We start from the raw sequence: 68,748 nt of genomic DNA on the forward strand, positions 1-68,748 counted from the left end.
TGGCTAAGATACAAAGAGCTCCTCTCTTAAAGTACAAGAGTTCAGCTGGCTAAGAATTTAATGTCTGTAGGACAGACAATTCCCCATTGGTTTGGGATAACTGAGGGGTTGCTCCAGTTGGACATGTTAACAGGATCATATCTGTAGTGGTAGTGGTGGTAGTGTTCGTGGTAGTAAAAATAATAAAGAAAAATGGGCATCATTTTATGAGAATTTACCAGGCATTGTTGTCAGCACAGTTAAATATGTTAACTGTTTAATCCTTATAAGAAGCCCTTATATGAAGTTAACAGAACTTGTTAGCTGTGTGAAAAGGCCCTGGGAGGAAAAGGAAAGAATCATAACTTTTTAAATTGGATTTCTTTGGAATTTTTAACAAGAGCTCAAAAATCTGACTATCTCTTACTAATTCATGAATTCAGCCTTAAGGCTGAATGTTGTTCAGCCTTAAGGCTGAATGTTGATGATGACGACGTTGATAAATATGACGGTAAAGTAAAATAATATCATCCCAAAATACATTTTAATCAGTCATCTATTTGCAAGCTGCATTATCACACCCTGAAACATACGGATGAAACATTTCCATTTCCATCTAGTACATGGGTGTTTGCGAAGATCTCTATGTTTAGCAATATGCAGAAAAAAATGCCAAGTATTTGACTGTTCTTTACTTTCCACTCAGTTGTTTTGGGAACTGTATAGACACCCATCAGGAATCTCTCCCTCTCCCTCTCTCTCTCTCTCTCTCTCACATACACATGAGGTCAACCACAGTCCCCTGGCTGAACCCCAGTCCTGGTTGCCCTTCCTCAAGGATCCGGGTCTGAGGCTTGTGGATGGAGTTGGGGAGAGCGACACATGATCCACACATGATAACTGGTGATGAGCAGCATTGGCACCTAGATCTCCAACCCTCCCATTTTACTTGCGATAAAAGGGGAAATGCCACTGATCTGGCTGCTTTCTATGTGGGCCTGGCAGGTCAGAGTGCAGAAACCTAAGAGCACCAGTCAGCTGAGGATCAGGCCTCCCATGGAGGCAGCCAATGAGGGTGGAGGAAGCCGTCCTTCCGGGTGACTCTCTCACAGATGCACTGGTTCTGGGAACTCCAAGTGGGAACTCAACTCCTCAGAACAACTGGCAGCAAACCGAGGCCTCTGTTCATTTTAACTTCCACTCTCTCTGGAGCTGTATTTCCCACAGAGTAGGCGCCGGGCCACCTGCAGCAGAATTCTCAGGAAAGCTTGTTGAACCTGTGGATTCCTGGGTCCAACATCCGGCATCCTGGATCAGCTCCCTGAGGTAGGGTCCAGGAATCGCATGTTGAAAGGGCTCCCTGATCAGCCTTATGCACCATAAAGACTGAGAACACTTTTCTAGAGAAGGATTTCACTAGGTTGTAGTTCCTTCCCTTTCTACAGGTTTCACATTTTACCACGCTTCAGTTCAACAAAAATTCATGGGGACCCGGCTCCAGACAAGACTCTGTCTCAGACACAGGAGGAGCAGGGCTGACAGGGACCCCTGACTCTGCCTCTAGGGAGGCTACAGTGAGGTCAGGCTCACAGCAATGCCAACAGCTGGGGCATACATTAGGACTCCCTTTTTACAAATTAGAAAACACGGCTCAGATGGTGTAAGCAACTTGCTCAAGGTCATATAGCTGCTAGGCGATGTGGCTGGAGTGAGAATCCACTCCCCTCATTTTGGACCCATGCTCTTTGAACTGCCCTTCACAGCATCAAAGACTTGGGGTAGAGTCAGAGCTGGAAGGACTCTTAGCAGACAACTAACTGTTCCAGGAATATCCAAGAGGTTTCCATTGTCATTTCAACACTAACCAGTTGAGAGTGATTGCGTCCCTGTGCAGCCACAGGATCACTGTGATCCAGGACCCAGGATCACTGACAAAGACGCTGCAATTGAGTAGTCATGTCTACAGTGGGCACAGACCCAGGGAGCGGCTGCACGTGGCCCACATATGCACAGTGGTCCTGTACGTGGACAAATTCTCCATTTTATTGATGGGGAAACTGAGGCCCAGAGAGAAAGAAGTTGTCCAAGTGACAGACCTAGGACTAGATTAGAACCAAAACCTCCAAAATCCTAGCCAAGGGCTCTTTACACTACCAGTACTACCTTTCCCATGCGGCCAAGATGATTAAGCTGAGAAATGGATCAAACTGCCAAGAATCAAAGACGTTCTGGTGTTGGTGCAAAGGGCCCAGTGGAGCCCAGGGGAGGGAAAGGAGACTGAAACGGTAGGGGGACCCACTAGGGTAGGAAGGGGGCCCCCCCATTCCTTCCCGGGGGGCGGTTCAGGGGAGAAACCCACATCACTGAGCCCTCACCTGTGCCTGGCACTGTGCTAACTACATCGATTATCCCATTTAATACTCGCAATTACCCAGTGAGGAAGCTCCACTTTGCGAAAGAGGAAACAGGGTGGGAGATGTTAAGTGACTGAACCAAGCTCATGTAACCCAAGTGGCTAAGCCAGGACAGGCTCCCAGGGCTTTGTGGCTTTATAGTCCACCCACAACTACACAAGGGGGTTTAGAGCACATGTTTGGGGATCAGAAAGACCTTATTTTGAGCCCCAACTCGACCACACACTACTTTTGGCAAGTGCCTTAACCTCTCCATGCCTTGGTTTCTTCATTTGTGAAATGGGAGACAGCAGAGCTTAGCTCACAGGGTGGTGGTTGCATTAAATGAAATAATGTACGGGAAGTGCTAAGTCATATCCGGCACGTAGTAAACGCTCGATAAATGGCAGCTCCTTCTATTGCCCCGGCACCACACCGCCCCTGGATACCTGCCACCCAGTGCTGAACTGGATGTCCCAATTGGGGAAGATCCCAATCTGAGATCATCTCATTCGTCGCACTTTTCCTACAGCTGGAGTTAGGACCCCAGAGCGCCATAAACAAATGCACGAGGGTGCTATGTGCATCACAGGGGGGAGTGTCTTTGGAGAAGTTAGGAAGCCCGTCACCCACAGGCCGGCTCACCTCAGAGCAACTGCCACAAGATGGCAGCCTAAGAAGTAGCACAGCTCTTCAAAGCCAGGCCACCCCCTGGGCATCTGTGTCAGATGGTCTCTCACAGCTGTGTTCACACCAGTGACCGGAGGGCCTGGCTGTGCACAAGAACCTCTGTAGAGCACTTGCTGAAGCAGTGGCTGCCTTCCTGACCTCATTAGGGATTGTTAGCACATCAAAGCTGGGTGGTTGAGTTTTAACCTAAGAAAGTGTGGCACTGTGCTTTTATTTACTCTTTGGTGACCAAGAACAATTGATGAATTTCTTTTAAATGCCTCTTTGATGGACTAAGAGCCCCAAAGAATATACTTAAATGAAAAGGGTTAGTAAAAGGAACGAATAAAATTAACTACTTGTATCTATGATACATATGCAAATAAGGGAGCTGCTGGCTACAGACACTACAATCAATTCTTTTTCTCCTGATGACATTTAATCTGCAAAATATGCGAGTTCTAAATCTGGGCCTTGGCAGTAAAAGGCAGTGGTCTCTATTTTCTATTTTTGGAAATCAGATCCAGAGGAGTGGTGAACTTAGAAGGCCTGAGACTCCACCTCCAAGGGTTCCGGTGTGTGCTAGCACCTCCTCTGACCCCCGAGCCAAGAAGGAGGGGCACCGCACCCTCATTCATTCTACAAACTGGCATCTGTTGTGCTTTATATGCACCATCTCATTGACGCCTCCTCGCAAAACCCTTTGCAAGTAACATAACTACTGTTGTGGTCCCCATCTTACAAGTGAGAAAACTGAGGCTCCGTGATGTTAAGCACCTTGCCCAAAGTTCTTGGCCAGGAAGTGGCAGGTCCAGCAGGCAGACTCAGTCTCTCTGACTCCAGTACTTAATTTCTATCAACTTCACAGTCATACCTCTCTCGCTGCCCAAGGAGCTCCAAAGCACCCATAAAGGCCCAGACAGTGAGGGTGGGGAATGGAAGGACCATAGTCTCTGCCCTCAAGGGCCTTTCCATCTATTTGGGGCAGAAACAATAGTCAGAGGCGCCACCGTGAAGCTGGGATAGTTTTCTTGGAGAAAAATCTTAGGAGAGGAGGTTCTGAAAGAGGAGCTGGCACCAAGAGCCCAAAGCCTGGAACTGCTTCCCATGGCCCCTTCTGCCTGAATCCCAGAGACCCTCCATTGTGGCTGGTATTTCACTGGAACAGGCAATGGGGGAGGGCTGGGCCATGTTCTGATGGAGAGCCGGCATGATGTAACCTTGGCTTGACCTTGCTGTCTACCCACGGATGTCCTGGTCCTGAGGTAACACAATCTGTCACCTCAGGCAGGAGCCAATATCAAGAACGGGGTTGGAATCATCGTGTTTCCCCCTGTGAACTGCTGTGACCAAGAGAAGCACTTTCAAAGGGCAGCTGATAAAATTGCTGTTTTGACCCTCCTTTTAGCTGAAAACCAGACACCATCAAAATAGCTTTTCTTTTTATTAACTGCATTATTGGAAAAATAGTTAGGGATTGATTTCATAATTGATTCTCCAAATAAAGATAATGTCTGTGGAGTAAGCCGGCAAGAGCTGACCAAGGATGGATACAAGCGTGTGTGTGTTTTCGCGTGCCCCGTTGTGCGGCTGTGTCTCATCTCAGAGCATGTGGTCCCCTCACACCCTCTCTTCAGCCTCCACAGACAAGACCTCTTTGCCCCCCAACCTCATGGAATGCAGAGCCATCCGAGCACATGATCCCTGATTTCAGCCTGAAAAGCAGCAAGCTATAATGGAGCAGCCGTTATATCGACAGCCCCCAGAATGAATTAAAAGTTTAAAATAAAGTTGTTCACTCACTTAACTATTCAACAAATGTTTATTGAGGCCCAGGCAAGGTGCTAGGTTCCTGGGATACAAAAGTCATCAAAAAAGCTAGTCCCTTATATGGTGACTGACAAACAGTAACGTACAACTAAAAGTTCACAATGTTATAAACTATTATGACATCAATAAAAAAAATTATTTAATAAGAAAAAAAAAAAGCTAGTCCCTGCCATTATACAGTGTATAAGCTGGCGGGAGAAGCAGACAGAAATCAAATAATCACTTAAGCAAGAATAACTTACCCAAAAATAAAAAGAAGAAATAACCAAAGATGATGGTAGCTTGGCTAAAGGGGTGGCAATGGAGATGGAGAGGACGGGACAGGATGGACAGGGACTTGGAAGGTTAGACCGAGAGCGTTGGTGATGCATGTGGGCAGCGATCGAGGGAGGAGTCAAGCGTGATTCCTGGTGCCATTCACCAGGCTTGGGACCCTGCAGAAGGACCAGGCTGGGGGTGGAGGTGGTCATGAGTTTATTCTTGGGCATGCGAAACCCTGGGTGCCTTGGAGTCATCCAAGAGAGGTGTCAGATGAGTCGCTGCAGTATAGGTTTGAAGCTCCAAGGAACGGTCTGGTCTGAAAATAGACATTTGGGAGTCAGGTGATGATGGGATCCCTGGGCATGGATGAGGCTGACTGGCTAGAAAGGATGGATTGAGAAGAGAAATGGATGCAGAACTAGGTCTTGGGGAGCTCTACCACCAAGCTACCCGTGGGGTCTCCCCAGTAACAAGAGATTTCAGTCATTTTGCCACCACGCCAGTGGTGTGAGTTCCATCTCTGCCACTTACCCTGTGTGCCCTCTGATCCAGTTTCTTAACCTGTCTGAGCCTCAGTGTCCCTCATCCCACACATTCTTTGTCAGCCTTGATCTCTCCCTTTTTACTGCCTCCCTACCCATGCCCCATCCCTGCCTCAAAAACTCCACTCCCAGCCCCCAGCCCCGGCCCCTCAGTGGAAGGGAACAAGAGCTCCAAAGCCAGCTGTTTCCCTTCAGAGGGATTCCATCCTGGCCTGGATGCTCTTTGGAATCACCAGGGAGCTTAACTGGGTACTGATGCCCGGCCCCACCCAGAGACGCTATGTAATTGGTCTGGGTGGCCTGTGTGGTGTGGATTTTTCAAAGTTCCGCAGGTGATGTTAATGTGAAGCCAGGGTTGAGAATCACTAGTTTAGAATGGAGAAAGCTGGGATTGCCAAAACTGGCAAAATCATTCCCTGGCTTGTACACAACACCACGACAGGAAGGGTTTCTCAAGCATCACGATAGGCAGCTCCAGTTGACTGACTCCATCTTTGACTGAGGAGGAGGGCACTCCCTGCCTCAGAATTGGGGATTGTGACCTTTAGGGACCGAGAGCTCAGACTTTGGTATCAGACAGCATGAGTCCCAGCATCTTCTCTTACCAGCTGTCTTAGTCCGTTAGAGCTGCTATAACAAAAGACCATGAACTAGGTGACATATACACAGCAAACATTTATTTCTCACAGTTCTGGAGGCTGGGAAGTCCAAGATCAAGGCACTGGCAGGTTTGGCGTCTGGTGAGGGCCCACTTCCTGGTCCGTAGCCTGTGCTTTCTCGCTGTGTCCTCACATGGTGGAAAGGGCATGGGAGCTTTCTCTTGCCTCTTTTATAAGGGCACTAATCCCATTCATGAAGGCTCTGCCCTCATGACCTAATCACCTCCCAAAGGCCCCACCTCCTAATACCATCACATGGGGCATTACGTTTTCCACATATGAATTTTGAAGGGACACAAAGCACAATTGATAGCACCGGCCTTGGATTTGGGCAATCGCTGAAGCTGTCTGAGCTGCAGTTTCCTCCCCTGTAAGGAAAGCAACATAGTAACCTGCAGTGTGGTATTGTCACGGGAGGGACTGACTCGAGTCTCCATACACAGTACCCACTCACAGAAAGCTCTCAACAAATCATTACAGGTGTAATTTTTATCAGCAGCAAAATTCCTCCTACCTTCCATGGGCTCTCTCTCTTCCTCCTCCCCTCCTTTATTCTCCGGATAACCCCTTGTCTCCCCAAAGTGTTGAACAGTGCTAGGGCCATAGGCCATGCCTACCAAATAAAAATAATAATAGCTACCACTAATTAAGTGCCAACTGTATGTCAGACTCTTTGCTAATGGTTTAGGCTTTAGGACAGATGCTCACATCAATGGCATGATTGGCATGATCTACTATGATCCTCTCTTCATGAGGTTCTGGGAGTTCAGGCCGTGAAGTTGCCATAGTGACACAGGTGGGGGTGGCGATGCAGGCCCATCTGCCTTGAGAGATGGAGCGCTCTCCTTCCTTGCACCAGCATCGCAACACGCTGTGGTTCACAACCTGCTTATTGGTCCACTTGTATATTCCGACTATTTTAAAATCACAGAATCTTAGTTTGAATACCAGCAGGGGTGTTAAACTGTGCTCCACAGGGTACTGGGGTTCCACTGGGCACCCTGATGTGCTTTGGGAAACATGTAGACAGGCTCTGAGACGTCCAGCCCCTACTTTAAGGAGAGAACCCTACTCCCATCTATCGGGAAAATCACCAGTTTTACAGAGGAGGACACTTCCAGTTACTTGGAGGCAGAGTCCTCCTCTCCTTCCAGAATGCAAAAAGCACATGACTTTCCTAGTCTGGGCTCACTCCACTGTACCGAGCTGCCATTTCTGCAACCACAGGGGCCCTTCCTCTGCCTGGTGGGCTGCCATTAGGACATGGTGGGGCAGGGGCGCCCACCCCACGGGCCAAGAGGCCTCACTGCCCTGTTTGTACTCGATTCCCGGGTCATTCCTATCAACCCCACCGGCTGTGGTGTCAGAAAGTGCAGGCCTGCACTGAGAGCCGGGTCACTCCGAGCTGCAGGGCCGCTCACTGGAGCTCCCTGTTTATTTTCCTTCCTGGACACTTTGGTGACTCGGTGTTTGAAAACCTCCAATGCGGCTGGAATGAGAGTCCGCAGGAGAATGGTCGGTCACCTCACAGAGGCCTGCTGGTGATTTGGAATGTCCTTTAGGAGGCTTTTTAATAAACTTTGTTTGTATCTGCCTTGATGAGGAACACATTTGCCCGGGACCGTGCAGGGATGTTTGGTTTCGAGGCTTCCCTTTCTTGGTCTTAGAAGTTCTTGGTGGCAGTGGCTGCCTGCAGACCCCTGGGACTCCCCTGTGGAGGGCTGACCCGCCTCCAGCTTTGTCCCCGTAACTTTAGTCGTGCTACACTCCTGGCCCCCGGTGTCCCTGATAAACTCCAGAGCACAAAGTGCAGGGTCAGAAAGGTTTGAAAGTTCAACAGGAAAAAAGGTCCCGTTACCTTTTTTAAGAAGCTTCCAGGCCCAGCACTGGAATTTGTTTTTTTAATCCATCAAGTAATGTCCCTTTGACTCCTGCCTCTCCCAGTCCTCTGCTTTTCCAGCCCACATCAATTGTGAGAATTAGTTTCAGTATCTTACATGCACAGCAATTCCTGGCCAAGAACCCCCATTATAAAGAGGAAAACTTTTAGGAGCCTGTTCCCCTCGCCGGGTTTATCTCCGAGGTAGGAGTAGGCGACGACCTACAGCTTTCCCAACTCCCCGCCTATAGAAGTGCCCTGAAATTCTGTGATGAGCTGCTGCTGTTCACAACATGTTCTATTTGGCCAAAAAGGGATGAACACTCAGCCCCAAGTGCTCTGTGCTCTGGGGAACATGCTCGTTGATCAACCGTGCTCTGGAGAAGGGGTAATGAAGCCACCCTCGCTGGGCCTCCTTATTTCCATTCGGCTCTGGTATGCATATGCAGACAGGGTCCAGGCAAAACAGGTTGGCAGGAATTCCAGGTCAGGGGACAGGAAGGAGGCAGCAGGGCAGAGCTCATGGCCCCTTTCTTCAAGGTGACTTCCATGTGGCCCAGTGTGTCAAATGCCCACCTTGACTGACCCATCTAGCAAAAATAATAACAGCACGGAGAAGGGGCGGCAAGAAGCCCACTACAATTCACTAAGACCAAAGCCTGTGACCTGCTAGGGGTCAGGGCGGTGCCAGAGGACAAGGGTCTTCCTGTCAGTCTCTGGACTCACACAGGCCTGGACTGAATACCCAGCTCTGCTCCTTCCTGGCTGTGTGACCTGGAGCAAGTCGCTCAGCCTCTTTCCACTTCATTTTTCTCATCTGTGAAATGGGGGCAGCAGTACTTTCCTTGACAGGTTATTTTTACAGTTAGAAGTAATATATAAGGGGCCAGCCCGGTGGTGTAAGGGTTAAGCGCACACTCCACTGCGGCGGCCCGGGGTTCGGATCCCGGGCGCACACCGACACACCGCTTGTCAAGCCATGCTGTAGCAGCGTCCCATATAAAGTGGAGGAAGATGGGCACGGATGTTAGCCCAGGGCCAATCTTCCTCAGCAAAAAGAGGAGGATTGGCAGATGTTAGCTCAGGGCTGATCTTCCTCACAAAAAAAAAAAAAAACTATCACCAACACACACACACCCTGTAGCAAAATGGAGCCTTGGAAATTATGTGGTAACTGTAATCAAAATAGAAAGCAATCAATAAAATAAAATTTATTAAAAAAAAGAAGCAATATATAACGTATATGTATATAAATGCATAGAAAAGACTCGAGAAGGTTAAACATCAAAGTTGGGGGAGGGGGAAGAGAGAAGGGAGGGGACTGATTGACAGTGGGAGAGAGGGAGGGGGGCTTCCACTTTCACCAGGCAGATAAGGATAACAGTGTGAAGGAAGAGAGACAGAGAGAAGAAAAGATGGTTCTATGTGTGCGTGCGTGTGTGTGGTTTATTTTATAATGTGCTTAGCACATTGCACATAGTAAATCCTTAGTAAATAGTAACTATTTTTACTCTTTTTTTTTTCTCAAAAAGTCCTGGGTACTTAAGGATGTGGTAAAGGCCCTGTCACCATCAAAAGCCCCGTGTAGAAGGCCCTTTTGATTCTGACCGGGGACAGAGGAAGGAGTTTCGGTCAAAGGGCCCCTAATCCCGTCTTTATTTTGGTTCAAAAACACCAACGGGAGAGGAAGCTGGATATGTGGACACTCTGTGGGTCGCTTTCTTGTTATGAAATCTGAGAGTGAGCAGTTCCCGCCTGGCTAGCAAACCTGCAGCCTCCCTTCCGGCCTCGGCTGGAGGCACCCTCAGGCTGGGCTCTCCCCCGATGCCATCCTGGAGGGGCAGCCCAGATATGCAGTAGGAAAACACACCAGCAGCAGCCCGTTCCATAACATCACGTGTCCAAGTAAATGGAGCTGTTGACTCAAGCTAATTAGATGAGGGGCCTTTCCTAAAGAGCAATCTGTGTGAGGCTAAGAAAAACAGGATTCTCGGTGGAATCAGGCTTCTAATCCCCAGCTTCCCCGGCAGACCCGCGGCCTGGAGGAGCTGGGGGGCCTCCCAGAGATGCCCCGTCAGGAGCCAGCAGAAGGTTGCATTCCTGCTCTGCTGCCTGCCTCCAGGCTGGTTCGTCCCACCTGGGCAGGAGGACGGGGACCTCGGGGCCTCAGGGGGCCAGGGCCCAGGCCGAGGGCTTCCCTGGGGCTGCACACCTGAGCTAGGGTTGATGCAGGAGCCCCACAATCCCCTCATCATCACCCCAGATGAGCTTGTTTTGACCCCAAAATTGAGTACCATCTCAAACCATGGCCATCCAGGCTCAGTTTCCAAGTAGAAATTGATTAAAGGCAGAGATGAGTTTATGGGGAGCCACCCCCAAACACATGCACACACACCACACACACACACACACACACACGCCACCAACATGCAGAAAAACAAGAGGGGGTGTGCTATGAGGCACCTGCAAAGGGGCCAGCCACCTGGCCGGGCCCACAGTATCTCGCATTCACATCTCATACTGTGGGTGCCTGTGAGCAGGGACCTTGTTCAAGTCACCTCTACGCTCGGGGCTGGTCAGGATCCAGGGCTTGCTGTGAGGACTAAGCCAGGACAATTGTCTGAAGGGCTGGCCTTGTGCCCAGCCTGCAGCAAATGCTCTATCAGTGGTCCACCACCACCCAGGAGGCTCATGGGACATGCAGGGAGTGGGATGGAGTTGTGGCCCCGCCAGCACAAGGGGACCTTATAAACTGGGAGATGAGACAGACCTTAGAAAGGGGCCCAGGCACCCTCAGCTAGGAATCAGGACAACTGGAGATGAGAGGAGAGAAAGAGATCACAGTGAAAGTCAGAGAGGCCTTCCTGGAGGAGCTGAAACCTCCAGTGGACCATGAAAGGATAGGTGGGATTTGAAAAGGTGGGAGCTGGGGCCAGCGCCGTGGCGTAGCAGTTAAATGCGTGCTGCTGGCGGCCTGGGTTTGGATCCCGGGCACGCACCGATGCACTGCTTGTCAGGCCATGCTGTGGTGACATCCCATATAAAGTGGAGGAAGATGGGCACAGATGTTAGCCCAGGGCCAGTCTTCCTCAGAAAAAAAAAAAAAAAAGAGGAGGATTGGCATGGATGTTAGCTCAGGGCTGATCTCCTTCACACACATACACACACAAAAAAAGGTGGGGGAACATTGGGGTCGACATTCAGGTGGGGGAATGGCAAATGCAGAGGTGGGAAACCAGAAAAGAGCCCAGCAATAGCAGAAAGTCTGCAGAGGGGGCCAGAGGGAGAGGCGGTTAGCTTGTCGGAGGAGACAGGCAGATCAGGCAGCCAGGCCCCTGCTGGAGGTACTGGGGCCCGAACAGGAAGTTCTGCATCAATCAGACCTTCTACCTCACTGACTGCCATGACAGCCAACTCGGTCCTGCCTCCTTGCCTTCACTCCTGCAGTTCCTACAACTTCTAATGCCTCCTAAGGCTTATCTTCTCATCTGCCCCCATACGTACCCAAATCTCACCTTCCCCCAGAAGCCTTCTGCATGGGAAAAGCATGGGTTTGGGACTCAGAATGAGCTTGAACAAGTCATTCAAATTCAATAGACCTCATCTGTATACTCACACTTGCTTCTCTTTAAATGGGGAAAATGTCTACCTCCATGGCTGTCCTGGGGATGAAATCAGATAAGGTATGTAGAGTGCCTAGTGGGTGCCTGACACACAGCAGGTTCTTGAAAACGTTTATGGTACGAATGGATTCAAAGCCAGGTAACCTCCAAACTTCCCTCCACTCTACACAGAAAGTCCCTCTCTCCATCCTGTGAAACCCTAATCGCCTTCCTTCCTCCTCAGCCTTGCTGGTGTAGGCTCCCCACTGCAATGCCTTCCCTTCTCTGAGCCTAACCAATGCCCCAGGAGACCCAGCTCAAGGCCCAGGCCTGGCATCACACGGCCTCCTGATAGCACACACAACATTGTAAGTGCTCTCTCAGAGGACATGTCTGGCCATCCATTCCTTGGGGGAGGAGAACACTCTACCTTCCCTTGTATCCCTCACAGCACCCAGGACAAAGCTGGGCACACGCTGCATGCTGGGTACAGGCTGCTGCTCAAATGCCTTCAAGGGCCAGGCAGATAACATAAACTAGGGATGCAAGCCTGATGGCATACAATAGGGCATGGTGGGGCCTGTGACATGCTGGAAAGCCTTGCTGTATGTTGATTGGTTGATCAAGTGGCACAGGGAAGAGGCTCTACAGAGACAGAAGTCCTGGATCACTTGTTCGCCCGGTGACTATAGTCAACTGGCTTCCCCTCTCTCTGGACCACAGGGACACTGTCCATCCAAAGAGGCCGACAAACCCTGCCCAGGCAGCTCTCAGGCTGTGAAGAAGATCAAATGAGCTGGCACTTACGAGAACACTTTGAAATCCTGAGGCTCTGTGGAGACCTGAGGGCCCACGTTCATAAGCCCTAACATTTTCCCCAAACCAGGCCCCCAATCTCAGATGATCAGGAACAGGTGTATGGTTAGGGGAACTTAGAAGGCCCCTACTGCTTTGCTGGGAGCCACCTCCTATCTCCCCAGGATCTCTGGCAGCCCTGGCTCCACAAGGGGGTGGTAATTGGGTCCCTTTGGAAAACAGCAGAGGCGGCTTAGGGCAGCTGGAGGCAGCAGAAACCCTATCCCCTCCAGCGCCCTGACATTCTCATCAGCATCTTTCCCGCCTGCCAGCCGGGCCTGCAGCTTCCTGGGACCACCTGGCTTCCCTGGCCTCCCCTGTTCCCGTGGCCCCCTGCTGCTCCCCTCCACTGCCCTGGCAGAGGCCAGTGACTGGAGGTGCCCCAGGGCTGTCTTCCCTCCAAGGTCTTGGTGGCAGCTGCCAAATGGCACAGTGACCTCCTCAACCCTGCAGCTCCAGCATCACTCTCGCCTCCTGGGGCAGGGGGGCACTGAGCCCCCACCTGTGGCCCAGCCTGACCCCAGATATTGAGGCCAGCTGTCGCCGGTCACCAGGAGCGCAGGCTGCCCATGAACAAGTGCGCTCACAGGCCTCACATCAACGATGATGCTCTGAGAGTACCATGGCTCAAGCACCTGCTGCTCGCCCAGCACTTTCCAAGTCCTCCCAACAGCTCCGAGGGGCAGTGGCATGGTACCCACCTCTCAGATGGGGAAACTGCAGCTCCAGGAGGTTAGGTAATGTGCCAAGATGCAGGAAAAGAGTTCGCCCCCAGATCTGACTAAACACCACCTGCTTGTGCTGTCAGAACGCCCCACGTGTTCACTTCACAACATCTCCTGAGCACTATGTGTATTTCTGTTAGAGCGCAGAGGATAGAACAGTGCACAAGACAGACATGATCCCTGCCTGCATGACACTTAACAGAATAAGAGGAGAAATAGACACCACGGATCACATTGGAGAAATATAACAGCCCAAATAGTGATAAATGCCGTGGAGAACTGAACCAGGAGGCTCCGCCCTGTGTGGCAGTCAAGGAAGGCTTCCTGGGGCAGGTCCTAAAGGATGAATCAGTGTTAACTAGGAGAAGCCAGGGTGCCAAGGGGCAGGTGGGCATAAAGGAGTGCTTCCAGACGCAGAGAACGGTGAGAGTTAGGAAGGAGAATGACAGGAACTGAAGTGCCACCAGGGGGGCTGGAGTGCAGGTAGCCCGGGGAGAGCTCCTCGGAGGAGGCTGGGGGGCTGCAGGGCCAGACCACTCCGGGCTTTATAGGCCAAGGTCAGGATTTGCTGTTGCCCCTGGGAAGCCTGAAGAAGCCACTGGAGGAGGAAGAGCACCAGGTTGGTATATTTCAAGACCCACCCTGGCTGCAGCGTGGAGGTGGATTGTTTATATACACACACACACACACACACACACACAGGCCTCCTGCCCATGCCAGTCCAATCACTCTCTTTCTAGAGTCAGGGCTCCTGTGAGCCGCGCTCCCCCTCAGACCCATTCCAGGCCAGGGTCCTTGTTGCGTCCATCACAGGTCAGGCACCCAGCGAGCTACTCCGAACAGAAACATCCTGACTCCAACCCCTCCTGGGCAGTGAGAAGCCTGTCACCTCGCGGCGAGCAACAGCAGGCCCCAAAGACCGTGTGCCTGAAAGCTGGTTGCCTGGAGGTTCACAAAGTGTGAAGCTGAAAACCCACCGCGTGGGCAAAACAATCTTGCTGGTTCACTTTTTTCCGTAGACCTCAACGTCTCTGTCTTCTTCAGACCAACTGACTTTCATCACCATCAAAAGTCTGTGCTACCCGAGTGTTCATTATCCTATTTTTTTCATTTTTCTCTATGTATAAATTTTTTTTAAAAAGAAGGTGAGAGGGACCTGTATTACCTCAATGGAGGGCAATTTGGCAATATCTGTCAAAGTTACATGTGCATGAACCTCTTAATTCAGCAATTCCGCCTCTAGGACTATACTCACACATGCAAAATTAGACATAATTTTTGAAGGTCTGCAGGAAGATCCCTCATTCATATCTGTTTCTAAAGCCATAAAGTTGCTCAAAAGGATACACAAGAAGCTGGTAATATTGGATGCTTGTGAAGAGGAACCGACTGGTTAGGCAACGGGGTGAGAAAGACTTTTTAAATTAGAACTACACGTCTGTATTACCTATTCAGTAAACTTGGGATACCCATGCACAATGGAATACTACTCAGAAATAAACAGGAATGGGGCCGGCCCGGTGGCGCAAACAGTTAAGTGTGCACGCTCCGCTGCGGCGGCCTGGGGTTCGCCGGTTCAGATCCCGGGCACGCACCGAGGCACCGCTTGTCAAGCCAGGCTGTGGCAGCGTCCCATATAAAGTGGAGGAAGATGGGCACGGATGTTAGCCCAAGGCCAGTCTTCCTCAGCAAAAAGAGGAGGATTGGCAGATGTTAACTCAGGGCCGATCTTCCTCACAAAAAAAGAAAAGAAATAAACAGGAATGAATGGATGCACTCAACAACACAGATGAATCTATAAAATATTACGCTGTGCAACAGAAGCCAGATACAAAAGACAACATACTGTATAATTCCACTTATATGAATCTCCAGAAAGACCAATCTAATCTATGGTGATAGAAAGCAAATCAGTGGTTTCCGGGCTGGAGGGCGGGGATTGACTAAGAAGGGGCACAAAGGAAGTTTTTGGGGTGATAGAAATGTTCTATATCTTGATTGAGGTGTTCATTACATGGGTGTTTAAATGTGTCAAAACTCATCAAAATATACACTTAAGGGCCAGCCTGGTGGCATAGTGGTTAAGTTCGTGTGCTCTGCTTCAGTGGCCTGGGGTTCACGGGTTTGGATCCCAGGCACGGACCTATGCACAGCTTATCAAGCCATGCTGTGGTGGCATCCCATATACAAAGTAGAGGAAGACTGGCACAGACGTTAGCTCAGGGCTAATCTTACTCAAGCAAAAAGAGGAAGATTGGCAACAGATGTTAGCTCAGGGCCAATCTTCCTCACCAAAAAAAAATATGTATATGTATATATATACACACACTTAAAATGGGTGCATTTTATTGTATGAAAATTATACCTCAGTAGAGTTTATTTTTTTAAAGAGGAAAATATATGTGTGTGATACAAATCAATAAACAGAAAATTTTTAAAGCAACAAAAACCCAGTATTGGGGCCCAGTGGGAAAGGCTCTTCCCCAACAAGCCTGACCTCCCCCAGAAAGGGGTGGTTAGAAGAACCCCCTGGGCAGATCTGCCAATAAAGCCCCAGTTATTTTAGGGGGCCGGCCCCATGGCGTAGTGGTTAAGTGTGCGCGCGCCGATGCTGGCGGCCCAGGTTCGGATCCGGGGCGCGCACCAAGGCACCGTTTGTCAGGCCATGCTGTGGCGGCGCCCCATATAAAGTGGAGGACGATAGGTACAGATGTTAGCCCAGGGCCAGTCTTCCTCAGCAAAAAGAGGAGGATTGGCATGGATGTTAGCTCAGGGCTGATCTTCCTCACACACACACAAAAAAAAGACCCAGTTATTTTAAAAAGCAGACTTTCTTTTCTCAATCCAACAAATAATCTTGGGAATCAAACGTGGACAGAAGTGAATCCACGGCTTGGCGCCTGCTCCTGACTGCTGTACGTCTGTCAGCATGTGATCTCTGGACCAGCCACTCGAACCAGCAACTGCTCACAAGAGAGGGGTCAGCCCTTCCCCCGAGTCACAGTTTCTTAGACAGACCTGGAAGGAATCTTAGCAGTTCTCCCATGGCAAGGTCCACGCAATCATCACAAGAGATGGCCCGATTATTCTGAGCAGGTTCTTTCTTCCCCACTGCCCAGCCGAAGCCACTATCCCATCTCTCACCAACACTTGTACTCCCCAGAGCACCAAGAGTCTGAGCACGCGGCCAAGACAGAGTTCTGCTGTCCCTTCAGTTGTCAGAACAGCTGGTGCCAATCCAGACAGCAGACAGGCAGAGGAAAAGATTCAGCACCTGAGACTCCACCACTAGAAGCCAGGGAGCAGCCACAGGGACCACGGGCTCTGCCCAGGATCTGAGACCAGGACCAAGGGGAGGGTAGCCACGGGCTATCCCCAGAAGCCAGGATTCCCACCCCTCCCTGCCTTCCCCTCCCGCTCCCCCTGCCAAAACATGTTTATATTATTCCTATTAAATAGAAATATATATTTTTATATATACATATATTTTATAATAATGTATTATTTCTATTATAATATATTCTATATACCATTATTAAATATGTATTTAGATTATATATTATTTATATTATATATGGTATATATCTATGTAGCATCCCTGACCCCTGAACATCCCTCTAGCTCCGACTCTCCTCACTTTTCATCTACTCATCTTAAGAAAATTGCCTGTGCTCATTCTCTGCTCTTCCTCATCTCCCTCAACTAACCGCAGTCTGGCTGCTACACTCCTCTCCTCACGCCTAGGACATAGAAACTGTTAAAATAATATTTATACAAGTGTTCATGGCAGCTTGATCACAATATCCAAAAGCTGAAACAGCTCAGGTGTCTAACAACAGGACACGAGATAAACTAACCATGCTATAGGCAAACAATGAAATACTCCTCAGCAATAAAAATGAGGAAACAACTGACACAACACACAATATGAATGAATCTCAAGATCATTAAGCTGAACGAAAGAATACGGACCCAAAAGAGCACACCTGGTAAGAACCCATTTACATGAATTCCTAGAACTGGCAAAACTAGTCCTTGGGGGAAAATATCAAGAGTGGTTGCCTCCAGGAGGGTGCAGGGATTGACTGGGAAGGAGCAGGAGGAGGGAACTTCCTGCAGAAATGATGATGTTCTATATCTTGATGTGGCTTTGCATTATACAGGTGTACGCATTAGTCATAGAGTTAATATTGGCTCATTTGTACCTAGGGAAGAAAAAGAACCATAAACAAATATTTACCTCTAGTTAATGACATGCCTGCTGACTATTTAGGGATAAAGTACACTAATATCTGCAACTTGTTTAGAAATGCATCAGAATATAAGACAGATGGATTAATAGGATGGGTAAATGGACAGATATATAACAAAGCAAATACAGCAAAATGATCATTGTAGAATCTGAGTGGATAGTCTATGTATTATGTTTGGAGATTTTCATAATGAAATGATGGGGGAGGGGATCATTATCAATAACTTCCCAAACGCTACATTAAATGGAATCAGAGAAATCTGGGTTCAAATCTTGACAAGGCCATTTCCTACCTGTCTGATCTTGGACAAGACTTAAACTTTCTAAGTCTCAATATCTTAATGCATGAAAGGAAGTTGATAAATAACATCTGTGTCATGAGTTCCTGCAAGGATGATACAAGAGAACAGATGCCAAGAGCTTGGAAAGGTTCACTGTGACCTAAAGCTGTTAAACAAAAAAAAAAAAGAGTCCTCTGTTACAAACTCACAGAAATTCTAGATTTAAAAATAACTAATGAAAAATATCCATTTTCTTAAACTTCTGGGTCTCAAGAAATCCCTAGATACCAGAAATAGAGGGAACGGAAAGCCAGAAGAGCGGCACATGAGCCAACATTGAAGAAACCCTAGATGGGGGCAGACGGCTTCCAGACTGGAAAATATCCCTAAAGGCGAGAAGCTTCAGCTCTAACCTTCTTACAGAGAAAAGAGACAGGGCTTTGAGATCACTCAAGTTAGGAATGAGAATCCTGCATAAAGTCAGGACTTCTGAAGAGCTGCACCCTTAGTAGAAAGAGCTTTGGAAAAACTCCACGCCAGCCCAGAGACATAGCAATGCGGCTTGTTTCTTCCTGTTCTCCCACGAAAAATCAAAACATCACACTTGCACCAGGGAACGCTTTAGAGTCGGACTTATACAGCCCACGTTGTGCAGCAATCCCAAGTCAAAAAATTAGCAAATAAACAAAAAATAGGTCCCAGGTCAGTGATACCTCCAGGGCACCTGGCAAAACCTAAATAAAACCTCTCTGTAGGGTCATTCCTACAACTAAAAAGATTCACACAGGGAAAGAAATCACCAATGAAAATGACAAACCATACAAAGAAAGTTTGCCATGAGCAAGAGTTTTCAGACACAACAAATAGGAGAAATGGCATCCTAAGAGCTTCTGATAATTGAACATTCTGAAAGACTATAAAATAAGTATATTTAAACTAATAAAAGAGAAGAAAAAAATCCATAATGAAATACTAGGCAGATTTTTTAAAGAACTAAATAAAACTTGTAGAAATGAAAAAATATAGTCATCAAAATTAAAAGTTTAATGGATGGGTAAAATTATAGATTAGGTAGAACTGAAAAGAGAATTACTGAATTAGAAAACAGCTATGAGGAAATCATCCATAAGATTGTACAGAGAGATAAAGCAATGGAAAGTACAAAAGATGATTAAGAGAAAAAGAAGAGAGAATGAGAAGGTCCAACAAATTTGTAATAGCAAAGAACAGAAAGAATGGGAAAGAGGTAATATTAAAAGATATAACAGCCAAGAATTTTCAGTTAGTCCACTCATCAGCCATGCTGTGGAGGCATACCACATACAAAATAGAGGAAGATTGGCACAGATGTTAGCTCAGGGCTGATCTTCCTCAAGCGAAAAAAGAGGAAGATTGGCAATGGATGTTAGCTCATGGAGAATCTTCCTCACAAAAAGAAAATAAATAAAAAATAATGCCATGCCTAGATATATCATACTACAATTGCAGAACACCAAAATAAAATCTTAAAAGCAACTAGAGAGAAGAGACACGTCACCTACAAAAGAACAATTAGACTCACCACAGACTTCTCAACAGCAACCACGGATGCCAGAACATGATAGAATATTCTAAGCATCTGCCATGTACTGAGGAAAAATAACTGTCAACTTCAGTTTTCTGCATCCAGCTATATTACCATTTAAGAGAGAGAATGAAATAAAAATATTTCAGCAAAGGACTTACTACTCACAGGCCTTTGGTGAAAGCACTATGAAACCATGTACTGCAGGAAGAAGGAAATTGAGCTCAGAAGCAAAGAAAATGCAAACATGTGGGTAACTCTAAACAAGCACTGACTGTAAAAATATACAGGTAATAGTGACAATGGCTTAGCACATAATAAGTGCTTGACAAATGTCTATTGGTTCGTGAGTGTTGATTGTGTGCACCTCTTCTGAGACAATTCTGCGTATGTTTGGGCATGAACCCAGAAGCACTTCAGCTTATGGCTGTCACATTCCATTTCCTTCTTTATTTCAGGAATGTTCCACCATTTCTGGTTTATCAAGAGTATCCCTTCAGGGCCGGCCCCGTGGCTTAGCGGTTGAGTGCGCGCGCTCCGCTGCTGGCAGCCCGGGTTCGGATCCCGGGCGCACACCGACGCACCGCTTCTCCGACCATGCTGAGGCCGTGTCCCACATGCAGCAGCTAGAGGGATGTGCAGCTGTGACATGCAGCTGTCTACTGGGGCTTTGGGGGGAAAAATAAATAAATAAAATCATTAAAAAAAAAAGAGTATCCCTTCATAACTGAAGTGCACCACTGTATTTATTATTTTATCTTTTTAATTTTCTGCCATCTATTGTTAGTGAGGGAGGGAATTCCAGTTTGAGTTCAGTCTACCATTTTGAAACTCCACTCAATAAATTTTTATTGAACTAGAAGAAACTATTCCCACCCTTCTGGTAGTGCACCCAAGAAGAACAATCCTCATTGCCTGCCAAACTCCAGAGTAGTTAGATTCTTACACAGTGACTCAGGGCTCCTAGTATAAGTGTTCTAGCAACCAGAACAAAGCCTGAGTAGTCCACAGTGTCACTTCCACTGTACCACACTGGTCAAGGTAGTCACAAGCCCACTCAGATTCAAGGGGAGGGGACAATGGGAGGAATGTCACAGAATTGGAGGCCATATTTTAAAACTATCACCTGCAATTAGAACACAGCTAAAATCTGGTATAACTAAAAGGCAAGAGGTAAATAATAAGTAACAACAACAACGAGATCTGTAATTTATTGAGCATATACTACGTTCTAGACACTTTACTTCCATATTTCATTTATCCTTACATCAAACCTGTGAGATAGTTAGGAATAATACCCCCTCCCTACAGAGGAGGAATCTGCACTCATAGAGTTGGCGTGAATTCCCAAGGTCATACAGCTAATGGGGGGTTATGCTCAAATCCAGGGCAGCGACACACCAAGGCCACACTTTTACCCACTCTGCTATATTGATTCCTAAAGTTACCAAGCAGTGACAACTTACTCTAGTCCTCACTCACTGAGGCTGCCTGTGAGGAATTCAAGCTTGGAGCCAGCCATCGGGAGAGGGAGGTGGCATCCCAGAGCAGGGACTTCCTGTATAAACAGGAGGCACATGGGAAGCAGCACTGTAGTGCTGGGACAATGGGCAGTAAGCAGGCAGGGCCTCCTGTCTCCGGTGGGTGCTCAGGGCTGCGGGCAGCGGGCAGGAACAGCTGGGGCCCTGACTCCCTGACGCCTGGCCCAGGAGAGGAACTGCCCCTCTCATGGCTTTCCCAGGAGGAAGTTCCCCACTGATTCTCGGGAAGCCCTTCCCATCACAGGCCTCGGCTGTGCCTAGACCTCCTCTTTCTTCTTCAGGAGCATGTTGTCTTTAGGACTAATCTGGGATACAGGTCTCCTCTGAAGTCCCCGTGGCCTGGAGGCTTGGAGGGTGTGAGCAAGCCAGGCCAGGCTCAGATGCCAATCCAGGAGGCAGCCACCACTGAACATGTGCTAAGAAAAAAAGCATACGGCAGTAAAAAACAAAATAACTAGGACACGTAAAGCAAAAAGATCTGATGCCACATCCCAGCTCCAGTTCTAACCAGCTGTGTGACCTTGGGCAAGACACTTACTCTCTGAGCCACAGTTTCCACATTTGTAAAGTGGGGGAAATAATATTTATCTGAAAGAGTTGAAGATTAAATAAAATAATGTATGTAAAGTAGCCAATACCCAGTAAGAGTTGCATAAATAGTAACTATGAGTATTTAAAGCACAGAAGTCCCCCACCCACCTTTGTCCCACAGCTAGCCTCCTGCAACATTTGAATTTTCACCATCAGAGGCACTTTGTCACCACAAAAATACCAACCACTCCTTGGAGGAGCAAAACACCCCAGGCCTGGGAAGCCAGAGAAGGTGGGTGTGAAAGACGGTCCTGAGAAGACCCTGACCACCGCCTCCCAAGGCTTCCGCAACACCACACACTCGGTTACCTCTCACTTCTTTGGCTACTTCTGCTGAGTCATTTTACAGGTTCCTCCAACTCTACTCATTTCTTTTCTAACGTTCTCTTCTCTCTCTCCACTCCCTCCCTGGGTGACTTCATCCCATCCCATCTATAAATTAATGACTCTCAATCCTCTTTCTGGAGTCCAATGTTCCATGTCCAACTGCCTCCCAGACATCTCCACCTGGGTGTTCCTCGGGCACGTCCCTCAAATGCAATGTGTTGCACACACATAATCATCTTGCCCATGAAACCTGCGCCTCCGGCCACACTCTGTGCCGAGCTGACCAAGTCAGAAACCTAAGGATTGTTCTGACTCCTCCCTCACTCCCACTCCAATCAGTCACCAAGTCTCACAGATCCCACTTCCTGAATGTCTCTCAAGGTGTGCCCTTCTCTCCATCCTCCTGCTCCTTCCTTAGTGCAGGCCCGTTGTCTCTCACCTGGACTCCGTTGCAGCCAGAATCATCTTCCTAACACGAAACCCTCCCCTTCACTCCCATTTGACACCCCCAATGGCCTCAGCATAAAGTTCAAGTCTCTCTGGGAGGCACCCTAGGCCCTCAGTGCTGTAGACCTTGTCAACTTGCCCTGCCTCATTGCCCACTGCCTATCACCCCTCCCCCATGCTGGGCGCTGCCAAACCCAGCCACTGGTGCTCCCCCGAAAGCACCATTTCCTCCCTCAGCTCTGGACCTCTACACACATGCTGCTTCTTACTGGAATGCCTTCCCCACACCTTCCCTGGCTCTGATTCATCCCTCAAGACTTAGCCCCAGCATCACCTCCTCCAGGAAGACTTCCCCCATGCTTCCAGAGCCTCAACCTTCCCCCATCACAGTACTTATCACACTAAATTGCATTATTCTGTCTACCTATCCAACTCCCACTAAATTGTATTTCCCCAAGGGCAAGAACAAGCCTTCTTCTCCAGACCTCCACGCCTAGCACAGAGCTAGTGCAGAGGTGGTGCCTGGACACATTCATTGGAACGAATGACAAATTCTTCCAACCCTGGAGTGGTACCTGAAGGCAGTCCTGAGGAGGAGGGAGCAGCAGTGTCCAGCAAACTTACACATGTGGTAGAGGCTTCCTCTTCCCAGGTGGCTCATGGAGCTCAAAGTTTGCAAACAAGTTTGCCCCAAAGCCCCCGGGGGGCCAAAGAAAATCTGGTGGAATCTTAACAGAAATCCCCTCCCAGACCTGAGAAATGGAGACTATCAGGAAGCACTGGGTCAGCACAGACTGCCATACACAACAGGCATTCTATGCGGACAGCTTTCCTAAGACTCAACCTTGAGAGACTAAGGAAAGACCATCCCTTGACACGTAAATAACCTCCCAGAAACTTGGTCCAGTCCCGGAACCCGTGGGCACCCATTTCTCACAGAAAATTACAACCAAGGCGTCCTGCCTGCCCTTACCAAGCGCCAGTCTCCCCACACGGTATTCCCTGCATCCGGACTTGACCTTGGCTCCAGGTCGGCCCCACCTAGAGAACGCCTTAGTACTCCTCCTTTTGGCCTCAAAAGCCCTGTTCACACGTCTCCAGCAGCTGCGGTCGGCCCCACCATCTCAGGACGGATCCTCTCTGTCCTCCGGGACAGGCATCCGAGGCGTCGCTGCAGGCGCGGCGGAGCTGGCGGGTCTCGCTGCGCGGGGAGCCGCGGCCTGGGCGCGCTCAGGGCCCCGGGGAGGCAGGAGGGCTGCGGGCGGCCAGTGGCTCGTGCGCCCGGGCTGGAAGGGCCTGCGTGCCGGGCAAGGGCTCCTCGCGGGCTTCCTGCACCTCCGGGAAAGACGACCTCCGGCCGCCGCTTCTGGCGGGCCCCGGTGGGGAAGCAGGCGCCGCCCTGTCAGCGCCCTACCCCGGAGGCGCGCGTCAGCCTGGCACACCGGGAAGCTGTGCCTTCCCTCCTCCACCTGAGACCTGGCCAGACTGCCAGCAGCCTTTGCCTTAGAGCCCTCCAGGACCCTCTCCACTACTGAAGTCCCCTCCTCTTCATGCTGACGCCTCACTATCCATGAACACACACATGTTGACATCTAACACTTGTCCTAGAGTCCCTCCCACCCCAAATTTCTACCTCTCACAGAACTATCATTAAATCTGGACTGGTTCATACTAAAGTGTCAATGACTAATAACATTTGAATGTCTAATCTTTTCCCAGAGTAAATGTTCACCAGAAAGAAGCACTAAATGTGGCATCATAGACATTCATTCAACAAACATTTTCGGGCCGGTCCCATGGCTTAGCGGTTAAGTGCCCGCACTCCGCTGCTGGCGGCCTGGGTTCGGATCCGGGCGCGCACCGTCGCACGGCTTCTCCAGCCATGCTGAGGCCGCGTCCCACATACAGCAACTAGAAGGATGTGCAACTATGACATACAGCTATCTACTGGGGCTTTGGGGAAAAAATAAATAAATAAAAATTTTAAAAAAACATTTTCTGCAAGACATACAGATACCTCAGGCACTAAAAATACAAAGCCAATAAGAATACAGCCACTGCCCTCAGAGAGGTCACAGTCTAGTAGGAGATAGATAAATTAACAAATAAATTACAACAGAGGATAATAATTGCTGAGATAGAAGGAAACACAGACAAGGTGCCATGGGAGCCCAAATACCCAGCCCAGCCTGCCAATGTAGATTATTGGGCCAGGGAAGACCCCCAAGAGGAGATGACCCTTGAGCAGACTTGAAGGATGAACAGTCAGCAGCTGAGAAGACACTGACAGGCAAGTCATCTTTACCACGTCCAGGTAGGGCAGCCTGAAGCCCCACAAGACCAAGAATGCACCCCTAGTTTGGAGAGGAGAGGTGCACATGAACACAGAGCAGCCAGAACACGGGCATGCTGAGGTGGCCAAATGCCATGTTGAAGGTAGAGGCATGTCCAAGTTGCCTTCAGAGCCCTGCTTCTGGCTTACAGTAAACACTTGAGAAAAGTTTGTTGAATTATACCCACTGCTTGCTGATCCATTGTGGATCAAGTGTGTGTTGCTTCTCTTCCCAAACAGACTGAAGAAAACTCTTCAAGGGCAGAAACTAGGTCTTTTCCTATGTCCGCCAGACCACTCGGCACATACCCGGGCACCCACAGGTGCATAGCTGAAAGTGCCCCTTGAGTAAAGCAAAAACATGCTGTCCTCTGGCCCCCAGCTTCTGCAGTGACATTGGCGGGCAGCTCAGCCCTCCTGTGGCCTCTCCTGGGGGACTTGACCTTTACCTGCCAGGTCTTCCCACATCACCCAGCCAGAGATCTCTCCTTTCTTCCCCTTCCCTCCTACAGCACCTGTGTCTTGGGCTGGGGAGCTGTGTGCAGGCTGTGTACTTGTCACCTGGAGCTCCCTGTGGGCAGAAATCACACGCCGCTCCTCTCTGCAACCCCACACCCAGGACAGCCACTGCATAAAAAAGGGATACAACAATCGTGTGCACAGAAATGAATGATACGATTGGGAGTTGGTGCATTTGTTCATTCATTCTTTCTTTTCTTCCATCCTTCTTTTGGGTGGAAGACACTCCCTAATATCTTTCAGGACCCACAAAATCAGCCACTTCCTAAATGATCACTTGGCCCGTTTGTCATTGCCACTAAATATAAGAAGAATCCTTCATTCACCCTGCCTGTCCACAGACTCTACCTCCTGGCAATCAAATGGTTGATAGAAGTTTCTCTTCATGGAAGAGTCCAGTTAATTAACGAAGAAAGAATGATAGAATTAAAATATCACCATTTTGCTAATGAACCCTAATGAATAATGGCTCTAGGCAGTGATCATCAATGGCTGTTAAAATTCAAAAGAGAAAAAACTAGACATTAGTGTCTCCTGCTGGAACTACACAACACCATTGGTAAAGTGTTCTTGCCAAAATGTCAAACCTGAAATAACCAGGGCTCTAGATCTGCCAATGCCCAGAAAATGCAGAGGACAGAGGAGCATGTTAAAGGATGCCACAGGGATGCGCTCAGCAAAATCCAGGCTGTGAGAAGCTCTGTAAGACAAGCGGCCCACTATCTTACAGATATATTGCAAGGAGATAAAAGGGAGAGGAGAGATATCTATAGATTAAAAGAGACTTAAGAGACAAAAGTAATGTATGGATCTTATTTGGATCCTGACTCAAACAAACCAACTGTAAAATCCTTTTGAGACTAGTGAGAAATTTTTTTGTGTGAGGAAGGTCAGCCCTATGCTAACATCTGCCAATCCTCCTCCTTTTTTTTTTTTTTTTTGCTGAGGAAGACTGGCCCTGGGCTAATATCTGTGCCCATCTTCCTCCACTTTATATGGGACTCCGCCACAGCATGGCTTGCCAAGAGGTACGTTGGTGCACGCCCAGGATCTGAACCGGCGAACCTCGGGCCACCACAGGGGAGCACATGCACTTAACCACTTGCACCACTGGCAGGCCCCTGAGACTACTGAGAAAATTTGAACATTAACTGTGTACAGCAGTCCCGCTTATCTGAGGGGATACATTCCAAGACCCCCAGTGGATGCCTGAAACCACAGATAGTTATCGAACCCTATATAAACTGCTTTTTTCATATACATACATCCCTACGGTAAAGTTTAATTTATAAATTAGGCACAGTAAGAATTAACAACAATAACTAATAATAAAATAGAACAATTTTAACAACATACTGCAATAAAAGTTATGTGAATGTAGTCCCTCTCTCTCCTTCACTCATTTAATATTTTCAGGCCAAGGTTGACTGTGGATAACTGAAACCATGGAAAGGGAAACCACGGATAAGGAGGGACTACTGCATTTGATATACTGAAAAATCACTCTCAACTTTCAGGTATGACGATGGTATGGTGGCTATGTTTTTTTAAGTGCCTATATTTTAGGGATATAAACTCACATATTTACAAGTGAAGTCGTAGATATGATGTCTGGGATTGGCTGCAAAAGAATCTAGTGGGGGAAGGGTGAGGAAACGGGTGGGGACATAGAAGAAACCAGATGGGGGTTCATTGTCCTATTTTATAGGTTTGAAATGTGCCACAATAACAGGTTAAAAACAAAGACACAGTAATAATAACATTAATAACAATAATTGCTGGGGTTTTTAGTGCTTCCTCTGTGCCAGACCCTGTGCTAAATACTTTTCAACATAGTATCTTATTTAATCTTCTCCTGAACACTGTGACCTAGATACTATCATCACTATTTTGTAGATGAGGGAACTGAGGCACAGAGTGGCCGGATAACAGGCCCAAAGTCACACAGCAAGTAGATCAAAGAGCCAAGATTTGAGTCTGGATCGCTGAGAGCCGAGCCCACATTCTCTCCCACTCCACCATCCCACTCACTAACACTGACTTCCCGGGGTACAGGCATCACTCTCTCTGTGTTACAGTGAAGAAGCTGGGGCTCTGTTCAGCAATAACCAGTAAAGTTGAAGATGTCTGCGCCCTTCAATCCAGCAGTCCCATCTCTCAGTAAACTGTAGCATAGGAGCACTAGCAGACATGTATGAGAATGTCCATCGCAGGACTATCGGTAACAGTGAAGAATAGGAAATAACCCAACGTCCCTCAACAAGGGCATGGATAAATAAACCGTGGTGTGCTCACACAATGCATGGGGCAACAGAGTGAAAATGAATGGAGCTTGTCTTTGTGTATCAACCAGGAACTTTTCACAAACATAAGGTTCAATGAAAAAGCAAGCACGTGTCTTTCTGCAACAGCAGGATACCATTTATATAAAGTTATGAAACACAAAACAATACTAAGTATTGCCTAGGAATGGCTATACATGTAGTAGAAGCATAAAAACAGCTACAGGAATTTTAAGCATCAAGTTTACTGTGGTGATCACTTCAAGAGAGAGAGGGACAGACAGAGATCTAGAAAGGGTACAGAGGGGTCTTCAACTATATCTGTAAGATTTATTTCTTAAAAAGGAAATGTGTGTTAGTGAGTCTGTGGAGAAACAGGAATCCCATACACTTTTGTTGGGCATACATACTGGTTCAATCTATAAGAAGGGTATAATAGTCCCCCCTTATCCTCAAGGGGATATGTTCCACGACCCCCAGTGGATGCCTGAAACCACGGACAGTACTGAACCCTATCTATATTGTTTTTTCCCATACACACATATTTGAGGTTCAACAGCAAAACTCACATGAATTTCTTTTTCCTTCTTCACAACTTCACAGATAAAAGATTTGCTCTTACCGTAGATCTTAGCAACCTCAGCATACAATTATTTTTCTTTCCTTATTAAGTTGAGAACTTTCACCATTTCACTTAAAGGAAGCACTTTATGGCTTCTCCTTGGCATATGCAAATTGCCAGCATCACTACTCTTGAACTTTGGGGTCATCATTAAGTTAAATAAGAGTTACTTGAACACAAGCACTGCCATACCTTGACAGTCGATCTGATAACTAAGATGGCTACTAAGTGACAAACGGGCAGGTAGTGTATACAGCGTGGATCCACTGGACAAAGGGATGATTTGCATCCCGTGAGACGGAGCAGGATGGCATGAGATTTCATCACACTACTCAGAACAGCATGCAATTTAAAATTTATGAATTGTTTATTTCTGGAATTTTCCATTTAATATTTTCAGACAGCAATTGACTGGGGGTAACAGAAACCACGGAAAGCAAAACTGCAGTTAAGAAAAGACTACTGTGGGGGCCGGCCCCGTGGCTTAGCGGTTAAGTGCGTGCGCTCTTCTACTGGCGGCCCGGGTTCTGATCCTGGGCACGCACCGACGCACCGGTTCTCCGGCCATGCTGAGGCGGCGTCCCACATACAGCAACTAGAAGGATGTGCAACTATGACATACAACTATCTGCTGGGGCTTTGGGGGGAAAAAAGGAGGAGGATTGGCAATAGATGTTAGCTCAGAGCCGGTCTTCCTCAGCAAAAAGAGGAGAATTGACATGGATGTTAGCTCAGGGCTGATCTTCCTCACAAAAAAAAAAAAAAGGACTAAACTATAATTTGGTAACATCTATCAAAGTTACAAATGCACATACCCTTTGACCCAGCTCTTCACCTCCAGAAATTTTTTTACAGATATATACACGCACTTACAAAATTAATATATACCAGGTTATATACAAGACAAAGTATATAATATATATATAGTATATACAAGATTACACATTACAGTATTGCTTATAAAAACCAAAAATTGAAAACAACCTAATACCATGCAGCTCTTAAAAGAGAATGCATTGATATGGAAAGATTTCTAAGGTACAGAACACAGTGTGTTACATGCTGCCATGTGCAAAAAGTGAGGAAGGGCAGGAGAATGTATGTATTAGGTTTGTGCATGCATAAAGTATGGCCAGAAGGATATATATGAAACCAGGGTCACTGGCTGCCTGTGAGAAGGGTGACTTGGGGACAGAAGTGGGAGGGAGACTTTTCACTGTAAGCCTTCATATTTTTAAATTTTGGTATATGTAATATATGTATATATGTACCATATATGTACATATGTGGTATATGTAAATATATTGCCTATTCAAAAAATGATAAAATTTTGAAACTCTGAGGCTCAGCAAGGTGCCATAATTTCCCAGGCTGCTATCTATACGAATTGAGACAGAGGTGTGTGTTAATCACCCCATCACGGTGCCTCCCGGCCTGTAGCAGGTGTGCATGGATGACAGTACAAGCACCAGGACCTCCGTTCCATCGCACTACCTCTGTGGCCTAGAGCAGACCTGGTGTATTTCTGGACCTGACTTCCCATCACCCATATAAGAGGGTCCCTTTCTGTTCAGATATGCTACCAGTCCCCATTCCTCAGAAGTGCTGCCTCCTAGCAAAAGGCTGGGGCTAAGACGTACCTGGAATGGAGCACACCAGAATCCTGGACTGGTCCCACCCAAAGCCCCCAAATCCTGACCACTGTTTCCCCAACAAAAGCCTGCTTGTACCACCACAGCAGCCTGTCAGCAATTACCCCCAATTACAAACCCAGAGCCCAGCAAGGCCTCAATTAGTCTAAAAAGGAGCCTGAGGAGGGGCCAGCTGCACCGAGTGTAGCACCCACACATGGCCTCCACCCACAGGGGCAGCACACTCCCCTCAGTCAAGCCCAGGGGCTTGGATACTTGGTAACAACATCCTTAGGACAAGGTCCTGAGGAGAAGTCTGTTGGCTCTCCTCAGAGTGACCACTCGCTGCAGGGCCCGGTCAAGCACTCTGACTTCATGCTCACTCCCTGCTCAGACCACACACATTCTCTCCACTTACCACTTTCCCAGGCAAAGTGCAACATCCCCAGGCTACCATCTCCTTCTAGGAGAAGATGAACATCCCTGGATGAACCCTGCAGATGGAGGGATGCCTCAGGCTGATGCCCCTAGAGCATCACGGTTATGGGCTTGGCTCAGTGTGTTGGGAGGGGGACCAAATGCCCATGTCTTCCTGGGGAAGGATGGCCTCTGAATTCTTCTCTGTAGCATCTAGAAACAGATTTGTCTCTGGTCCAGTCTTCTTCTGCAAATTCTCTGAGAGGAACACCATCAGGTTGCTGAGCCCAGGGCTTGGCAAGCTTTGAGGTTTTCGCTGAATTAGCTCCCGTGCCCTTCTTCACAGTGAGTGTGCATGGCTGTGAGAAGACTGGGTGCATACGTGTGTGTACACGGATCTCAAGCCTGGGTGTGACAACGTATGTGGGGAGGACCAGAGGTTATATAGCAAAGAGGTCTCATAAACAGCAGCTAGATTTGGTCAGATGGAAGGAAGGACTTCCTGACCTTGCAAGGACCAATAGAGACACATGTGCAGAGTGGAACTCAGAACTCCAAAGTCACACTGCAACTTATTGGCTAGGGGACTTCAGCAAGTTCTTTAACTCCTCTGAGCCTCAGTTTCTTCATCTGTAAAATGGGAATAGTACCAACCTCTTAAGTTTGTCATAAAAATGAAATGAGAGAATGAATGTGAAGTCCTTGGCTCAAAATACATGCTCAATAAAGGATAGCTATTTTATTCTATTATAATGATAATAATAATAGCTGGAGTGCTATATATACAGTGCTAATAAGCACATTCGAGAGAATGCTGTCTGTAAGGAAAAGGCCCTCTTAGAGCATGTGTGTCTGTCTGCATAGCACTGTAGTTTGTTCTTCCACTTTGGAAAACTGTTTGGCAATATCTAGCAAAACTAAACACACACCTGCTCTCCTAGGTATTCCCTCAAGGGTAACAAAATGCCCTTCACAAAAAGACATGTACGAAAACGTTGATAGTAGATTTATTTATGATATCACAAAACTGGAAACTACACAAATGTCCATCAACAGGTGATCGGATAAGCAAACTGTGGAATACTACACAGCAAAAAAGACAAATGTCTGACATGTGCAACAAGATGAAAGAATATCAAACACATGTTATGCAGGAGAAGCCAGACACAAAAGAATCTATGTCCCATTTATATGAAGCTCAAAGCAGGTAAAGTTATCTATGGTGATAGAAATCAGAATACAGGTTACCTTTAGGAGTAGGTATTGATGAGGAAAAGATATGAGGAGACCTTCTGAGGTGAAAGGAATGTTAACGTTCCATACCATGATCAGGGTGGTGGTTACATGGTGCATTATATGTAAAAATACATCAAGCCATACACTTGAGATGCATATTTTTTACCATATGTAAGTTACACAGCATACACACCCCATTTTGGCATGAGGAAAATCTCCTTCAGAAGACCAGTAATACAAAACACAAAACTCAGCCCTCCTCCCAACCTTCCTCCAGACTTCATCGAAGCTAGGCATCTAAACTGCTCTCCTGCACGGAGTCTCTTTAGACAGTGCCCAAATACGTAGAGAAACTTGAGCTGGGAATGAGGACCAAGATGAATGTCCCCTCACGGCACTGCTTGGGGCTCCAGACAGCAGGCCTTACCTTGCAACCCAGCTGGCGCAGATGCAGAGGCCTCTCTATTCCCAGTAAAGTGTAGTTTGAATGTTTCAGGCAGGTCCTCACCACGATCAGGGAACCAGCGAGGTGTCCTATGTCCTTGGCTAAGGCTCAGCAGCATGCCTATGCAGCCGTAATGCACAGATAGCCCCAAATGCCAGAGGACTCTGGAATTCTGAGCTGGCCCTCAGAGGTCCAGCCACTCTCCCCCACCTGCAGTCACTTTCTTGGAAAATCAGCTTCATTACAAGGAAAGTGGCCTTTCTCAATTCCCTCTGTGGAGCAGAGCCATTTTCCAATTCCACTAGAATGTATCCAGCCCACCCTGGGGGGAAGCACTGAGTGAGAAGTGGAGGACAGAGTCTCTGCCCATCAAGGCCTGCATACTGGGTGTGGGGAAAGGCAACCAGGCAACTTTAAACAACAACACATCACGCTGCCAAGCAAGTGCTGGGGCCTGGTGGCAGGTACTCAGCGTTCAGGGCTGAACAAAATGGCTTTGGGCCATGGGGGGCACGGCCATGGGATATCAGAGGAAGCTGGTCAGCAGCTCCGGCCACCCTAGAATTCTGTCTCTGGCAGCATCCCAGAGGTCTGCAGAAGGGGCAGGTCCTCACATGGCCCAGGAACCAGCCCCCTCTGTCTCTTCTCCCTGAATTAGGCTCAACCAGGAGAAAGGCCTACAACTGAGGTATGGTAGTCTGCCCGGTAGATGGTAGGGTACACTAGGGTACACACTCCTTGGGGCAAAGAGGTTCTGGTAGACTTGAGGCCCAACATCAGTGAGGTAAGGAGAGCCCAGAACTCTGGCCTACTGCCTCCCAGCCAGGTCCCCCACAGAGGGGGCATGGGGGGTGGGGGGTGGGGCTACTACATTCAACAGGATATTTACCAACTGGAAACAGCTCTCATCTGGGAGTCTTCCCCAGAATGGGTAGTGGCTTCTCCTCTCTCTTTCTTTTCTCTCTCCCCTTCCCTACTCTCTCTCACTCTCTTCCCTAAGACACATTTGGGTAAGTGACTCTGCTAATCTCAACCAGGCAGAATAATACCGGCTGGCCCCGGGGCCTGGTGTTGTGTGGGTGTGTGCACAAGCACCGTGCAACCCTCTCGGGTGCTGCCTGTCAGTGCAGGCAGTGAGCTCAGCAGAGCTACGAAACAGAGACAAAGAATGTGTGAGTGGCCCGCGTGTGTTAAAGCGCACAGGGGTATCTTCTGTACCTGAGCTCGTCCAAGAACTCTGAGCAGTAACCTCTCCTCACGGGAACATCCGGGTAGCAGCCCAGAAACCCTCACCACAGGCCAAGGACATCAGAGAATCCACGGGCTTCTGGGAGTCAGACTCGCAGACATCGAGCCAAGAGGTCCTTCTGTGTCATGAGACAAGCGAGTGTGCGAGTGTGCGAAGAGTGTGAGTGGGCATCAGACTGACAGCATCTGAACTAGCACATGTAACAGGTGAGCGCGAGAGAGCAGTGGGGGAGGGGGAAGCGGTGCGGATACGGTTGACTGAGAGGCAGAGAGAAGTGGATGCAGGAATGTGACCTGAGGAGAGGGACCCGGGTCCCTGCGGGGGAGGCGGGGGTCGTGCTGACAGGCGTTGAGTGTGGAGCCATATGAGGATGGACGGATAAGCGCACTCAGGCTGCCCTTTTCCCGCCGCTCGCGCCGCGTAGCCAGACCGACCCGAGGCTGCGGGGCTCGGGGCCTGTCTCCCCGCCAGGAGCGGGCACGGGGGTGTCTCAGGGCCCCGCCAGGAGCGGGCCGCGGGACGAGCCGAGCGGCGCCGGGGAAGCGCTGCTGCCTCGGGCCGCCGCTCACCCGGCGGGGCCCGGCCGCCGGGGCGCGAGGCGCGGGCCATTCGCGCGGCTGTTGCAGGACTGTGGGCCGCGGGGAGAGCGCGTCTCCCTCCCTCGAGCCGGGGGAGCTGCTCCCGCCGGCCGTCGGGGCCCCGGAGGCGCGGGGCGGGCGCGGGAGCCGAGGCCGCGCTCCGTCGGCGGGTCCCGGGCACGGCGTCCGCAGGCGGCGGGAGGACCGGCGGCGGCGGCCCCGGCGGCCCCTGGGAAACCGGGCACCGCCCCGAGGTCGCTGAGCCGGCGCCCTGTCGCCGCAGTGCCGCGGGGGAAGGCGACGGCCTTGGGGCCCCACACGAGCCTCGGCCAGGTCGGCCCTGCGGGCGGGAGCGCGACCGCGCCAGGAAGCGGGCCCTCCCAGCCGGCCCCGGGGGCCGAGAAGTAAACCGAGGCGCGCCCACCGCTTCCTGGAGAGCCGCCTCACCGCCCGCGGCCGGGCGCAGCCACGGGGGGCTCGGCCTCGCGCCCGGCTCCTCCGCCGCCCGCCCGACGCCGCCCGCGGCTCCCCAGACGGAGGCCTGGAGGCCCTGCAGCACCGTCCGCACCTCCCGGCCTGCATTTCCTTGCCTGTTTCCCGAGCCTTCGAATGCGGGGCAGCCGTGTGAACGCGCATCTTGGGGAAAAACTGATTCCAGCCCCTCCTAGTGAGCACACGCCGGGCACTCCCTTTTCCATGTGGTCTGGGGTTTCCGTTCCTCGGAAAGACAGTCAGAAATCAATACCTGGGAGAACAGGACTCCGCTTCTTTCCATTCAGAAAATCCTTTGGAGAAACTCCTTCCTTTACCCCCACCCCCTACACACACACAAACTCCTTAAAGGCTGAAAAGGGAGCCGAGTGTGGAATTCGGGGAAGTGATGACACACACAACAATGCTGTTACACCTGGCTGCTGCAGGCCCGCAGCGGAAATGCCTGTAAGGGGGAGGGGGAGAGAAAGAGACAGCCAGAGCGCCAGCCTGGGTGGTCAGAAAAAAAGAGAGGAGAGAGCACCGCCCCCCCCCCCGTTAGGGTGGGGCCAACCCCAGCTGTTTTTCCCCCTGCCCAGGCCCTGGGGGAGGATGGGCACTGGGGTCCACCTGCAGCAGCCCCAAACCTGACTCCCCCACTCCCACCCACAGTCTGGGCACGGACCGGGGTGAGGAAGAAGAAGAACACCTGCCCTCCTGCTAGGAAGCGGCCACAGACGTTTTAAACAAGTGCTGCTTGCTCCCGTGTCTGTTGGGGGCAGTGGGAGAAAGCAACCAAGCCACTTTAAGGTATGGTCATGCGCCGCTTAACGACGGGGACACGTTCTGAGAACTTCGACGTTAGCCAATTTCGTCGTCCTGCGAACAACAGAGCCTGTACCTATCCAAACCTAGATGGCATAGCGTACTACACACCTAGGCTCTATGGCACTAATTTTAAGGGATCGCTGTGGTATATGCGGTCTGTCGTTGACCGAAACGTCATTATGCGGGGCACGACTGTATTTTCAATGGTGGTGGAGGAGGGTATTTACTGAGGTGAGTTTAGCAGAGCCATGCTTCCTCTTACCGTGGTGGTCAGAAGAGGCTGCCCTCTTGACCTCTCTGGAGTCATCTTCAAGATGCTGAATTCCAAAGAGCCCCATCACTCTGTCCTCCTCTCCTTTCATCTCAGAATGCGGATCAGAGGCCTGAGTGGGAAGCAGGCAGCACATGCAGGTGGCCTGTGGAGCCATAGGCCACTAAAGGCTCTTCAGGCTTCCTCAGACTCTGAGCCTGGCAGGAAGAGGTAGTGACAGGCCTTGGGCCAGCCGCTCCAGACATGCCAATCACTAACACACACCTGCATGCCATCTAGTCAGTCCACCTTCCTCCACAAAGCATCCCAGCCCCCTCAGCGCCAAGGAGTTTGGGAGATGAGGACTCAAAACCCCAGCCATCTCTTTCATGCTATGATTGCAGACTTTTTGTTGAGACTAAGTTAACTATGAAAAGGCACACCTGACTTTCTGCCAGCGCTGATTTCCCCTGAGACCATCTCCGTGCATGCAGAGGTAACTGGGTCCTGATCAGACTTTTGCTGAAGGTAGGTGAGAACTTACCCCTGGAGAAAGATGAGAACAAATGTCTCCTCAGGAAAGAGATTTGAACAAGAGCCTCCCTCACAGTCTGTTGTTTTTCTTGCTAGCCTGTGATAGAGTATATATACACTCTGGCAGCGAGGGAGGCAGGAAGAATTGAAAATGAAAGAAAAGGAAGGGGGAAAAGAGGGAAGGGAAGAAAAGCAGGAAAAAAGGAGAGAGGAAGAGAGAGAAAAGAGAGAGGGGGGAAAAGAAAGATACAATATCCATGAACCGCATTTACTCTGATACGTGATACACATATATCATTACATATCTGTAAGTACAAATGTTTTACCCCATAAATACCACACCTAACACAAGTGCAGACCTGTGTTTTGCACCAGCTCACGTGCACCCGGGCAGCTGGTATGTCACGTGTCTCAAGGACTGACCCTCCCCACGACTTCTGTGTGTCTCACATAGAAGTGGTTCACATACATATACGGTCGCGCAAAGCCGCACGGCAACATTCGCGCCTGCGTCGAAGCAGGAGCAGACCCGGGTCTACTTGATGGTGTTAAAGCACACATCCAGCCCGTGGGATTACCACGCGGATTCTGAGGAGGGGTCTGGTCCCTAGGTCCAGGGGCAGCGCACGGAAGGGCGGAGGGGCTACACGCGGCGCCCCGGGGCGCCTCTTCCGAGCGATCCTCTCCCCAGCTCCATCCCGGCCCAGTCACTCTGAGAGCGCGAGGGACGGCCAGGCCAAGGTTTCTTCATTCAGTGACACGCGTTTCTGGGCTGATTTTCCCGAAGCCACCGCGCAGCTCTTTCCACCCCACCCCCGTCCGGCCCACTCACCGTGCTGCCCCTCCCCCAGCCCCGAGCTAGAAGTTTTGCCCCAAGACAGCAGCAAAGGGCAGAGCGAAGGCGCCGTTTTCTTTCACCTGAAGCTGCGAGGAGGCTTGGCGCGCCTCTCCTAGCTAGGGGCCGAGCTCCCTGGACACGGGTCGAGTGTGGACGGGCCCGCCGGGCCCTCGGCATCTCCTGGCCCAGTCCGCAGAGCGAGCACCCGCAGATTGCAAGGGTTTATGAGAGCGCGAGGCGAGCCGTCCGCCGTGCCCCCTAAGCTCGCTGGGAGGGGCAGGCCGGTCCTGGCTGTGCGGGGCGTTTACAAAAAGTGACTTGGAGATGAACTCGCCCGTGCGCGACTGGCCGCCCCGCTATAGGGGCGAAGACGCCTGACGCAAGCGGAACTTGGCGGAGCCCATACGAATCAGAACAGAGCGAGACTCTTGGCGCACTAGGGACTCCAGGAGGCAGCTCGGCCAGAGACGCGGGTCGTGCCTCGGGAAACCGGGGGTGGGGGGAGGGGAAGAGCGCAGAAAAGAAAACCCACCGAGGCGGGGACTGGCCTGCGCGGGGAGGGGCGGCGGGGCCGGAGCCCCTCTGTGTTGGGCGGACTCCCCATGGCCAGAGGCTGAGCTCCACTCCCGCCGGCCGCTCCCTAGGGGAAGGGAAAGAAGAGGGGAGAAGAGAGAGAGGCCACCAGCGAGCGAGCGAGCGCGGGCCGCATCCGCAGTCTGCAGAAGTTTGAGACTCGGCCGTGAGCGGACTTGTGCGCCCGGACTCTGCCGCGCCAGCGCCGGGGGAAAAGAGCAGGGCTGCCTGGCCGCAGCGCGCCGGCTTTGTCATGATGGCCAGCTACCCCGAGCCCGAGGACGCGTCGGGGGCCCTGCTGGCCCCGGAGCCCGGCCGCGCGGCCAAGGAGCCCGAGGCGCCGCCGCCGCCGAGCCCGGGCAAGGGCGGCGGCGGCGCCGGGACAGCCCCGGAGAAGCCGGACACGGCGCAGAAGCCCCCGTACTCGTACGTGGCGCTCATCGCCATGGCGATCCGCGAGAGCGCCGAGAAGAGGCTCACGCTGTCCGGCATCTACCAGTACATTATCGCCAAGTTCCCGTTCTACGAGAAGAACAAGAAGGGCTGGCAGAATAGCATCCGCCACAACCTCAGCCTCAACGAGTGCTTCATCAAGGTGCCGCGGGAGGGCGGCGGCGAGCGCAAGGGCAACTACTGGACGCTGGACCCGGCCTGCGAGGACATGTTCGAGAAGGGCAACTACCGGCGCCGCCGCCGCATGAAGCGGCCCTTCCGGCCGCCGCCCGCGCACTTCCAGCCCGGCAAGGGGCTCTTTGGGGCCGGAGGCGCCGCGGGCGGCTGCGGTGTGGCGGGCGCGGGGGCCGACGGCTACGGCTACCTGGCGCCCCCCAAGTACCTGCAGTCCGGCTTCCTCAACAACTCGTGGCCGCTACCGCAGCCGCCCTCGCCCATGCCCTATGCCTCCTGCCAGATGGCGGCGGCCGCGGCGGCGGCGGCAGCGGCCGCGGCGGCAGCGGGCCCGGGCAGCCCGGGAGCGGCCGCGGTGGTCAAGGGGCTGGCGGGCCCAGCCGCCTCGTATGGGCCGTATTCACGCGTGCAGAGCATGGCGCTGCCTCCGGGCGTGGTGAACTCGTACAACGGCCTGGGAGGCCCGCCGGCCGCGCCCCCGCCGCCGCCGCATCCCCACTCACACCCGCACGCACACCATCTACACGCGGCCGCCGCACCCCCGCCAGCCCCGCCGCACCACGGGGCCGCCGCACCGCCCCCGGGCCAGCTCAGCCCTGCCAGCCCGGCTACCGCCGCGCCCCCGGCGCCCGCGCCCACCAACGCGCCCGGCCTGCAGTTTGCCTGCGCCCGGCAGCCTGAGCTCGCCATGATGCATTGCTCTTACTGGGACCACGACAGCAAGACCGGCGCGCTGCACTCGCGCCTCGATCTCTGAGAGCCCAGCGCACGCCAGATGCGAGGAGGCAGGGACGCGCGACGCCGGTCTTGGTCGCAGCCACCGCCGCCAGTCGGACCGCGCACCCGCTGGGGCCGCATCCTGAGCCAGCGCCTACGGCTCCTCTGCGCCTCCTCGCTCCTCTCAGCTTCTCTCGCTCCTCTTTGTCTCCTCCGCGTCTCCTCCTGTGCTCGCTTCCCTGCCCTCCACGCCCTTTTGCTCCTCCGGCCTGCAGGCCGCCTCTCCGCGCGCTTTTGGAAGGCCTCGTCTCTTCCCGGTGCCCCAGCGCCAAAGTTGGCACCGCACGGTTCACGGCGGAGAGGAAGCACCGGGGCCGAGGCGCAGCTGGGCGCCGGCAGCGCAGACCTCTCGGCCTTCTCGCACAGGTCGGTGCGCCCGCTCTCGGCTTTCCCCACCCGGCTGCCGAGCAATCCTCGGCTCGAAGCGCTGGCCTGGGTCGGCAACAGGACTCGCGCCGCCCGAGAAAGGGACGAACGTGTGTCAGCTCCGCGTACCTTCTTGGAGCTGTTCAGAAGCCGCTAGCCCGGGCCCACTGGGCGGGGCGGGGGTTGGGCCCGAGCAGGGAGCCAGGGCCGCCTCGCTCGGCGGCCTGCGCCCGGGTTTACACCACATCCCGGCTCAGAGAGAGGCTGCCTTTTCTCCGCTCTCCGTCCTGGCGCTTCGGGCACCTCCAGGCCCAGGCGGCTGGGTAATGTTTTGCTAAAAAGATCAGTAGGGCTATTTTAGATAATATCAAAAAATATTTTTTAGGGAAAAACACTCACCGGGAAAACCGGCGAAGTATTGTGGCCTTGGAGTTTGCTAAAGCAAAACATGAAAATCTTCTCTTCCAGAAGATTGGAAGTAGAATTCCTGTCGGGCCTTCAAAAAGCTGTGGTCGGAGAGAGAGGTAGACGAATATGCTCAGTAAAAGATGGTTTCTTCTACGAATTGGGGGATTTTTCCCTCTCTCCTTATCTAAAAATAAAATAATAAAAACAAATTTCCCCGGATCTTCCGATGCAAGCCCCGAGTGCCGGGCGATCACCGCCTGCCTGGCGGACGCTGCAGGGACGGCTCGTCCTCTCCCTGATTTTTATTTTTCAAACGTCTTGCTTCTCCCACCCTGGGCAGGAGAAATGTGAAACCTGGCAGCAGTCGGACCAGGCGGGCTTGGGACACGGAGCCGGCCGGCCCAAAAACCCGAGACCTGGTTGTCCTGTAGTGTGTCGTTTGGAGGACCAAATTTTCTAGAGAGAACTAGAGCACTTTTGTTGTTTTGTTCCTTGTTTGTTGTTGTTGTTTTTGTCTTGTCAATTCCCGAATAAATTTTTTGTTCTTTCTTTTAACACAGACTTATATTATTTCCGTCGCGCCTAAGTTTGTTCAGCAGATAGTTAAAAGAGAGAGATTTTCAGCAAAATTGTATCCTTTTTCAGATAAACAAGGGATGAGGGCGGCCGGAGTGGGGGGCGTTTGTGGTTGTCGCGGCGGCTTTGTTTTCCCCGGGGACTGTTTGTTTTCTGTGTCATCGCTGGTGTTGCGGCTGTTTAACATCATCGGAAACTTTATCTGCCGTGGTTCCGTCACAAGGCGAGTCTGTCGGTAGGATTTGTTCTGTCTTTGTACTCATGCAAGTTTGCATTTTACCTCTTACATGGTTGTACTTGGGTGTCTGGGCTGTTTTCGTTATTTTGTTCTCAGACTTTTAAATTTTTCCAGTCAAGTATAACAACCATAAGAGTTTATTCCAAATAGATGAAATCCTGGTTGCGGAAATGCTCTGTAAGCTGCAAACCTCTGTACAAATGTAATGAGTGACTGATTGCCTTATTTTTAATCACAATTCATTTACCTTGAGATCTGTGTAACAGATTTGGGAGCGGTGAGCTCATCCCACAGAGGGGTGAGCATACTTCGAGGCTGTAGAAATCTAATCTTTTTCTTCCTTTTCCGTTACTGAGAGTCTTCAAATAACGAATTAAGACCTGTGCTTCTGTGCAGGCACACGAGCCTTTGACTGGGTTGCAGCCCGGAGCTCCGAGGCGGGTTAGGGGTGGTCTGCCTTCATTCCTCCGAGAGAGTGACAGGTATCAGCCGACTGGACTCTCTCAGCGACTGCGGCACAGGTTGGACTGGACCCCGCGCCCAGCCACGTGTCCCTTATCGCCCCCCACTCTGCCACTCTGGGCCTGGACAGCAGTGGCCGAAGGTCCAGGCCCACCGGTAAGCCCGGGCTGTAGCGCGCAGCAGGGAACTAGCCTGCAGGCCTCCCACTTGAGTCTACTGGTGGTTACAACAGGGGAACGTCATGGTGGGATCTCTGTTATGTGTAGCTGGGCCCACGGGGAAGTGGCTCTGGCACAGGACACCCCTTCCTCCCTCAGGCATCTCCCGGGAGGCTGGAAGGTGGAGGATGAAGTCTTGGGGATCCTGAGGAACAACACCCTGAGACCAGGACTGAAGTCTGCCAGGGCAGAGGGAGCCTGGAAGAGCAGGGTGGAGAGGGAGGCTCAGCTGGAGCCGGAAGCCCAAGAGGCTGGTCAGACCTGGTGGCTGGGCGCTTCTGGAGACCCGCTGTGCCTCTGTCTGGCTGACGAAGGGGAGTCGTAGAAAAGAAAGTAGACGGCTGCATACTTGTCTGTTTGTGCTTTCTGTGGTGTGAACACGTATCCCATGGGTAGTTGTGCAGTCTATGCCTGCTGCAAATGTGTGCATACAGTGTAAGTCGTGCCCTGGTGACAGGGTGGGAGGTGTGTATGTCATTCACCTTCGGAGAGGGCATATATTTGGGGCATTGTAATTATCATATGGCTAATACTGGGGGAATGCTTACTGGGACCACACTGTGTGTTGCATTCGTATGTCATTGGTGATGTGTGCAGCTGTGTTCTGGGTGTATAATCCTGGCTTGCTGAATGATAACAGAGAATACGTACAGAGCCTCTGCTTTGGCTGGGAGAGGCTCTCTGTTCCGAAGCTGACTCTCAGCACTCCCCAACTGCTATCCGGAGCAGAGAAAGCAGAGGAGGGAAGTCTCCAGGGCAGAGCCTCTCAGTGAGGTGAGGAAGTTGGCCTAGGCCGACACTGGAAGACAGAGCCTCTCTCTACCCCCAGGAACTGAAAGGCAAGAGGCACCCAATGCGGGAGAGAGCGGCAGCCTCACCAAGTACAGAGGATGAAATGAAGGAATTGATGAGGGATTCTGGTCTACACAGGGACTGGAGGAGGTGAGAGAAGGGAGCCAAATCATACTCCACTTCCCCATAGATGCCCACAGGAAGACATCTGTCTCTAATTCTAGCCCTAGGGGTTTCTCCAAAACTCCATAGTTTGGTCATTTTCCCCCAATGCTAAAAGTTCCATGCAGTGGCTGGCTTCCTCTCTCATTTCCTTTCTCCCCTCTCCTTCTTTACACTTTTGTGTTTCTGTGAGAGAAGATGATTTAAGGAATTCCCTAAGTGAGGGCAAAAGTATTTAAGAGAGTTCCTGATGTGTAACAATTGTGCCTTAGCATACAGTCTGGTCTAGATGTCTGGACCACGTGGGTGTATGTGTATATGTTTGCTAGGGTGTACTGTGAATACAATGTAAATAGAGTTTGATACAAATACCCTGCCGATTTCTGCATGTCCTGGATAATGAGTTGCTACACGTGGTATTGAATGAGGAGTCTGTGTGCGCTTGTATGCATGTAAACATCCTCACACCACTGACAAGATGAGCCCCCCTCCTCACACTTATACATGAATTCTTGGTCACCCCCACCCCATAAGATAGCCCCCCTAAGACGGCCCAGTCAGAGTACTTGGGTTGGGGGGGTGTCCTGTTCTCAGGGGGACCTGGGAGAAATCTTTGCCAGTGCAGTACATGCACAAAGGTATTATGGGATGAAGACCTAGGGGGTTCTCTGGGATGGCCCCCCTACCCTACTCCAGAAAGTGTCCTGGGCCAGTTTCCCCCTTGCATAAGTAAAGAGTTCACTGCCCTGCATCCCTGGTTTGGGTGGGCATGAAGCCCAGGACCTTTCGCCTGAGGTTAGATGCCCTCTGGCCCTTGCCTGGGTCTCCCATTAGCAGAGGCTGGAGCTCTGGGCTATGAGGAGCCCTGGGCTGCCAGGAGCCCCCTGGCGGTGGGTGGAAATGAGGGGCAGACCAGGGCTTCTTGCATAGCAGCAGGAGGGGCAGGAGAGGATGGGCCAGGAAACTGGGTCAGACTTGAGACAGTCTGCCCATGAATGAGCTCTTCCCTTAATGAAAGCTTGGAGCACTGTAACTGCTGGGCCAGGCTTCTAGCCTCAGGGAGGGGGACGGGGGCCAGGAAGCAGCTTGGTCAGGCTCCGGAGCCTTGCAGTGCCCCCACTCTGTGGAGCTAAGCTGCTAGTGACTGTGCCCTGTCTGTCTTGCTGCCTCCCCAGGGCAGCCTCTGTTTCTTGGAGTAGCCTGTGGGACCTGTAGGAAGGAATGGGACCAGGAGCCCACACCTCTGCTATGTGGTAGGGACCAGAAGCAGGGAGCGGTTGGAAGTGATCTTCATGCCCTCACTTCTGCCTTCAGGATGACCAGAAATTAAGGATTCTTGAAACCAAGCAGTGTTATGAGCTTTCTGCTTTCTGGAGAGAGAGCTCCATTCTGCCACAAGAATGTCTGGGCCCCAGGAACCCCAAATCTCCTGGTTTACATTTAAGGGACCTTAAGAGAAGGGGCCAGACAGAGGTCACCCAACTATCTGTAGGGCAAACAGCCTCAGAAATTTTGAAAGACCTGAGAGTGCTGAGCCCAGCTGCCCACTGGGGCTCTCCAAGTGGCACAAGCCCTGCCACTGATGTGGTGGGGGGGAGCTCAGTGGGTGAGAGGGGAGCCAGCCTGAGAAGAAGGAAGCACAGGGCTGGGTCTGAGCTGCAGGCAGATTGCACCCCGGAGAACTTCTGTGCTGGCTGTTTGCTGCACAGGCTTCAGATCGGTGGTGAGCTCCGACAAGCTTATTCTAGGACCATGTCACCCCAGGGAGGTGGCCTGTGCCAGATGGGGCAAGGACAGAGGCCTGTTCAGCTGGAAAGAACTAGTGTGGAGCCCAGTGACCTCCTTCAATAACTGTGTGACGTTGGCCAAAGCACTCTTTCTGAATTTCAGTTTTCTCAACTATAAAATAGAATTATATAAACCTCACAGGGATATTAAAATAATCAAATGTTCTAATGTCAAAGTGCCCAGTTTATATGTAGATCTTTCAATATGGTTTTCCTTCCCCTATGGAAAGACGGATGGAAGGAAGGAAGGAAGGAAGGAAGGAAGGAAGGAAGGAAGGAAGGAAGGAAGGAAGGAAGGAAGCAGGAAAAGGAAGAAATGAAGGAAAAGCCTTTGGTAGTAACCCTGTAGGGTCTGACATTCTAACGCAGCGGCCATTGCCACCCCTGCGCCCCCAAGAGCCCAGACCACCGAGCACCTCCCTGGTCGCCGCACAGGCAGTGCGTCTGCCCTGCCCCAGCCCCTTGACCCCGGGGGTGATGTGAGGTGCATCCTGTTGCCGCCGCAGTGAATACTCGAACCCTGGGGGCACAGACCGTGTGCCCAGCCTGGGGCCCCTCCAGCCCCCTCTCGCTACTCCTAAGGCAATTTTCTGCGATCTACCAGGTTTCCTCTGAGAAGGCCCGGCCGACCTGCGGCGCGGCACCACCCCAGGCGCTTGGGTCCAGGCACAGCCGTCACTCTCGGGCCCTTGGGCCGGCGCCTCCGGCCCTCAGGCGCCTCCCTCTGGAACTCAGGGCTGTTTGAATTTTTTTCCCCCTCCTTTTTTAGAAAAGCAGTCGGTAGCCACCGGGAGGGAGGTGGCGGAGGTCAGCTTGTGGGAGAGGCTCCTCTTGGTCTTCGTGGAGAGACGGGAAACCTGAGGGGCAAACGCAGGAAGCGGGTTGGACCGAGCGGCCTCGGGCTGAGGCGCCTCCCGCGCGTGGGGAGCGGGGCGACATGGGGCCCGCGGCGCGAAGACCGGGCCTCGGCCGCAGAGCCTCGCGTCCGCAGGCCTGCGGGCGGCGCTGCAAGCGCGGGTCGTCGGGCGCCCACTGGGTGCCTGCGGGCAGCTCTAAACAAAATCCGGGGAGAGTGACCGGGCCCGTCCGAGCCCAGGCTGCTCTCGACGGCGGGGCGGGCAGAGGAAACGCACGGGGCCCTCGTCGTCCCCAGAGGTGCTGAGCGCACAGGACAGTGGCCGCCGGAGTCCCCGCCTCGCCAGGAGGCAAACTCCGGTTCTCCAAGGAGGGAGCTCAGCCTGACCCGGTTGTTCTTAGTAATACTCATCAAACCGAATAAAACAAAGCCTTTCCCCGAATTTTCTACTATGTACCAAGGAAAATTACTTTTCTAGGCGGGCACAGAAGAGGAAAGGGCAGGATCCCAGAGAACTTTAATCTCTACGGACGAGGAGGGAAGGGGAATATGCTTTTTGCTTTTTTTGTTTGTTTCTAAGGGGGAAAAAAGGAAATTCGACACGTATTTTTAAAAATCTCCCCCAACAACTGTTAAAGGCTGTGAGCGTGAGCAGAGTCAGGAAACCGAGCCCCCGCCCGCAGTGACACCGGGCCTTTGTCTTCTTTCCTGAAGCCCCCAAGACTGCTGACCGCGCCGAGATAAAGGCCGGGTCAGAGCCCTCTGGAATCCCGAGGGAGGGGGCAGCGGAGCCGTCGCACTGGCCGCTTCCAACAGGCCCGCCGGAACCGGGCTACAAGGCCGGGGACGGCTCTTCCAGCCCCAGGCTCAAGTGAGGCACCGATCTGCGTTTCCCGACTTCCCCTGAAAGGTTTCTGCTACTGAATTCCTTGGACCCAATTCCCACTAGCATTACGATTTCCTACTTAAAGCCCCAGGAGGGTGAGGGGCCGTGTCTCCCCGCCCGACCTCGCCTGAATTGGTCCGAAGAAGTGGAATCGTGAGCAACTTTTGCTACGACTCTGACGTTCGCGGCCGCTGTGCTTGGTTGGCCAACAGAATCCGAACCCGTGCCATGTCTGTCTCAGTTGTGTCTCTGTGCCTTCTCTCGGCCCCGCACACTCCTCCAGCGCTTGGCCTCAAGTTTTCTGCGTAACACCCTCCTGCCGGCCGAAAGGGTCTGCGGAGATGGCGGGAGAGCATTTGTGACCCTATCCTGTAGCTTTCTGCGATTTAGAAACGCGGGTCGCCAAGGAACTTAAGTCCCCGCAGTGTTGCCTTTGCATGGCGGCGGCCTTGGGCTTCCCAGGGTACAAATGAGGTCCTTTTCTCCGCAGACACACACAGGTGTTGCGAGTGCTGCGCCGCTCGGAATCCTTCCCAAGACATAGCGAGCAGAAGAGCCCGGCGACCTGCGAGTGCGGAGACCGAGGGACCTCCAGCAGCCACGCCGCGCGCCTCCCACGCACCCACGTCGGGGCATGCGCTGCAGCCGCATACTTTCCCAGGCCGACGACGACCCCTCGGTTCGCCTCCCTTCGTGATGGCCTGTGAGGGTAGGAGAGCCGGGCCGCCTTCCCTGAGCGAATGGAAGATCAGGGCCCCTCTTTTATCTTCCACGGGGACGCGACCTGGGGAGGCAAAGAAAAAGCGACAGACCTGGGGAGTGAGGCCTTGCAGCCTCGCGTGCCCAGAGGGCCCTCCGCTTCTCCCTTCTCTCGCCCCTTGCCCCCGCCAGCCGACTCGGGAATCTTGGTCCTCACTGAAACGGGAGCTGCCCACCGGCGGCTGAGAGATAAAGGAGCGCCGCGGCACGGAGGCGCTGACCGGATCCGGGCTTTCCCGCACCCTGGCGCAGCACGTGAGACCCTGCTTCCCCCGGTGGCACTGACCCAGCTCTAGAGAAACAGATCAGCTGAGCTGTGTGCACACTCTGTCTCCAGGCACAACCAGTCGTGTTCACGTGCGGAGTGTGCGTGCACGCGTCTGCACGAGGGTATCCCGTATCGTGTGCACTTGCATACGTGTGTGGATTTGTCGTGCCTCTAGGGAGACATGCGCACACATTCATACATGCGTGATGTGCGTGTGCACACGTTTGTACGCTGTTCTTGCGTCTGTCCTGTTCCCGCGCTGTGCAGGCACTGAGGGAGCTGGCTGCTCTCGAGTAGTAATTACACCTCACATTTGCACACGCCTTTACAGTTTTCGATCACTATTTTCACGACTATCTTGGGAAACGCTCTCTTTTCGAATTGTAGTTGGGGAGACAAGCCAAGAGAAGTTAATGGGTACCCGTTTACACACAGTCTGTGAGAGACGGAGGCCAACCACAGATCCTGCCCGCTGTTGAACGTGGATGTGTTTGCCCATGCGCTCCGAGGTTGGCCAGTTTAGCACCCCAAGCGACCCCAGGCCCAGCGGGCCTTGGCCCTTCGCCAGGCTTCCCGGGACACCCACCGCGCCAGGCGCCAGGTTTCAATTCGTTCTCTTTTCCGTACCTCGGCGACACGGTGCCCAGGGAGGAGGAGCACAGGGCAGAAGTGCGGCGAAAGAGCGCCCAACGATTCCGGGGCCGGCCACGCGCAGCCCGGTCCCAAGACCTGGAAGGCCTGCGCCCCAAGGCAGCCACGTCAGGCAAAGGCGCGGTGACAAGATCCAGCGGCAAACCCAGGAGCCCCGTGTTATGCCAGAGCCGGAGCAGTGACGAAACGAATTCACTGAGCTTCTGCCGTCTCGACTATCGAACGACTCTAAAAGACTCGGAGCCCACTATGCCCATTTTACAGAAGTCATGAGTTGGAGGCTAGAGCGGTACAGTGAATTGTCCCAAATTCGACAGCCAGGAAATGGCCAAGGCGGGGGTTGGGATCCCCAGTTAGCTGTGTCTGGATCCCTGTGTCTGGAGGTCCCTCTACCTCCAGCTCGCATCGCCAGGTCCCTGCTTGCGCCAGGGCTCTTAGCCTCTGACTTCCCTAGCCAAGCGACTCTGTTGCTTAAATATATATATATTCCCTGTGTGTGTTGCGTTTCGCTTCCTGCTTCCTCTCCTCGGGCATTTGGTTCTCCCCGGCCCCAAGCCCTCCCTCTCCGAGACTGAGGCTTCCCGAGGGATGTAGTTTGACCACCTCTCGCTGGGTGCCCTTGGGCTTCGGCGCCCGGCACCGGCAGACTGAGGTCGCTGGTCTCTGGGCTTCAAGGCCGCCGCCACCCCGCAAAGCCTGGGCGCTGGAAGGGAGCCCGAGGTGTGGCGAGGTCGCCATGTGGCCGCACAGCCTCGAGGCTGCCCTCTGCTGGCACGAAGTGACATCTTTGCCGCCCTCAGCGGCCCGGGAGCTGCGCCCATGAGAAGGGCTTGCGCAAGGCAAGGCGACCCCCTCTCCCTGGATCCCGGGAGTGGCCGCCTCACCTTTACCCACTGCCGAGACCCTCCCGCATTGCTCAATCTCTGGCCCCTGCGCCCTGCCGGCACCGGAGACTCCGGGTGCTCCAACCAGGGCGCTGCTCGGACAGCCGAAGCCCTGCAATGGCAATCCAGCTGCTCTGCGGCTTCCGCCGGGATCCCCCACCGACCGGCCCTCGCGGAGGAGCGGGGCGGGGCGTGGGGAGCCGTAATTCGCAGGCGCCCGCCAGGGCGGTCCCCGAAGGCTACGGCGGACTCTGGGGACTTCGGGGAGAGCCCCAGGCTGTGCTCAGGCCCCTTTACTCCCAGCACCACAACATGGATTCGCACCATGGGTCGCGGCCTACGCGCAGAAAACCCTGCCCTCCCCCTCCGATCGACTTCCAACCCCACTTGATAGTCGCCTGGGTAATCTCCTTGGCGCTGGCTGCCTCCATTTCTTTCGGTGCACTTGTCTCCCCAGACAAATTAAGGGCGCCTCAAGGACCGGAAGGGGCCGGTTTCGGACCCGCACCGCACAAGTCCTGGCTCAGCGTCTGCCTAGTGGTGACAGAACTGGTTCAAGACGTCTCCATTCTTGATCTTGAAATAAGCCTCAAGCAAAGAGGGGGGAGGAGAGGACACTGCCCCCTGCTGAAATCCAAGGTGGGGTAAAAATTAATCAATAATCGTAGCTGTGCACTTCTAGTACTCTATATTAGGACTTTTCATATTTTTTCCCCTATTTACAAAAATAATTCAAATTGAAGAAAATTGGGAATATAAAATATTAAGATGCACAAAGAAAACAAAAATTGTAGGTAATCCCACACCTCCCCACCAGGTAACCACGGTTAACATTTCGGTGACTTTCTGCTGGTCTTTTATTTATATATTTTAATAAAAGTCTAATTTCCATTATTAAAAGGATATATTTTTATATAGAATTTTCCATTTTGTATTCTGCTTCTTTTAACCTTTCACCATGAGAGTTTCTCTGTATATTATTATGTGAAACATGACTTTCAATGAATGCTTAATAATCCATTATATGAGTGGACCATAATTTTTTGGTATAACAGCACAATTCTCTTTGTTTCAGGTCCAGGAAAGTCTCCTCAGCCACACTCTCTGGGTCACTAAATATATAATCAGCAGTCGATCAATAAATCTTGAAACATTTGGGATTACCTTGAGCTGGCAGAGGACCTTCCGGCCCCTGCTGACAGCTGTCTCCCTTTGCTGGAGATCAGTGGAGCTGGGGCGCTGGGAGAAACATCTTGAAAGAAAGCAAGGGGCCGGCCCCGTGGCTTAGGGGTTAGGTGTGCACGCTCCGCTATTGGTGGTCCCGGTTCGGATCTCGGGCCTGCGTGCTTCTCCAGCCATGCTGAGGCCACGTCCCACATATAGCAACTAGAAGGATGTGTAACTATGACATAAAACTATCTACTGGGGCTTTGGGGAAGAAGAAAAAAAAAGGAGGAGGATTGGCAATAGATGTTAGCTCAGAGCCGGTCTTCCTCAGCAAAAAGAGGAGGATTAGCATGGATGTTAGCTCAGGGCTGATCTTCCTCGCCAAAAAAAAAAAGAAAGAAAGAAAGAAAGCAGTGACCAGCAATGTATTTGAAGAGCTGCCCTGGCCTGCTTCTAGAACCAAAGCCCTGTATCCCCAGCTGGCACACAAGATGGTGTCTGTGACCTGGGTTTCTGCGCGCAGTATCTTATAATAGTGAGAAGTCGAACAAGCCTTCATTTGAATCCTGGATCTTCCCCTGAGAAGCTGTGTGACTTCAGAAAAGCCAGTCACCCCCTCCAAACCCCATTCTAAAAATCGGAATAATAATGCTACCACTTCAAGCTTTTTTAAGTATTAACCTAATTCCATCACTTAGCCTGGTGCCCGTACAAAGAAATCCTCAATACGCAGTAGCTACTGCTCCTACTGCCTCTGCAGTTGCTCCTGCTGGTGCTTCTGGCACTAGCTTTGGTCTTGGGGGTCACTGCAATGGCCTCTCCCTCAACTCCTGACCCCACTGCTGCTGTTAAACACAAGCCCGAGTCCTGGCGCTAGGCCAGGCCCAGGTTCTCAGGGCTGAAGGAGTCATTTCCAGCACTCTGGTTGGACCGCTCAGGACCTACTGACAATCAGGCCTGGGCTTGAGCTGTTTACACTAGAACCGTTAAAACAGGAAAATATGCAAACCCTTCATTCACAGGGATCCGGCTATTGTTGGGTCAGAAATGATATTTTTGTTTCTAAAATAAAAGGTACACTTGCTGCTTTACTCACACACACATACACACACCATTTTTTTTTTTTTTTTTTTTTGGTTGTGTCTATAGAGCTAAAAAGGCAAAGCAAATGATCTGGTTCATTTGCCCAGCTGGAGCAGCCAACCTGGAAAGGTCCCTTTGCCTGATTGCTGGTTTGCATGAGCTCCAACAAGCCTGAACTTCACTGGGGTCTATCTTGTATGTTCACAGACTAGGCTCTTATCCATCTCCCAGACTTGAGAGGGACACCACCTCCATCTAGAAAAGAGGCCAAAGACGTATTTCATAAATTACATTAATTCAGCAGTACACTCAACTGCACATCAAAATCTCATGGAGAAAGTTTTTAAAGCACAGATTTCAGGATCCTCTTCAAACTGGAAAGCTTCTGCCTCTCTGTGGCTTGTGTGTGGCAAGCTACGAATGTGTGTGTATCTCTAGGTCACTCCCCCCCCACACCCCGCCCCGGTGATTCTGGTGAAGCCCATGGAGCTCTATTAGGGAACCACTGCTGTTCCCAATTGAATTGAAAGCTGAGGCTTCTCCAAGTGGACTCCGGAAAATATAGATTCCAAGGAGTCTTCCATTGGGACCACATGGAGTTACAAAGAGCTGGTTCAAGCACCGGATGTGTGTGAGTCTATGTGATCGGGAGTGAACACGTGTTTGTTTTTTGTGTGCTGCTGTCGTCTGCGCACATGTCAGGCCTCTTTGGTCACAAGTAACATATCTACTAGAGCTAGCTGAAACCAAACAGTGGGGAGGGCTGTTATAAGGATTTGTAGGTGACCCCTGGAGCCCCCAGCAGGGTGGCAGTCAGACTTCCTGAAGGGCTGGAATAGGAGCTGAGGTGATGGCAGGAAGCCAGGTAGCTTCCCTCTGCAGAGGACCAGGCCTCTCCTCTGCTCTGTTCAAGGGAGGAGCCCAGTTATAGCTATAATCTCTCAGTCCTGATTCCATTTTCCTGTAAGAGAGAAACTGGTCCACCTGGGTCAGGTCCTGTCCTGGAACTCCACCACTCGTCCTGTCAACTGAAGATGTGGGTGAGGGAGAGGGTCTTGTAGTGGTTTCTGATGGTCCCTTCATGATACTCATTGGAGGTTAAGCAGACACTCCCAAAAGTCTTGTTTGCTTCAGTTTGGCCCCTCCAGCCATGCAGTCAGGAGCTCAGGGGTTCTTGATGCGAGCTGCGGTCCAAAAATCACCTGCGGAGTCTTAAAAAATATTGTGCCCAGGCTCCACATCTGGGGTGTATCCAGGGCCTCAGGATTTTTCAAAGAAACCCTGGTGATTGCAATATACAACCAGGGTGGAGAATCACAGCAATAACCAAATGGGCAACCTACAGCCAATTTACCCACTTCCTAAATACACAGTCTCAAAGTACAACCAATTAAGAGGAAAATCATTAAAATCAAATGGATTGCACATGGCTTATTTTCATTTAAATTGGAGACTGACATCCTAATGCAAATTTCAAATGCCATGATTATTCACATTTGACATTTTCTAAACCTCTTGATGTAAATGTTCAGTTAAATTCCTAAAGGAACTTGCCTTTTCTGGAGATCCTGAAGCACTAGAACAAAGGATGCCTCCCTGTGGCCTTAGTTGATCCCAGCCCCCCAAAGACCACCCTTCCTTTCCAAGGTCTCTGGCTGGCTGGGGCAGTCTCAAAGCTCCCAACACTGAATCACACTGACCCTACTTGTTCGCCCACAGGCCTGTGCCTCAGGGTTCGCATCCGGGAGCCTCTGACACCAGGGCCCAGGGAGGAGAGACTCAGCCTCCCTAGCCAAGCTAACCAACACTGATCCAAACCTTGTCCTGGTCCATGGCAGGCTTAAGAAGTGTCTTCCTTTTGTTTTGTTTCCCCTCCTGGTAGGTTTCCCCAAACAATTAATCAGCCAGTCATCAAATATTTCATAACGAGCTATGGCGTTCAAGGCACGGAGTAACACGGGAAGCATCGCCCTGAGAGGTCAGGTCGCCGGCGGAAGTGCAACAGCGACCCCTCTAGGCCCGGCCTTGCGTGGATCCTAAGGAGTATATTAGAAGGATCCCTTCCCCAGCTTCCTGCTCTTTCCAGCCTGGCCCAGGGCTGGGACTCGGGCAAACCTAGAGGGTGGGGGTGTTAGGAAAGAGAAGCGAGCTGTTCTGCCCCGTTGCGTGCAGAAATGGGGGGGCGGGGATGCTGTTCTTCCCAAGCCTGAACAACCCTGAGAGCTGTTCCCTGCCCCCAGAACCCGGTAGCACAGACGGCAAGACCAAATTGCCTTCTGAAAGCTGGGAAAAGCGGTCCGCACAAGGGCCAGTGACTGACGGAGGATGTGCAGGGGGTGGGGCTGCGCACACAGACCACGACCGCTTGGAGGCTACAGCAAGGGCTTGGAGCTGCCGGATATAGCCTAGGGTGGTGGTTTTCAAAGTGTGGAACCATCAGCATCACCTGGGACCCTATGGAAATGCAAATTCTCAGACCCACTGAATCGGCAACTCTTGGGTTGGGGACACCAATTCAAGGCCTCCAGGGGATTCTGATAGGCGCTCGAGTTTGAGAGCCAGTGGGCTACTCTAAGGAGCAGGGAGGGGAGGCACGCGTCCCAGACATCCCGCACCTAAAACACATAGTAAGTCTAACTCTTCCAGGTTCTTAGATCCCTAAGTGGGTTCCATGGAGCCAAGCAGGACGCCAGATGTCACCCCAGCAAGAATTACTGCCATTGTCCTCCCCATCATCAACGCCCTCCCTTTGGCCCCGAGGCCGAGGACTCCACCTCCCCGCCCCAGCGGGCAAGCAGCCCCTCAGCGCGCCGTCCCTGCCAAGCGTCGCGGGGTCGACAGGCCCCGGGGGCTGCCGGCGGTGACCTTGCGGGGAGGAATGACGGCCGTGAGACTCCATTCTGACTTATTTTGTTCCATTCCGGGGGAATAATTTGTTTCGTATTGGAATCAAAGCGCCTCTCGCGGCGCTTCCGTTTTATCTCGGCCGCTCGGCGGCCGGGCGCGGCGGCTGCTTCCCATTACGGCGGGCCTGGTCCCCATTAGGCGCCGGCTCCGCGCCGGGCCCGGCCCGCTAACGGGGCGCAGCTGACCCGCCTCTGCCCGCGACACCCGCAGCGCCACTCCTCCCCGCCCCGGAGCCCGGAGAAAAGCGGGACGGGGTGGCGGGAGCCGGCCGGGGGCCCAAAGAGCGGCCCTTCGCTGCCTGGCTGTCGCCGCGCCTGCCGTCACACCGTCAGCGGCGCTCCCGGGGGTCAGGACTGCCCCACACCGGCACTTACAGGCCCCCGTCTCTCCAGTAGAAGTAGGTTCACGGCTCTCGGCTTTAGGACCTGGGCCCCCAAAAGCCGAACCCACGGAGAAGAGCAACCCGGAGAGGAAAATGTTTCCCGCCTACCTCTTCACACAGCACCTGAGCCCGGGCCCCGCACAGGGAACACGGTAGACCTGTTTCTCTCCCAGTGTGGTATCCATTTCACAAACAGTGTAGACCATCAATGAAGAGAATATTAAAAAAGAAAAGCCACACCCAATCCCCCTGCAGACAAGGGGGCCGCTGAAAGCAGACCACCACCCACCGGTGCTGGCCAAACCAAGGGGCTGGGCTTCCACATCCTGGCTTCCCCAGGGTGGCAACAGTCTGTGCTGGGGACCTGCCAGGGCTTGGAGCAACAGCAGGACACCCCGTACAACCACCAGGGCAAAGAATGTAACACAAAAGGTCCTCGTATTCCCGTCACATTTCACACTTATTTTCTTTGATTTCATTAACTTTTTTTGCACAAACAATATTCTAATACCCATAGAGACTTATTTAATAGGATGGATGATGCCTCTACTTCCATTCAAAACAGTGGAATTCCCTACAGGTTCTATTACCCAGAATGTTCGAGCCACAGGGGAAGGCTGAGTGCTCCTTCACTGCATTCTTATGAGAAATGTGAGAAAACAAAATTTATTTTGTATATCAAATCTTATAATTGAAAATAAAGTACAATGCCAGATTTTTGCCTAAAGGGGGAAAAAATAGGATGGAAAGCCAACAATCATGCAAAGTCTGACCACCAATAAAGCAATTATTTTCATTTTTCCATGTTGCTACACAGTTCATAACTCTTTAACAACTGCATGATATTCAGCCATGTGGATGTGGCCTGGTTTATTTAACTCCCTCATTTAGAGCGTTTCCAAGTTTTTCACTATTATTAAAAAAAAAAACATTGCAATGAGCATTTCTGATATTTTACTGTTTCTTTCCTTTAAATTATTTGTTGAGGAGTGTATACCATATTTTACTAATGTGTATGTGATTATCTAGACAATAGATTTTTTTTGCAGGGGATTTGAAAAATTCAGAACATTATAAAAATCAACTATAACCCCCACTCCCCTTTTGCTCATCAACTTTTCTCCCCTCTGAACTCCTAGCACGTGTGCCTGTACTCCTAGGACTTCACCCGCCTTCCTCCATCAGATCTTGCTTTGTGTTTCGTGGCTGTTTGTCTTTTCCATACTCTTTGATTGTAACAGTATTGAAGGCAAAGATAATACCTTTGTCATCTGGATAATAACCACAATAGCTAGTTTTTATTGGCTGCCTAGTCTGTGCCAGACATAATACAACATTACTCACTGAATTCCCACAAACTATATTTTATTTCCTTTTACTATATGTGGAAAGTGAGGCTGAGAAAGATTAACTTCTGCAGGGCTACCCAGCTTGTAAACAGCAGCCCTGAGACAGAAGCTGACTCCACACTCCTGTCTTCTACTGTATGAACTTATAGTAGAATTGCATTGATAGATGACTTCTAAATTCTCTTCTGATTCAGGATTATTTTAATTTAGTTATGATTAATAACCTGCTGTATCTTTGCTCCATTACGATACTTTTGGATTAAAAAAAATTTTAAACAGTGAGGGCTTTATTATCTCACAAAAGAGAAGACTCAGATTAGGGGCCCCAGGCTATGGGTACCGTCAGTCAAAGGCTTGGGCATGAGCCCTGCTACTGGTCATCTTTCACCTCTGTGGACTAGAGCAGATCCAAGCATCACATTCAGATTTTACAATGTCTGATGGGAAAAGGAACCATTTCTTCCAGGCTCTTTCTTAGGAGTCTGGACCACTTTCCCAGAAGACCCAGCAGACCTCCCCACTCATCTCACTGGCCAGGACTGAGCCACATGCTTGTTCCCATTTGCTGCAAAAGGATGAGACCACCATGACTGGCTCAGACTCGCTAGGGTCTGGGTCTGCCCAGGAGTGGGGCCAGAGTCTCTGTGGTATTTGAGTTATCTGCCTCCCTGAAGAAAATCAGGGTTCTCTAATGGCTGTGAGAGAGGCAGCTAACACCATAATCTTAAAGGAAATGTACCAAAAAATGAAAGTGTATGAGCTACGAGTGAAAGCAATTTGAAATTTTCCTCCCCACTCTTGGAATATTATTGTCTTTAAATCTGTCTATAGTTGTAAATAAATCAGTTAAAAGTAAATTGTCAAAGGACTGTGCTTTAGTCATAACTTTAGTTATGAAGTTTCTCCGGGCAAAGAAGAAAAGGGCTCCATTATACAGCCTTGATACTGGACTGCCGTCAGGGTCAAAGGTTTCTCTGCGTCTGGCCCCGTCTCTCTCTTGGACTGCTGCCCTCTCCCAGGGCCTCCCTGCTTCTCTTGCATGTGTCCTCCCAGTCTCTGCTTTATCAACCACCCCCTCAGACCACTGGCTCCCTCCTGGATTTGGTGCACACTTGGCCACCAGGGCCGCTCCAGTCCCCACTCCCTCTGCAAACTGACAACCTCCCTTGGAAATTCCTAATTCCAATCTCCAAGAAAGGTGACTCTGTTTGGAGCTGCTCAGCGTGTCAAGACAAGCCACCCCAGAGGTGGCTGGCCTGGCCAGCATCTGAAGTGGCTGCCCTGGGGTCAGGAGCTACCCCAGGTCCAATCAGCTCTGACCAAGGAAGGGAGCTGGGTCACACGTCACAAAACCTGACTTCTGAGATCTGCCCCTGTGGACAGGCCAGAGGCGGGGGCTGGGCACTTCCCATGAGAAGGTCTGATGCTGGGAGTTCATTTTGCTTTTCTAGAGCCAAACTTCTACTCCGGGTAAGTCAACTCCTTATCTAATTCAAATCTGAGCACACTGTAGATGCTCAATAAATACAAGCTGGTTAGTCAACCCGTCCAACGGAGCTGTCATAGGTCAGTGTTTATCCAACTTTAAAGTGCATGCAAATCATCTGGATCTTGCTAAAATGCAGATTTTAATTCAGAAGGTCTGGGGCAGGGCCTGAGCTCTGCATTTCTACCAGGCTCGCAGGTGAAGTAGATGCAGCTCACCTGAAGCACACTTTCAGCACCAAGGCTGTCGGTGACCTTTGGACTTTCTTCCAACCCAGGGTGTCTGTGGTTTTAAAATTCCATCAGCATGCACCCTCCCCACCTGCCAGACTGCCCATGCCCTGCCCCCATCAACTAGACACTTCTTCCTCCTTCGTTACCTTTGCTCGGGGACTTCCTCTGCTTGGAATGTCCTCCCTTGGTTCCATGCTCTCCAGACTACCACAGCACCATTGACATCTGGACCAGATAATTCTTTGTTCTGAAGGGCTGTCATGTATACTGCAGGATGTTGAGCAGCAATCCTGGCCTCTAACCATTATATGCCAGCAGCCCCCATCCCCCAGGTGTGACAACCAAAAATGTGTCCAGACACTGCCAAATGTCTCCTAGGGGACAAAGTCACTCCTGGTTGAGAACCACTGCTCGAAGACCTTCAACCAGAATCTACATTTTAACAAGATCCCAGGTGACTCACAGGCACATTAAAATCTGAGAAGCACTGTTCTGTGATACAGCTCCAATCCAACACTCACCCTCTCCTCTGGGCTCTCACAGCCCCTGCATCTGCACCTCTCACCTGACCGGTCCTCACAGCTCTTCGGTACTGGCATTTAGCGGTACCTGGGATCCCAGCTTGAGCCTCACTCGCTGTCCATGCAGGGATGCAGATGTGCCTGGAGGTAGCACACACCGGAAGTTTTCTTCCTACCTGACACTTCTTCTCTCTTCTGCTAAGAGCACCTTGATGTTCTTTGGGGGAGCTACCTCTCCCTCACTCCCAGCCCAGTAGTTCAGGTGGAGTCATACTCCCCCACCTCCACTCTCATGGATATTTCTCAAATGTATATTTCACTCTATCTTCCACAGGGATTGCTTCCATGGCAGGCAAGAGAATTAAGCCAAGATCCAATTCCAGAACTTTTGTAGGGACTAAGGGCAAAGAGAAGCTCTCTTTCCACCAAGACTGATAGCTATAGGGAAGACATAAGCCTGGAACTTTGGGGGGCTCCCAAGTGGAGAAAGTCTGCCTGAGAGGGAAGCCAACGCAAAGGAAAGCAGAACAGACAGGAGAGAGACTGAGTTCTGATCAGTGTTTGAGCTCCTGGTTCCAGCCATACCTGAAGACTTGCCATGAGTTTTCAGTCATATAAACCAACAAATTTCTTTAAGGGGCCGGCCCGATGGTGCAGTGGTTAAGCGCACGCGCTCCGCTTTGGTGGCCCGGTGTTCGCAGGTTCAGATCCCTGGCGCCCACCGACGCACCGCTTGTCAAGCCATGCTGTGGCGGCGTCCCATATCAAGTAGAGGAAGATGGGCACAGATGTTAGCCCAGGGCCAGTCTTCCTCAGCAAAAAAGAGAAGGATTGGCATCGGATGTTGGCTCAGGGCTGATCTTCCTCACACAAAAAAAATTTCCTTAAAAAAAAAAATGTAAGCAGTTGAAGTTGAGTTTCCATCACCTGCAGACAGCAGACTCCTGACTAACAAGTGGGGCCTGTCTGAGGAGTTAGGTCATCACGGATGTATGTCTGCGTCCTGTGGAGCACAGGCTGAAGCAGGAGCCCTTGTCAGGAGTATCCTCAGAGCCCCAGTGCCACAGTCAGCACTGCATCATGCGCGGTCATCAGATACAACCCTGAGCAAAGGAGCAGGCATCCTCCCGCCTCTGCTGAGGTCACAGCCTGGCTGCAAGGAGACCACAACTGTGGCCCCTCTGGATCCTGGAGGACTGCAGCTTTGAGAGGCTGGCAGATCCCCCAGACAGAACAGCCTCACAGCCATCACAGGTCTGAGCAGCAATGCAAGCAGAGTCACCACGCTCAAGTAGCTTCATAGGCAGCCAAATTCCACAAGGGGGCGGGGCAGTCCAGAGTAGAAGAAGGTGAGAGAAACGTTTGTGAGTTCTCACCGAATTCCAGCAGCACTGGGGGCCGGGCAGTTTTGCAGCAAGTTGAGGTCTTGCATCCAGCACATGGAGACTGAAGTCAGGGTTAGACCTGGGTACCCTTAGCACCCACAGACAGGAAAGGCTCAGTGGATCTAAGTTTCGGTAAGTTTTCCTGAAGATGCCCTGGGGAGGTGGCAGATGCTCAGAGGGGAGGACCACAGGCTACACCTGTGACCTGGGCACTGGGGTTCCCAGCTTCACCAGCAGGCTAAGGGTCCTGCCAGGATCAAGGAAAGAGAACCAGCAAACCTACACTTCCAGGGAGCACAGGCCTATGTTCCAGTGAAGGGGAGGACTTCCAACAGAAACCGTAAGATATGTATTTTTTTTTCACGATGACTATATATTCCTTTTATAATCACACACATGCCTTGTCAAATCCAGAATAAAAAGAACAATACAGATTGGGGGAGGGAGGAGTAGAGAAGAGGGAGGGCCAGTTGGAGCCCTCACACCATCCACGAAGGCAGGAAACTTGAGTGCCAACACCAACAGGAACCATCCTGTTTTTGTCATTCCTCGGCTCTTCACAATATGATCTCACCTTATCGTGCATCTTTCCAACGATCTAGGCCCCCAAGCACTACGTGAAATGGACCGGGGATCTTGCATTAGGGGCAGGGCCTGGGAGGGGACTCCCAACACCAGAATCCCCCGCGCCAAGTAGCCCCCAAGGCGCGTCCGGGCTGCGGGCCGCGGCCACCAGGTGGCGCCCTGACCTCTGCTCAGGCGGCCCCTAGCTCTCGGCGGCCGGCGGGTCCCTGGATAGGGCGTCCAGCCCCACTGTGCCCGAGGGGAGGCGCCTAGTGCCCGCGGACCATGGAGAAGCTCGATGCCAACACAGAAGTACCGCCTGCTTTGACCCCAAAGGCCCAGGACAGGGCCCGAGGGACGTCGGGTCCCAGGGAGGACACTGGCCCGCCTCCGCCTTCTGACCTCGCAGCCCGTCGCCCCCCCACCCCGACCCCGAGCCCGGGGGGAAGAGGCGGAAGATGAGACCGGAGCTGGGCCGGGGGAAAAGCAAGGCCGTCCCCAAATGAGGAGACCTCGCACTGGAAAAAGCACCACGTCTTGCGGCTGACGCCATGGGAGAAGGCGCCAGAACTCTGACCTTTCTGCCCCTTCCCCGCCGGCCTCGCCCTGCGCCCCGCCCTCCCGCAGCCCTCCTTCCTCTTCCCGCCCGGGGCAAAAGCAGAAGTGTCCGAAAGTCCGGAGGAAACGGACCGGGAGCTCCCGGGGTTTCCAGCGCGCCCGCGGGAGGGCGGGCCCTCGTCAGCCAGCGCGGCGCCGACTCCGGCCGCCAGGGGGCGCTGCGGCGCGGGCTGGCGCCGGGGGCGCCGTCGCTAAGCGTTTAGATCCCTTAGAAAGGGGCCAGGCGACCCGGAGCCAGGGCGCCTCTCCCGCCCCTGCCCCCGCGGGATTCCTGTCCCGCCCTGAGGCGGGTTCTGTCCCCGGCCGCTGCACACCCAGCTCCTGGAACGGGGAATAATAGGTGCCTCACCCAATATTGCTGGATCTGCTAATGCCAGGAACTGGGGATAAATGAGTGAACAAAACAAAGCCCCCGCCCTTGTGAGGTTTCCATTGTGTTGCGGGGGCGGGGAGACAGGCAATAAACAAAACAGAAGTCGTAAAAAGTAGTAAATAGGTGTCAGAAGTGGGTAGACGCTATGGAGTAAGGTGTTTGCAGAATAGTAGGGTGAAGAGGATTCTTATTTTATGCAGGGTCGTCAGGGAGGGCCTCTCTTATACGAGGAAGACACTTCAGCAGATTCCTAAATGGCGAGCAGAGGGGAGCCAAGCAGCTCTCTGAGGTAAGAGCAGAAAGATAAGGAACACTTCACAGTGTTAATTAAATGAGTTTTCGAGGCAGGACACCACACTGGGCCGGGGCGCTCTGATGCAGCCTAGGTGCCCTCTTCCAAACCTGCCTGACCCCCTTCATCCGTTCATCCATCCATCCAACCATCCCTTTGGTCAGCACTCCTCAGGCACCTACGTGCTCTGTGCTGGACCTTATGCTGGGTGTATATCATTTCTATATCCCCTACACCCAGGATGTGGAAATGGAAAAGGCATACCCCTTGGAGGGAAAAAGGCCTTCACTCTCACTCTGGTGGGAGCAAAGAAGGCATGGCCTTCTTGGAGAGTAATTAGATAGCATCTCACTTTTCTTTTCTTTCTTTCTTTCTTTTTTTTTTTTTTTTTTGGTGAGGAAGATTAGCCCTGAGCTAACATCTGTTGCCAATCCTCCTCTATTTTTGCTGAAGAAGATTGGCCCTGAGCTAACATCTGGGCCCGTTTTCCTTTATTTTATGTAGGACGCCTGCCACAGCTTGGCATGATAAGCAGTGTGTAGGTCTGCCCCCCCCCCGGATCCAAACCTGCGAACCCCAGGCTGCCAAAGCGGAGTGCACAAACTTAACCATTATGCCACTGGGCCAGCCCCGCATCTCACTTTTAAATATGGGCCCCTTTTGAAGCAAAAGCCTCAGTGTGGGATTCTAGACCAGGCATTTCAGCGTGGTGGCCAGGACACTGAGTGGAGCTAGAGTGACTCTAGTACCATCCCTTACCAGCTCTGGGACCTTGGAAATATTCTTTACCTGTGTGCCTCAGCTTTCACATTTGTAAAATTAAGCTAATAATAATAATACCTAAGTTAGGGCTTTTGAGAAAATACATCACCAAGGGCTTAGAGCAGTGCCTGGCCCATAGCAAGTTGTCAATAACCGTTAGCTGTTATTATTAGCTTAGCTTGTCTGCACACAAGTGCAAGTCGACCTGCTCACCAGAATGTGCTTTGCAAGGTTATCTGCATAGCTCTGTATTGGAGCAACCTCAGTAAAGATCCAGCAATAGGGAGATGACTAAGCAGATAATGGTGCATCCATACTATAGAATAAAGCATAATTTTAGAAAGATTGTGCCAGTGAGGGACATCTTGAGACCCATATCAGCAAGTCAAACCAAATGTCAAAAAGTGGCGAATCCTGTGGAATGTTGGGATGTGTGTCGTGGGAAGACGGGAGGAATGGGCTCTGGGGGCCTCAATTCCTTCTCCCTTAAGAGCTGATTTGACCTATTATGTGACTAGTCCGTCAATATCCATCAAAATTTTAAAATGCACGTATCCTTTGACCCAACAATTCTACTTCTAGGAGCTTATCCTAAAGATATCCTTGCACGTTTGAACAAAGAGTCATGAACATGAAGGTTTGTGGCAGCAGTATCAAAGATGGAAACAACCTAAATGTCCATTGATGGTGCTCAGGGCAGGCCACCCCAAGATGCACCACTCTGGTATGCGGATTATTTCGAGCTGAAGACAATAAAGACTCAGAAAACTCAGGAAGAACATTTGAGTTTCCCCTCCCAAACTGCCTAAAGAATTTAACATAAAAGATCTGTTTCAGGAAGGAGTTACTATCATGATGGCTGTAATATAATGTAAAAGAGATGTTACAATAGGAAAGGCACCAAGCCCCTCTTATCAAAAATTCTGTCTCTTCCCAGCCACATTCTCTAGGTGGCCCTGCTAGGAGTTGCCAGACAAACATTTACATTTATAAGGGAAATCTCCATTTGTAAACGTATCTCCCTCTCTGTACTGGGAAGAGGGGGGATGACCTCATCTCTAGAAACTTATCAATGTGAAGGGTGAGGCCTTCAATCTGCATAATAACCTTACTCTTATCTACTGTGCTTTTCTGGTAATCTCCCGTAACTGACTCCTCCCACCCCCAACATCCTCCTTTGTCTTTAGCTGAAGATAGCATTTAAGATGAGAATCTCTGCCATTGTGTTGAGAAACTCAGTGTCCCTGGTTTCTCCCATGTATACATGTTATTAAACTTGGTATTATTTTCTCCTGCTAACCTGTCTTGTTAATTATTTTGCCAGCCAGAAGGGGATTCTCCCTCTTCCGCTACACCATCAACAGAAGAATAGTTACATAAATGATGACGCCTCCATTCCGTGAAAGATTGTGCAGCCGTTAAAGTTAATGAAGCAGATCTACATGGGCTGATGTGGAAAAATAAGTTAAAACACAACGTGACCACAATGAGATACCACTTTACACCCATTAAAATGGCTAAAATTTAAAAGACTGACAACACCAAATATTTGTAAAAATGTGGAGCAACTGGAACTCGTATACACTGCCAGTGGTCGTGTAAAATGGCACAACTATTTTGGAAAATATTTTGGCAGGTTTTGTTTGGTTTTTTTTTTGTAAAGTTAAATGTACACCTAAGTGAATACCTAGCAAATCCACTCCTAAGTATTACCCAAGAGAAATAAAAATATATATCCTCATATATTGTACACAAATGTCAATAGCAACTTTATTTGTAATAGCTCAGAACTAAAAACATCTCAAATGTCCATCAGGAGATCAGTGGATAAACAAATTGTGGTATAACTGTTCAACGATTCAGACAGGGTTCTGCCTCCAGGGTTCTGCTCACTACTATGAACTTAATCTTCCAACCAACAATAAAAAGTAACGCACTACTGATATGCAACCACATGAATGAATCTCAAAAATACTTTCTGAGTGAAAGAAGCTAGCACAAAAGGAGTTCCATTGTTTGAAGTTCTAAAACAGGCAAAACTAAGTTAAAGTGATAGAAAGCAGACAATGGATTGAGGGGGTAGTAACTGGAAAGGGTCACCAGGGAACTTTCTGTGGTGACTGAAACGTTCCATATCTTAATTGTGGTCTGGGTTATAAGTGTGTATGCATTATCAAAAGTCAGAAAACTCTTAAGATTTGTGCATTTTATTATATGTAAAATATTCCTCAATTAAAAAAAAGAAATATAAGCCCAGGCCCTCACAATAAGAGTCAGGAAGGGGCCTGCCTGGTGGTGCAAGTGGTTAAGTGCTCGTGCTCTGCTGCGGCGGCCCAGGGTTCACCGGTTCAGATCCCGGGCGTGCACCAACGCACTGCTTGTCAAGCCATGCTGTGGCGGCGTCCCATGTAAAGTGGAGGAAGATGGGCACAGATGTTAGCTCAGGGCCAATCTTCCTCACAAAAAAAAAAAAAAAGAGGAAGGATTTGAGAGGGGCAGGGATGCTCTGCAGCCCCCAGGAGGAAGTGCACTCTCAAAGTGGAGCTCCTGGAGGCAGGACTCTGTCGGAGTCTGCTTTGTTCTTCTCTCTGCCCTCAGTGCCCAGTACAGGACAGGGCATGACAAGTATTTACTGACCACCACAGGGAAAGAGGAGATGATGGGACAGGCTCCAGGTCCTCTGAGGCTCACAAGAAGCAGAAAGGACAGAATGTGACAGAGCAGACCCTTGGAGTGATGCCAGGTCAGAGCTCAGGAGGGCGAGTCCATGGGCCTGCGAGGCTGTTGGATGTGCAGAACCCAGGGCTCCCATCATCTGGTCCCTGCTAGTGCTCCCAGCTGGGCTGCAGCAGCTTGTGCTGGTAGATTTGGAACGAGCACAGGAGCTTGGAGGTGGCCTACTAAGACCTGCTGGTCCTCTTGCGGCTAGCTGTGCCCAAGGGCTTCCTAGATTTGCCCCATCAACGTACCCTGTGAGGCTTCTTATCTGGTTCCCGTAAGTCTTGGCCCCCAGCCCATCCCCCTGCAGAGGGTCATCTTAATCCCAAACACCCAGAACCTCCCCCCTCAATGTCCTGAAGTCCACAGGGTTTAAATAAAGAGAGGCAGATCCCTTGCTGCTGAGGTTTCCAGTCCAAGAGCAGCCCATTGCCGAAATAACTGACAGCAGACCTGACTTCAGCCATTATACCTGCCCCTGTATGAGAAGAAATCACAACAAAATTCCTGTATAATCTTTCCCTGCAAATCTCCTGGGGTCTAATCCCATCTTGGCGTCTACATCTTGGAAGACTTGAAGAGAAGCTATTGCTATTGTGTATCAAACATAGTTCTGAGCTTCCTAGCAATCAAAGGGAAAATATTGTATTATTGTATATTAATCATTAGTGCTCTTCATCAAATACTTCCAGCTGCCCCACTTCCAGGCACAATGGAAGAATTGCTTCCTTCAGTTGGGTGGGGCCGTGTGACTAGATGAGTTGCTCTAGGTCAATAAGATTTGGGGAATCCTTTTGTTTTTTTAATTAGTTAATTTTGTGTGTGTGAGGAAGATCAGCTCTGAGCTAACATCCATGCCAATCCTCCTCTTTTTGCTGAGGAAAACTGGCCCTGGGCTAACATCTGTGCCCATCCTCCTCTACTTTGTATGGGACACCGCCACAGCATGGCCTGACAAGCAGTGCGTCGGTGCGTGCTGGGGATCCAAACCCCGGCTGCCAGCAGCGGAGCACGCGCACTTAACTGCTGCGCCATGGGGCTGGCCCCTGGGGAATCCTTTTTATAACCATCACCCAGCCTCTTCTGACAATATATATTAATCGTTATTATCTAATTCAGTGTTCACCAATAGTGACGTGTGATATTGTGATTTATAATAAGAAATATATAGTTGGTCTTTGTCCACTGTTCCTGACACAGAGCTCCTAAAAACCTTCGGAATTTCCTAGGTGCTGAGAGCAGTAAATGTGTCTTTTGTTATATAGATGAGGTGACTTTTGGAAAGCCCCTAGGTAACCTACAGATGGGGGCTGGTTGTTAGGGGAACCAACCCTGTGATTAGAGGGCTGGAACTTTCAGTCTGATCCTCCACCAGGGAGAGGGGAGAGGCTGGAGATTGAGTCCAATCACCAATGGCCAGTGATTTAATGTGTGTATGTATTTAATATGTAATGAAGCCTCCATAAAACCCCAAAAGGAAGGGCTGTGGAGAGCTTCCGAGTTGGTGAACCAAATAGTTCTATGTGCCACTATGCCCTGTCCCAAACTCCACAGGAACAGAAGCTCCTTTGTTAGGACCTCTCCCTATGTATCTCTTTACCTGGCTGTTGATTTGTATCCTTTAATACCCTTTGTGATAAACCAGTAATCTAGTGAATAAACTGGTTTCCTGAGTTCTGTGAGACACTCTAGCAAATTAATCGGACCCAAGGAGGGGCTTGTGGGAACCTCTGATTTACAGCCAGTCAGTCAGAAGCACAGGTAACAACCTGGACTTGTGATTGATGTCTGAAGTGGAGGAAGAGCTGTTTTGTGGGACTGAGCCCTTAACCTGTGGGATCTGATGCTCTCTGTGGGTGGATAGTGTCAGAATTGAGTTGAATTGTATAGCTGGGGTCGGAGAATTGCTTGGCAGTGTGGGGAAGAAAACCCACACATCAGAATTAGAATCTGAATTGTATGGCACTATTGACATTTTGGATCAGATCACTCTTGGCTGTGGGAGACAGTACTATGCATTATAGGATGTTTAGCAGCATCCCTGGCCTCTGCCTACCAGATATCAGTAACACCCCCTCAGTGTCACAACCAAAAGTATCTCCAGACGTTGCCAAATGTCACCTAGGAGCAAAATCATTGCTGAGTGAGAACCACTAATGTAACTAATAGCAGCAAAACTTTACTTCAGAAAGAGATCAAGTTTAAAATGGAATCATGTAAAAATGCTCAATTAAAACCAGAGAAGCTAGAAAGAAGGGGGAGAAAAGAAACAAAGAACAAGTACAACAAATAGAAAACAGTTGCAAACATGGTGGATATTAATCCAATTATATCAGCAATCACTTTTTTTTATTTTATTTTATTTTATTTTATTGCGGTAACATTGGTGTATGACATCGTATAAATTTCAGGTGTACATCATTATACTTCTATTTCTGCATAGATTACATTATGTTCACCACCTAAATACTAATTACATTCCATCACCACACACATGTGCCTAATCACCCCTTTTGCCCTCCTCCCTCCCCCCTTCCCCTCTGGTAACCACCAATCCAATCTCTGTCTCTATGTGTGTGTTTGTTGTTGTTTTTATCTTCTACTTATGAGTGAGATCATATGGTATTTGACCTTCTCCCTCTGACTTATTTCGCTTAGCATAATACCCTCAATGTCCATCCATGTTGTCACAAATGGCTAGATTTCATCGTTTCTTATGGCTGAGTAGTATTCCATTGTCTATATAGTAATCATATTAAATGTGAATTGTCTCAAGAGAATGAGAAGACAAGCCACAGACTGGGAGAAAATATCTGGGAACTCTCTGTACTTTCTGCTCAATTTTGCTGTAAGCCTAAAATTACTCTAAAAAATAGTCTATTTAAAAAAATAGTTTTAAAATATGAATGGTCTACATACACAGATTAAAAGACAGAGATTGGGGCCAGCCCATTGGCTTAGCAGTTAAGTGCACACGCTCTGCTACTGGCGGCCTGGGGTTCAGATCCCAGGCACGCACCGATGCACCGCTTGTCCGGCCATGCTGTGGCGGCGTCCCACGTACAGCAACTAGAAAGATGTGCAACTATGACATACACCTATCTATTGGGGCTTTGGGGAGAAAAAAGGAGGAGGATTGGCAATAGATCTTAGCTCAGGGCTGGTCTTCCTCAGCAAAAAGAGGAGGATTGGCATGGATGTTAGCTCAGGGCTGATCTTCCTCCAGAAAAAAAAAAAAAGACAGAGATTGTTGAGCCAGCCCTGATGGCTTACTGGTTAAAGTTCAGCGCTCACTGCTTTGGTGGCCCAGGTTCACTTCCCGGTTGTGGAACCCCACCACCTGTCTGTCAGTTGCCATGCTATTGCAGCAGCTCACATAGAAGAACTAGAATGACCTACAACTAGAATATACAAAAGTATGTACTGGCGCTTTGGGGAGGAACAAAAAAAAGAGGAAGGTTAGCAACAGATGTTAGCTCAGGGTGAGTCTTTCCCTGCCAAAAAAAAAAAAAAGACAGATTGTTAGAATGGGCAAAAAACCTACAGCTAATATCATATTTAATAGTGAGAAACTGGGTGCTGTCCCCCTAAAATTAGAAACAAGGCAAGGATGTCTTCTGTCACCACTCTTATTCAACATTGTACTGGGAGTCCTAGCTACTACAATAAGACAAGAAAAGGAAATAAAAGGTATGCAGATTGGGAAGGAGTTACAGATGACAGGATTGGCTACATAGAAAATCCCAAAACAACTTCTGGAGCCAATAAACAAGTATAGTAAAGTGGCAGTTCATGCTGATATAAATAAATGATTAAATAAATAAATAGGGGAGATGTGATACATCTCCTATGCAGAAGAATCCCAAATAATCTATGTAAATAGTCTCCCCTTGTTATGGGTTGAATTGTGTCCCTCAAAAAGATATGTTAAAGTCCTAAACCCAGGTACTTGTGATTGTGACCTTATTTGAAAGAGGGTCTTTGCAAATGAAATCAAGTTAAGATGAGGTCACTAGGTAGACCCTAGTCCAATATGACTGGCGTCCTTATAAGAGAAGGACACAAAGATGACAGGGGAGAACACTGTGCCAATGGAGGCAGACATCGGAGTGATGCATCCACAAGCAAAGGAACACCAAGGATTGCTGGCAGCTTGAGAAGCTGGAAGAGAGGCATGGATCAAATCTCCCCTAGAAGCTTCAGAGAGACCATGGCCCAGCCGACACCTCGATTTCAGACTTCCAGCCTCCAGAACTGTGAGAGAATAAACTTCTGTTATCTTAAGCCACCCAGTTGGTGGTACTTGGTTACGACAGCCCTGAGAAACTAACATGCTTCTCAACGAACTGGAGTGTAACTCCCCACTCCTTCAGTGTGTTGGGCATAGTGACTTCCTTCCAAAGAGTACAGTATGGAAAGCGGGGAAAAGAGTCACTTTACAGTGGAGGAAACTGACAGCACTACCTCAGCCAGGTGGTCAAGGTCACTGTCAACAGCGATAGCTCATGTTGATAGTGTGGACCTTGGCATGATGTGGTGAATATGGGACTTTACGGTCTTCCTCCCAAAAACCTATAACCCCATTTTCATGAGAAAAACCTCAGACAAAGTCTAACAGAAGAGCATTGTACAAAAGGGATTAGTACTCCTCAAAACCCTCAAGGTCATCAAGACCAAGGAAAGTGTGAGAAACTGTCACAGCCAAGAGAAGCCTAAGGAGCCGTGACAACTAAATGTAATGTGGTGACCAGAATGGGATCCTAGCTCAGAAAAAGGACATTAAGTAAAAATTAAGGAAATCTGGATAAAGCATGGACTTCAGTTAATGATTATTTATCTATATTGGTTCATTAACTGAAACAGATATACCACACTAACATAAGATGTTAATCCTAGAGGACTCTGGGAGTGGGTGTATGGGACCTCTCTGTATAGCTCCTCAATTTTTATGTAAGTCTAAAACTGTTCTAAAAAATAAAATCTAGTTAA

General features: G+C 50.7%; 2 protein-coding genes and 1 long non-coding RNA gene across 3 annotated transcripts; 2 read left to right on the top strand and 1 right to left on the bottom strand.

Annotated features, from left to right (window-relative positions):
- Window positions 1-23,627: 23,627 nt before the first annotated feature.
- On the bottom strand, window positions 23,628-37,457 carry FOXL2NB (FOXL2 neighbor). The gene is made up of 5 exons (XM_058550321.1): window positions 37,379-37,457; window positions 37,162-37,269; window positions 33,519-34,311; window positions 33,141-33,248; window positions 23,628-23,763 (listed from the first exon to the last, which is right to left on the bottom strand). Exons 1-5 carry the CDS (start codon window positions 37,455-37,457, stop codon window positions 23,628-23,630), a joined length of 1,224 nt encoding a protein of 407 aa, XP_058406304.1.
- FOXL2 (forkhead box L2) lies at window positions 37,215-39,935 on the top strand. The gene has a single exon (XM_058552049.1). It carries the CDS (start codon window positions 37,456-37,458, stop codon window positions 38,584-38,586), a length of 1,131 nt encoding a protein of 376 aa, XP_058408032.1. The 5' UTR covers window positions 37,215-37,455; the 3' UTR covers window positions 38,587-39,935.
- Window positions 39,936-40,944: 1,009 nt separating this feature from the next.
- LOC131412469 (uncharacterized) lies at window positions 40,945-46,893 on the top strand. Its single transcript, XR_009221773.1, has 4 exons — window positions 40,945-41,816; window positions 45,848-46,066; window positions 46,249-46,371; window positions 46,772-46,893. It is a non-coding gene; the product is annotated as an uncharacterized LOC131412469 (long non-coding RNA).
- Window positions 46,894-68,748: the final 21,855 nt, after the last annotated feature.

The sequence above is a fragment of the Diceros bicornis genome, chromosome 2 (genome assembly GCF_020826845.1).
Source record: "Diceros bicornis minor isolate mBicDic1 chromosome 2, mDicBic1.mat.cur, whole genome shotgun sequence".
NCBI classification, from domain to species: Eukaryota; Metazoa; Chordata; class Mammalia; order Perissodactyla; family Rhinocerotidae; genus Diceros; species Diceros bicornis.

Bases quoted from the DNA above. Each gene is read 5' to 3' on its own strand.
- FOXL2 (XM_058552049.1), top strand. From the start codon at position 37,456: ATGATGGCCAGCTACCCCGAGCCCGAGGACGCGTCGGGGGCCCTGCTG.
- FOXL2NB (XM_058550321.1), bottom strand. From the start codon at position 37,457: ATGACAAAGCCGGCGCGCTGCGGCCAGGCAGCCCTGCTCTTTTCCCCC. The intron at 37,270-37,378 runs GTCCGCTCACGG...CCCTTCCCCTAG, and splicing joins GGCAGAGTCCGGGCGCACAA to GGAGCGGCCGGCGGGAGTGG. The intron at 23,764-33,140 runs GTGAGGAGAGGT...GGGGCCCGCCAG, and splicing joins GCTGCTACCCGGATGTTCCC to AAGCGGCGGCCGGAGGTCGT.